The 60,948-nt window shown below is 40.3% G+C and overlaps 1 protein-coding gene across 1 annotated transcript; it reads left to right on the forward strand.

Moving 5' to 3' along the window:
* Positions 1-5,322: 5,322 nt before the first annotated feature.
* On the forward strand, positions 5,323-47,016 carry HTR2A (5-hydroxytryptamine receptor 2A). The gene is made up of 3 exons (XM_067562759.1): positions 5,323-5,737; positions 8,727-8,927; positions 45,567-47,016. The coding sequence occupies exons 1-3, from the start codon at positions 5,338-5,340 to the stop codon at positions 46,364-46,366; spliced, it is 1,401 nt and encodes a 466-aa protein (XP_067418860.1). The 5' UTR covers positions 5,323-5,337; the 3' UTR covers positions 46,367-47,016.
* The last annotated feature ends 13,932 nt before the right edge of the window (positions 47,017-60,948 follow it).

Here is a 60,948-nt window from a genome sequence, read left to right on the forward strand (position 1 = left end):
CAACCTTTCCCTTCTCAAAAGACAGCTTTTCTGGTAGCTATAACATCCACATTATGAGTCAGCAAGTTACAAGCCTTATTGGCTGAACCTCCATATATTCAGCTCCTCAAAGATAAAGTGTCCTTACACCCACATCCAAAGTTTTTGTTGAAGGTGTTTTTGCAGCTTCATCTTAACCAGATTATTTACTTACCACCCTCAAATTCAGATGAGCAGTGCCTCTATATGCTAGATGCGAGGAGATTTTTGGCATTGTATCTGGAAAGAACTAAACCATTTTGTTTATTGCCTCAGCTTTTTATCTCCTATGCAGAAAGAATGAAAGGTCAGCCAGTCCCCGCACAGATGATTTCCAGGTGGATAACTTCCTGTTTTATCATGGCTTATGGAGTAGCTCATTATGGACTCATTCCACAAAAGCCCAAGCAACATCCGTCTCATTTCTCAGCAATGTCTCAATTTTGGACATTTACAGGTCTGCTACATGATCTTGGGAAGGCAGTTCTGCAGTCATTGTTTAAGTAGACTCTGAGCCCCACCTCCTAAGAGTACTGCTTGTGAGTACCTGAGTGGAATACACATCTGCAACCACTTGAAGAAGAAGAGACAGTTACTTACCTGTACAGTAACTGTTTTTCTTTGAGATGTGGGTGCAAATGTGCATTCCACAACCCACCCTCTGTCTTCTCTGCATTAACATCTGTAGCCTTGGATTCTGGTACGAGGGAACTGATGGGGGTTGAGGCAATGCTGCCCTTACGTAGCCATGGGAGGGGCTACAAGGGCAAGAGGGCACAAGTGCCCCCCAAATGGGTACTACTAAGCAAAGTTCTATGGTTTCGGTGCACTGGGCATGCACACACTGGCACAAAATACACATCTGTACCAACATCTCGAAGTTACAATACAAGTAAGTAACAGTCTTTTTTTGGTTACACAAATCATATTTTGAGTTTTACATAACATTTTCCCTTTTCATTTAAAACATTGTTTTGGATTGGAAATGATTTAAAAGAATGCATTTGTAGCAAATGGAAATCTACACCATGCAAACAATAAAAAATTCTGTTTCAAAGTAATAGTTGTCTGGACTTTAAGACTATTAAAGGAATACAATTAAAAAAAAATGCAGCAGCCAACATTTGTTCTGACAGAGCCAAAAGAAAATCATGCCATACCAGTTTCATATTTTGTTCTAAATCTAGAAGTTACCATTTTTGATGTGGTCCTAAATTTAGCAAAATGAGATCTCCCATCCCTAAGAAGAACACCACTAAGTTTGTTCTGTACCTCTTGGTCTTTGAAAATGTAATGTATTACTACGTTTTTTTAAGTGAATTTATTACTGATGAAAGGGATATCAGGAAATGGACATAAGGCCCTAAATCCATCAAACACTTATGCATATGTTTAACAAAATGGAACTACTTGTGTGTGAAGTTAAGGAAGTATGTGTTTTCAGGTTCAGGGCCTATGTCTCCTGTATATACACAGTACAAGAGAACATGGGCAGCAGCACTAGAAGCTTCCCCATGCCATTCATAGAATCATAGAAGATTAGAGTTGGAAGGGACATTAGGAGGACATCTAGTCCAATCCACTGCTAAAAGCAGGACTAACCTCAGCTAAATCATCCCAGCCAGGGATTTGTCAAGCTGCATCTTAAAAACCTCTAAAGATGGAGATTCCACCACCTCCCTAGGTAACCCATTCCAGTGCTTCACCACCCTCCTAGTGAAAAACCTTTCCCTAATATCCAACCTAGACCGCCCCCACTGCAACTTGAGACCATTGCTCCTAGTTCTGCCATCTACTACCACTGAGAACAGCCTAGCTCCATCCTCCCTGGAACCCCCTTTCAGGTAGTTAAAGGCTGCTATCAAATCCCCCTCATTCTTCTCTTCTGCAGACTAAACAAGCCTAGTTTCCTCAGCCTCTCCTCATAAGTCTTGTGCTCCAGCTCCTTGATCATTTTTGTTGCCCTTCACTGGACTCTCTCCAACTTGTCCACATCCTTTTTGTAGTGGTAGGCCCAAATTGGACACAATACTCCAAATTTGGCCTCACCAATGCTGAATAGAGGAGAATAATCACTTCCCTCGATCTGCTGGCAATGCTCCTATTAATGCATTCCAGCCAGTATGCCTCAAAGATGTTCTGTAAGGAACACCTCTGGCTCTGGGAAGTGAAAATAGTTTAATTCTTCATGCTTATTCAATCCTTTCTCCTTGCTGCTGAGACTTCATATTGTAAAAGTGATTGTATGATGTGGACACATATCCTTGAGGAACTGGATTGAAAGCACTCACTCATTCAACGTGGACCAAACATCTGCCAGGTGGCAATAACTTTCATTTGTAAAGTCTCAGTAATGGAATTAAAAATATGCCATCGGTCAAATGAGTCAAATGGACTGGTGTCCTCCAAGCAGAGCCAGGGAACAAAGAAAGGACCTTTGTAAATGTACATAAAGTCAAAAAAAAATGTGTAATCTGCTCTGATGTTAGCTGGGTTTCCAAAGAGTGCTGTATTTTTTATTTTATTTATTTATTTATTTATGTAATTTGTATTATAGGCGCTCCTAGGAACCCCAGTCATGGACCAGGACCCCATTGTGCTACGCACTGTTCAAACCCAGAACAAAAATGTCAGTGAGGGTCACCCTGTCAACGTTTTAAATTAAGACTTTATTTAATTTACATAAAATGGAGCAGGCTATAGTTACTTTCATTTTTTAGTGCAAATGGGCAGTCTACAGGGCCCAGCATGAAATGCTCTACTTTTAACTGAGTGCGGGTTTGCTCAGTTCAAAATGAAAGATTGTACGTTCAGATCCATAGCCTTCACAGGCTACTCCTCTGTATGAAAGATGAAGGTGTCCATAGACTACACTGTAGAAATCAGTAGGTTCTATTTAGCCCTAAGGCCACAATTTGGCCCCTATTACTGGCACAAAATATAGGCCTAATTCTGCCAGGAGGTGAGCGCCAAGAAGTTTAGGTCTCAGTTCCACCAAGTTCAATAGAAATGAAGGCTACCTATTGTCTCACTGGATCAGTTCCCATGATTTTGACAAATATAATGGAAGCCAGAGGTCTTTAGATAAATAACCTAAGTTATCTTTTGATGAATACAAAATAATGATGATTAATATGTCTCCAGTGGCACCCATATAATGTTTCCGGTAGCACTTCCAAACAGGGAAAGGGAAATGAATGATGGTCTTGGGACTAGGATACAGGGATCAGCCACAGGCTTCTTGTGCAACCTTGAACAAAACACTTAAGCTCCTTGGTGCCTCAGTCTCCCTTCTGTAAAATGGGGTGCTGTGAGGATAAATTGAGCAGTGATTGTAAATCACTCAGATACTGTGGTGATGACAGCCATATTAGAACTGAGATAGACGAAAGTACAATCCCTGGCTGGAGGAGCTCAATCTCCAGGCACAGAGTAAGGGGGAAGGGATGCTATATGTTAGTAGAGTGGTAATTGGCCCCATCAAGTGGGTAGCTTGTAAATTATTCTCAGTTATTCTCAAACTTCTCATTATCCCTTAGCTAGTTTCCCCGCAGGCATCCTGGCACCAACGTTACCAAGGAATAGGCAATAATCCTGGAGAGCATTTATTTTCACTATTTAATCTAGATAGTGTTCACTTGATTGGATTACTTCACTTAGGACGCTTTTCTTTCAAACAGGTTATTGGGGTTAATTGTAGCTTCCAACTCTTGACAAATGAAAATGACATCAGGCGATATATGCAGTGTTATCATCAAGATATATATGTTATATGTATTGTTATAAGGATATATATATCACAAATATATAATAAATATCATTTGGCAATTGATAAAAGTCTAAATGTTAGTAATTCAGTTTAGGGTTAGCATAAAAGCTGCAACCTTTAGGATGGAAAAAGCTGCATGTTTACAATTTTAACAGCATGTACCATTACGAGACTTATTTATTGCCTCCCTAAAACATTCACCCTGTAAAATATTATCAGCACATGCAGATGATTTGCCTGGCATCCTTTACACATGAAAAATGTAATTTTTTCAAACTAAGCCCTCAAAATGATAAAATGAGAAAGCTGGTAGTCATAAAAAAGACCCTATTTGGTCTGCCCTCTTTTGCTGTTGCTACCTTGCAGTTTATGACATCTAGCTAGTGGGAGGTCTGACAAACTGAAGAAGGCAGTGAGCAAGAAATTACATTCCTGTTGAAATCAGTAATCCTTTTGTGGAGACTGCTCCTTCTAGTTTGTGTGATTTCTTTTGTGTCACTTTGAGAAGGGCTCTGATATTGCTATTATTCTTATTTTAAATATAGCTTGCCTTTAGGGAGGGGGGAAATGCACAAGGAAAGAGACAGCAAGCTGCCCATCTCTCAGAAGACAAGAACAAGACTCACATCACAGGAACTGGCTTCACCCTAATGTACAGTTTAGAAGTCAACAAAACCGTAATCAAAATACAATAATTTTTGTAGAGACTGAAGAGAAAGGACACAAAACTGGCCAGCACAGTAAAGGATACAATAAATCAGGGTATAAATGAATTTAATGCACTTTGAGCATGGGCTCTGAAGTACAATGTAAGTCTACCTTATCTTGTTGTTTTTTTTTAATAATTGCAGTAGTTAGTCATTTTATTTCTATTTTGAAATCATGCTGGGCCAAAAAGTAATCATTACAATTACATATTAAAATCAATATGGAACATTACTTGTAATCTCTGGTATGAGACTTAAAATGATATTGTAATATGACAGAAGTCAGAGACTATCAGCCGTAATATTGAAGATGAACTATAAATAAGAGCATATCTAATTATTGTGAGCGTAAGATGCCGAATGGAATCTTTAATCAACTTTCTTAATGTAGAGTACAAAGAGCTCTGCTGTTTTGTATGGCAAGCTATTTTCATACTGCTGCATTTAAAACTGTGTGATTACAGTTACCAGTAGCAATAGGATGTAGCTACAGAAGGGAATCTTGGTGGCTGCAAAAGTTTTTTGGCCAATGTTTTTGCTCTCTGAAGCCTCAAGTCCACATTTTCTATCCTGCAAGTTAGTTTTGCTTTTCAACTGGATTTTTAACATATGGTTGATACTGGACTTCACATGGAACTGAAACAAAAAGTATTTGAGCATCCAGAATAACACCATCAGTTTTTTTCAATGTCATGTTAATGATGAAAAAACAATCAACAAAAAGAGTCCCTCCTATCCACCAGCTTCAGCTTTGAAGAACAAAGGAATATAAAGCCTGATGGTGACAAAGGGTTATAACTTTCTGTTTTTCACTATACATCCTCCCCAGTTTCAGACTTAGCAATGGATATTCTTTGTGATGAGGAGAACCCAACTGCAAACTCTTTAATCCAATTAAATCATGAGAGAAGACTCTACAAAAATGTTTTTGTGCCTGGAGAGGTTAATGCATCTCATCTGTTTAACTTGACTGTGGACTCCGAAAACCTAAGTAATCTTTCATGTGAAGGTAGCTTGACTCCACCGTGTAATTCACCACTATTTCCAGAGAAAAACTGGCCAGCTCTGCTGACAGTTATCGTGATTGTTCTAACCATTGCTGGAAATATTCTTGTTATCATGGCTGTGTCACTGGAGAAAAAGCTACAGAATGCCACTAATTATTTTCTAATGTCACTTGCAATAGCTGATATGCTGTTGGGTTTCCTTGTCATGCCTGTGTCAATGTTAACCATACTGTATGGTGAGTATCACCTGTATAACCTATTGCATACACTGAGTAGCTTAAAAAAATTGCATGCACACGCTGTTATTATTTCAGAATGATAAGGAAAATGTTAACACAGGCTAGTTTTAGGATATATGCTTGCTATAAGGGGTAAATGTATGAACAGATGCAATACTTACATGTGTATTTACTTTTAACTTCTAAGCATGGACACTTCACACACAGTCCAAAATGCCAGTTTACCACTTTGATTCTGATGGAATTGTTTTATAATTTTGAGCAGAGATTTTGTTCTCTCTGTTGTATCAGTTTTGTCTTTGACACAGTGTTTTCAGTGTTCCTAATGAGGAAGTAATGTCCTTTTAATTACTTTGTTCAGCAAATATGCACAGAAGCATTAATGGCTCAGCACCCTAAGAGTTACAAAAGCTTTCCTTCATTTTTTACTTTATTTTTTTAAATCAAGCATTGCAATTTTAAATAACTATCTTTACACTCAGACCCGTATTTACCTGTCTACGTTTAAATTTCATTATCTACCATTAAATGTTGGAATAAATGTTTATGAAGGAGGCTGAAAAGTGGATAGAGTTAATTGTGCCCAATTTTTAGTAACATTTACAAATTAATAACCAAATCTTTTCTATCTATTAATAGGTCATTTGAAAGTGTAAATTGAATTGTGACACATTTTATTGTGGTTGGTAACAGAAGTTTGTCATTTTGACTAAAATCCTCAGCAGCCTCTGTTATATAGCAGAGAAGACTGAAAAGCAGAAGCTTAAGTGTTAAATAAAACTGTTTTCTTATTTTTGTGTAGTTTTCCTTCCAAACTTAGAAAAATACCCAATGCCACAATATAAGGACAGATGAGACATGCAATGAAATAGCCTTTAGGCTTGTTTGAATAAGCTAAACCATCAACCACTGAACTGTAACGTTAGGAAGATTTTATTACGAAACTGCAATATAAGAGTTTGTTTCCAAATCCCCTTCTTTCATTTTCCTTGTGTTCTAGACAAACTACCCTAAATAGTATTATCAAACTGGGTTTGGAATTGCCATAGGTCTGTGACTGATTGTATCCGTAGCATCATTACCTTTGGTAGTGGGGAAGCTAATGCAAAATAGTGCCCTAGAAGCAGTAATTGCTTGATTTATGAGATAAGTGAAAGACTCAAGCCCTGGATGACACATGCAATAGGGACTCCTGCTGGCCAGTCCCTGCCACTGAGGAAGCTAATCCCTGCCTCTGCTCAGAAATCCATATTAAATTGTGACCATTCATTTGTTTTCATTGTAATATTTACATGATAAATGCACACTTACTACACACACAGCAATGGGAGCGCAGCTGCATGGTCACTACAAAGGGGAAAACCTCCATCCCTTCCATTTGATACAGGAAAGATTCTCCCTTTGCTTCTTCTCTTTTTTCCCCTCTTTTTTTCTCCTTTGCAGTGCAATGTCTTTTGCCAGAAGAAAGATCCCTTTCCAGGATACATGCATTTGAAAAATCACTCACTCATTCCAGCAAGAGCTTTCCTAGAAATGCAGCATCAGTATGATACAATATCAGCACCACCCACAGTCACCAGCAAACAGCTTACTACAGAGAACCCCCCTGCCAGAACTAAGAACTTCACCTCAATTACCTGGGGCAAAAGGCCAGGAATCAGCCAGTTTCCAGATTCCCATTAACCTGTAATCATTTTATCACAGGCACCAAAGGACTTCTTGTGCTGTTTCCACTGAATTAAAACCAGAAGTCATGATGTCCCAGATCCTCAAAATCAATGGGAGTTAGCCACCTAAATACCTTTGAGAATCTAGCCTTGTGACCTCAATCCTGTGAAGTGCTGGTACCTTCAAGTCCTGTAAATTAGAGCAGTCTCTTAGACTCCTAATTTATGCTGGGGCAGGAACCAGCTCTTAGAGCAGCCTGGACTCTGTGTAGTACATTGGTGGCTTAAAACCAACTCCCCCCATTTTTCCATCCTTGCCTGCCTCCTCAGGTTGGGGCATGAGGCTTTGCTCAATAATAATGACCAGGAAGTACACAGTGGAAGAGCTGAGACTAGAACTCACTGTCTCCTCCTGGCACTTAGCACACACCCTTCCCTGGCGAGGAAAGCACATTGAAACAGGAAAGGGCACGCCCACCACTTCCAGCAAGAAAGAGTAAGAGCTATGGGACAGGTCAGCTCTTCCAAGCCAGTGAGAGCGGTGTTCTTCCTATGTTTTTAAGCAGAAAAAGGGGAGCTGTACTCCCTTTAGCTTCCAGTCACTTTAAGCTCTTTGGCCAGTATTTCTCTGACTGAAAGCTGAAACACACTTCAGAAAATAAAGCCACCCACATTCCCTTTCCACCCTGTCATGTTAGCAGGACAACATGGGGAAATTTGCATTGCCATTGTTCCACACACCCCCAGCTAGTCCTTCACATGTCCCACATACATTAGGAAACTCTGCCCTGTGGCAGCAGCTGCTGCTATAGCTTCCCCATCCAGAGCTCTAGCTCTCTGCCTGTGACCTTCAGTATGGTTAGCATGTAATGAGTTCTGTGGGATTGGAGTGTGCTCATTGCAGATGGAACAGTCAGAGATTTTAGCAGCAAGCCTCTCATAACCTCTACTGAGCATGAGCAAATGGCAATTTTCTTATAACTTAGTCAAATCCGTATGTATTTTCACAGGGAAAACAAAATGCACTTCTCTGATCCCAGAACCACCCCCTTGCTAAATTTAAAGTTCCTGCTCCAAACCCTGGAGGTGCTAGAGTTCTTTAAAGAAAATTGGAAAAATGTGTTTACATTGACAAAACTGCATATTTTCCCCTAACATCTTTCTCAGAAATGGTTATCCATTTAAAATCAGCCAGAGGCAGAAAGTAAGCCAAGAACATCTCAGCCCCAAAGGTTAAGTTTGGTAAAGTTATAAGCAATAGTAAAATCCATCTATCCATTTATACGATATTTAGCTGATGCTAACTTTCTCTTTTGCAGGATACACATGGCCTCTGCATAGAAAACTCTGTGCTGTTTGGATCTATTTGGATGTGCTTTTCTCCACTGCCTCCATCATGCATCTCTGTGCCATCTCTCTGGATCGCTATATTGCCATACAAAATCCTATCCATCACAGCCGCTTTAATTCAAGAACTAAAGCTTTCACAAAAATAATTGCTGTTTGGACCATATCAGTTGGTAAGTGAGGCAACATTTCAATACACAATTATAGATTCCTGGTTTTTGAGTGATCTGATATATATACTGCAGATTAAAATTGTATCCCAGGCTGCAATATTTTGTTTGCCACAATATTAGATGTGGGGTAACGTAGTAAAAATCACCAGTGACAATGGCAAGTGGAGAAATATTGAGCAGTAAAAGAATACACAGTAAAGTTAAAACTGTTGTATTCAACTTTGTTCTACAGCTGTGCTTGTTTTCAGTATTGATACCCCCTACTATCTTGACACCAGAAAAGAGCAAATGATCGGGACTAAAAAAGATCTCTCCAATTTAGCTGTAATTCAATTGTTCCTGACACCTTACCTGTATGACTTCTTTATAGCTGTGTTTGTGCGGGGGCTTTTTGGAAGCAAATTCTATCTGCTCATCCATGGTCACCAAGGGCCCGAAACACCGTGGATCCAGTGCTGTACTACTGCATGCTGAGCGGGCAGGATCTAGACCTTGGTTTCTAGCATGTGAGGGATTTACCCGGGGATCTCTGGTGTCACCTATATCACCTACACTTGTGTGTGTTTGTGTGTGTCTGTAACCTCATGCACAAAAAAAGCATACATTTAAAACTGTATTAATCACAAATTCATAGGAACATAGGAATTGCCAGACTGGCTCTGACCAGCAATCCACCTAGTCCAGTATCCTGACTGACAGTGGCCAATACTAAAAAGCCCAACAGAAGGCAATTATGGACTAAATTGCCCACAAGGAAAGTTTCTTCTTCTCAGTTCCCATTAATGGTGGTTTATGCCCTGAAACACAAGGGATAATGTCCCTTTCAAAATGCTTGGAGGTTTTCTTAGTTTCCTTTCTATGATTCTGAATTGTAAACACCCATCACGGTAATAAAAAGCACTGTACAAATAAAAAATTCAGTAGCATATAGCCATCTAGAGTTTTTTCTACAACCAATGCTCAGTTGATCCACATATTTTCTGTGTTCTGATAGTGTAGTAGAGACAACTGATAATAACATGGTCCTTAATCACTGAATAACATGACGCCTACGTTTATTAGAAAGCAATGAAGTGTGGCAAGATTGAAAATGACAGAATCTTGCCTTCTGCAGTGTGGTAGCTGTGTTGGTCCCAGGATATTAGAGAGACAAGGTGGGTAAGGTAATATATTTTATTGAACCAACTTCTGTTGGTGAAAAAGATATGCTTTTGAGGTACACAGAGCTCTTCTTCAGGTCTGGGAAAGGTACTGAAAGCATCACAGCTAAATACAAGGTGGAACAGATGGTTTTGCATAGGTAGTTAGCATATATTCTATGGGACCTTTCCAGATGGAGTGATGGAATGACCTGTTAAATCCTCTGCAGTCATAAGACAAAAAAGGGAGGGTTAGTGGATTACAGATTGTTGTCATAAACCATAAATCCAGTCTCTCTGTTCAGTCCATGATTTTTAGTATCTAGCAGAGTTATGAATTTAAGCTCCCAGGCTCGTCTTTTGAACGTGGTGAGCAGGTTTCCTTTGAAGCTGAGGCTTGATAGGTCAGCTATAGAGTGATCACTTTGTGACAAATGTTCACCCACATCTGATAGGGTATTTTTATCTATTATCATTTTCCCATATGAGTTCATTCAAGAGCATACGGATTGTCTGGTTTCACCCACATAGTTGTTATTGGGGCATTTAGTGCACTGGATGTGATATAACATGTTGTGAGAGGCATGTGTAGGATCCAGTATTTACAAGACACTGGACAACCCCCCCAAATACATCACCAAACTCATCCATTTCATCCTCACCCGTTACAATTTTACATTCAACAACAAATGCTCTGTTCAAATCATGGGAACAGCCTTGGATACTAGGATGGCTCCCAGTACTCCAACCTCTGCATGGGATGCCTTGAGGAAGAATTTCTGGACAAATGCACCACAAAGCCAATGACATACCTGGAATATCTCAATGACATTTTCATCCTCTGTACAAATGACTTAAACTTCATCATAGATTTCCACCATAACTTCAACAAACATCTCCCATCCATTACACTCTCTCTGGAACACTCCCACTTTAGCATCAGCTTCCTGGACACCAGGATCAATTTCATCAATGGAACCCTACAGACAACCATATACAGGAAACCCATGGATCACCACACCTACCTTCATAGATCCAGTAACCATCCCAAACACACCAGGCAAACTTATCTACAGCCAGGCACTCAGATACCACAGTGAAGTAGATCACATCATGGAATGGGCCACCCAAATATCCCAAGAGAACCTGCTTCAATACAGAAATAAAACCCCCTCCTACCGCACACACTAGTTGTCACCTACCATCCCACACTGGAACCCATAAGGGTATTATCAAACAATTATAAACCATAATTGATGGGGACCCCATCCTGAAAGAAATCTTTCTGCACCTCCTCTTCTGGTCTTCAAACAACCCCCAACCTCTCCAAGCTTACCATCAGGAGCAAGCTCTCCACACACCAGGACACATCTACTCAAAGCGGCAGCAGACCCTGCTAGAACAACAGATGCAAAATCTGCAGACATATCTCCATGCTATGATGCTCAACTCACCTTTCAAGATCAAGATCCTACCCATGCCTATCACAACATGTAGTCTACCTCCTCCAGTGCACTAAATGCTTCAATAACAACTATGTGGGTGAAACCAGACAATCACTACACTCTAGAATGATCTCACACAGGAAAATGAAAAAGACAAAAACACTCAATCACCTCTGAGTGAACATTTTGCACAAAGCAATCACTCTATATCTGACCTATCAGGCCTCAGCCTCAAAGGAAACCTGCACACCATGTTCGAAAGACAAGCCTGGGAGTTTAAATTCATAACTCTGCTAGATACTAAAAATCATGGACTGAACAGACATTGGATTGCTGGTTTATTACAACAATCTGTAACTCACAAAAACTCCCTTTTTTGTCCTATGACTGTAGAGGTTTTGAAAGGTCCCATAGAATATATGCTAACTACCTATGCAAAACAATCTGTTCCACCTTGTATTTAGCTGTGATGCTCCTAATACCTTTCCCAGACCTGAAGAAGATCTCTGTGTAGCTCAAAAATTTGTCTCTTTTACCAACAGAAATTGGTCCAATAAAAGATATTACCTCACCCACATTGTTTGCTTTGTTATGGTTTGATAAGAACACCTGTGAGGTAAACCTGGAAATCAGGTGGGATGATATGGTGCAACCTGTTTATCTCATTTACATATCCTACCTAATCATAACATCTGGTAAGTTAAATATATAAACATAAATCCAGCTAACATATTGATCAGTGAGAGGAATGGAATGGTGCTCAGTTGGCTTGTTAGTACTGTGGTATCATGATGCATGGAAAGACAAGCTGAAGAAAGGATATTCAAGCCCCTGAGACGGTGAATGTGTCTTGAATGTGATGCGCTGTGTGAAAGAGGGAGGGAGGCAGCTGCACAACAACCAGTGGAGCGGCAGTGTGGCATCTGGTCATCCCCCATCTCCAAGCACCATGGCAGATTGCCACATTAAAGGGACAAAGAAAAATGCCAGCACTATAAAGAATCCTAATGGTCTCAGCCCTGCAGTGCAACCTATTGTCAATCAATTGTCAATGTAGTGTAACACTGTCCTCCCCCAGCACTCCCTCCCCTGCCAAAATGTGCCTCAGTGAAGTTAGGAGACGGTTTATGAACAAAGAGATGCGGTATCTATCATTTACCAGTCTCCAGGCTCCCAGTGCTACTTGTAGCACTTGGTCTATAAACTATTTAACTCTTTGCAGTTTCACACAGGTACAAGTAGCATAGGCAGACCTAAAAATGAAGTGCAATGTATTCTCCACTGTGCTCAATCCGCCTGTATCTTCATTAAGGGATTCTGTCAGAAGAGAATAGACTTATTATGTTCCTTAAGACTCTGCCTTTTGGGTCTCATTTTGTTTGTTATTCTGCTGTACCCCTATTCTTTGTGACTTGCAGTTAGACCATGACCTCTGTTGCTTTTGTGAGTTTTTAATTATCTGTGTTATGGCTGAGCTGCAAGGTATACGGGTAAAGGAAAGAGATTAAGGCCTTGATACTCTCCTTCACTGACTTTTGCTGAGCACAGGTGAGGTGCAGGTCACACCAATCAGAGAGCTAGTTATAGCCTCCTGATTGTCAAGGTATTCTGGCCCCAGCCCCAGTGTAAATTATACCAACAGCTCTGGCATAAATTGGGGTCTGTTCTGATTTATGCCAGCTGACTATGTTCTCCAAGGCATCACATATCAGGTGAGAATTGACAAAGCACAGGCGCAGTGCCCTCTGTGCTGGGGGTGCAGCTGATGGAGGAGTTATGCTGGGTATATGCCAACATGGATCTCAAACATGCCAGGGAAATTCTCAGCAGGCCAGCTAAGGACAAATTCCAACCTCTTTGCATCAGAGTGGTAGGAATAACAGGAGAGAATCAGGCCCAATGTGTCTCTCTTCCACCTGCAATAACCTGAAATCAGGGGTAGTACTGTTAGTTGCTTTATGTCAGTTCTATAGTTCTGCCTCTTTTAATAGCTTGGACACTGTTTTTCCTTGGGAGTGAAAAGTGCAGGCTAGCTTGAGCAAGAGGGCACAATGAGGGGTTGTTGAAGAGGGACCGCTAAGAAGCTACAGCGTTAGTTGATGTGTGGTGTAATGCTGTGTTTTATGAGTAAAATGAAATCTGAGCTATTTGTGAATTGAACTGTAGTATGTAAAATTATAACAAAGTTGGGTAATGAGGAAGGTAGAATGGCATCAGCACAAACTCTCATATTTTCCTAGAGAGTTCAATAGAGTGGTCACTATAATATGAGCCCAGGAAGACAAGATGCTAGGGCCTTCAGGCATTCTTCTGATCAGCTCTGCAATATGAATAGCTCTGGATTTTTTTCTTTTTAGTTTTCTATTTAAAAAAAAACATCTGAGTGTAGGGGCAGTGGATGTAGGCAGATTTTCAGAACATGTTGAGCACCTGTTGTATGACAATCAGATTCCTTTAAGGTGTCTCAACTTGGGCACCCAAAAATGAATGTAGTCCAAATCACTAGTTACTTTTGAAAATCTTGGCCAAGGAAATTAAATATTAAAACTAATTCAACACTGAGGTTGAGAGATCAAGTATTTCAAAGTCATAAAATTCCAATAGTTAAGCTTATCACCATTATATAATATTTTCTGTTCCTGATTTCCTGGTTAAATATAAACTTTTCAGTGCACTCTTGTTTTATTAGGGCCTGACCCAAATAATACTGAAATTAATGGTAATGTTTCCATTGACTTCAGTGAGCTTTGGACTGGGCCCAGAATGTATAACAATATACGACAGGAAATGTGCCTTACCTGACTTCTGAAAATCTTGATGTTTTCAATCTACATTTTATATTAACATGAGTTTTTGCATGTAACTGCAGAATAACATTGAGCCAGCATCCTATCTTTCTCTAGACCATGAAACACCAAGGGCAATTGGTTTAAGATAGAATCTAATGACTGTAACAGATTCTAATTCTGTCTTTAATTTTTAATTCATACAGTACCCAACGTGGCTGGATAATTAGGTTATGTGTGGCTGTTGCAGGGCAACGCCTGTTATTCTAGAAATCTTAAATGTCTAGACACTGAAAATGATTCAATTTATTTTAGAGCATAGAGGTGATATCTGAAAATAGGTGTAAAAAACTAGACATTATCACTTCTTGAAAGGTATTACAGTGGTCTATGTGAAACCATGTTGGATAGCATTCATCTAGAATATGTGGTGCTATTAATAAAACCCGCACTGAAAAATTCTATAGACACTCAATAAAAATCATCTAGTTCACTTCTTTTAAGCAAAGTTTTGGAGTCTAAACCTGTCTAAGAAACACAGTCCTCTGTAAATTGGCTAATAACCAGCCTTCTCTCCTTTCGCAGACTTTTGAAAACAGTATATAAAAGTTAGAGTCAAAATGTTAAAGTTTTGCTCATATCAATCCTCAGCTCTTACTCCCCTCTTTATTATAGGATTCACCTTCCTATTATGGTCTAAGTCATGTAAAGTTTGATGAAGCTCAAGTCCTCTTATCTGAGTTTCTCTCTTCTCTTGTCATTCCTCCCTCAGCCTACACATCTGTTCACTGCCTTCAGGCACTCTCAGCTCTCCCTAGTCAGTAACAACTTAGATTTATACAGTACTTTTCATCCAGAAGGATCCCAAGAAGGACTGAGCAAAGCCGATGAAAAACCTTTTGCAACATTTCTCTCAAAGCTTTTGCCAGTTCCTTTTGCACAGTTTTGGAGACTTCGAAATGTTTATTATTGCAAAATGTAGACGAGCATTTCCCAATGCAGAAGTGTAGGCAGGCAAAGGACCTTCCTCCAGTATTGAAGGGGTTAACACCCCATGGTGGATGCAGCAAAACCCATCCCGTCCCTATCGCAAGAAGTGCAGGGGCGGGGGCAGAAGTATAAGATCAGGGCCCTAGAGTTCAGTTGTGGCTGGACCAGGGAAAGAGGCAGATGTCTGTCTGAAGATGAGCCATCTGAAGAATCGATGCCTGGCCACTGGGAGCAAAGGCATATTTCAGCCACTGGAGACAGCCTGGGGAGCAACCAGAGGAAGTGTTGCCTGGCCACCAGATTGAAGAGCCGAGCCCCACAGCAATGGAGCATCCCTTACCAAAAGCAATAGGAAGTAGCCCAGGGAAATCAGATCTTAATCTGGTTGTGCCACCAGGAAGTGAGGTAGCATGCTCCAGTGGTTTCCTCACAGACCCAGTAGTGGGACCATCTGCCTCTGTTAGGGCCTGAGGTCAGGACCCAGTAGAGTAGCGTTGGTCCTATCCCCTGATGCCACCCCACACCTGGGGTGGCCACCAACTCGCCCTAGGCCAAAAGGCCTACACCAGGGACGGAGAGGCTGCTTCCCTGGTCTGCCCCACCCAGAGCCCAAATGACTGTTGATTGCCCCAGCCAGGAGGCTGCGAGCCATACACTGTTTCTTGCTCCACCCACACCCAGGAGGCCAGAACCCAGACCTACAGCCATTCACCCCACTGGGAAGGGTCAGCCCCAACCCAGACAGGGGATATGACTACAGGAAGGAACAGCCTGGGGGGCATAGAACAAAGGTAATACCACTTTCCTCGATGCTTGCCTAGCCAATATAGCAAGGCTGAAGGGGATTGTGATTGGTTTTATTTTCCTGTAAGAGGGAGGGTCAGCTCTCAAAAGTTAGGGAAGTGCTGATGCAGAGACTCACAACTTTTCTTGGACTCTCTGCATAATCCACTCCTCTTTTGAAATGCCAAAGAACCATTGCGGCTCTTTTTGAGGAACAGAGCAATGCTAACCAGCTGTACATGTCAGTGATGTATTATACAGCCTGACTCAGGTGAGGATGGAAGCAGACAAGGAAGCAATGCCGCCTCATTCCACTTTTGGAACTGACACAAGCATCTGGATCAGGAACTTTGCCCCAAGATTCTCCATCCCATGGGAGAGAACCAACCTGAAGAACTGCAGATGCAAGCAGAGCATTATCTACCCTCTTGTTCTGCAGCTTCCTCCTCAATACTGCTTCTCCCATGATGCTTACAAATACTCAGCCAACTAATTAAAAGCACTTTAAGGGGCAGCTGGGCATGATATAAGTGAATATAATTTATTCATTTAGTATATTGTTAAAAGTTCGTAAATTTGTATATAATTACACATGCAGAGTATGTTAAAAAACCATTATTGAGGTTGCAAAGTAAAACACTCAAAAGTTAGATGAGCCAGAATTAAGGTTGCCTATTCAACCTCAACTTCAGCCCCTTTTTTGTGTATGCATTATGACTCAGTCTTCAATTACATGGCCACATACTATTTTGTCCCACAGGATCCCTGCTTCACTTGGTGCCCAGAATGGAGAGAATTCAATTAATGAGCAGCTATTCAATATTTTGTTTTCACCGCATTGCTCAGGGTGTGGTCCTATTTACTGACACTATTCAAATCCTGCTATGTATGCAGAATTAATAATTTTCTCATGTGCTGGTCTATGCTGCTCACCACTACAGTATCTGAGTGCTTCATGAATGTATTTTCACAATAATGAGTGGGTATTATTATCCCCATTTTACATATGGGGAGCCGAGACAAAGAGATTAAGGTAAAAATATCTACCAATTTCCAGTGCCCAATTGGAGACATTTAGGATATGATTTTTTCAGAGCACTGAGCATTATACAACACTTTGTATGTTCAAAGCACAGCTCCCCATTGACTTCAGTTACAGCTGTAAGTGATCAACGCTTCTGCAGATCAGACCCTATGGTCTCAAGTCAGGCATCCAGAACATGAAGAACACACAGTTAGTGATAACCTCTGAAAAGTTTGGTTTAAGCAATTTGAGACAGGGATAGAATCCAATTCTCCAGGTCAGCATTCAACTGCCTTAAATGGGGGCAGGAGACAAAAGCCCACAGATAAGTCCAGAACATGGAGACTTGGGTGAAGGGTTGGAATCTGAAAGGAACACGGGCAACCATAGCAGGGACAAAGGAGAGACAAGAGGGAATATAGAGGGGAAATCCAATGAACATCTTAGACATCTCTATACTAATGCAAGAAGTATGGGAAATATACAGGAAGAACTAGAAATACTAGTAAGTAATCACAATTATGACATATTTGGCATCACAGAGACTTGGGACCATGACTGGAATATTGGTATACAAGAGTACAGCTTGTTCAAGAAGCTCAAGCAGGGGAAAAGAAGGGAGAAAGTGTTGCCCTGTATATCAAAGATGTATACATTTCCACTGAGGTTGCGATAGAAGTTGGAGGCAGACCTGTTGAAAGCCACCGGATAAGTATAAAAGGTGTAAAAAACAAGGGTTAGTACATGGTAGGGGTCTAATACACCACCTAACCAGGAAGAACAGGTGGATGAGGATAACAAACTCATCCAAAGCACAGGACTTGGTGGTGATGAGGAACTTCGACTACCAGATATCTTCTGGGAAAATAATATAGCAAGGCACAGATTATCCAATAAGTTCTTGGAATGTGTTGCAGACAATGTTTCATTGTAGAAGGTGGGGAAAGCAGCTAGAGGAGAGGCTGTTCTAGATTTGATTCTGACAAATAGGGAGGAACTGGTTGAGAATTTGAAGGAGGAAGGCAGCATGGGTGAAAGAGATCATGAAATGACAGAGTTCATGATTCTAAGAAATGGTAGGGGGGAAACAGTAGAATAAAGGCCATGGATTTCAAGAAGGGCAGACTTTAGCAAACTCAGAAAACTGATAGGAAAGATCCTGTGGGAAGCAAGTCTAAGGAAAAAAAGAGTTCAGGAAAGTTGGAAATTTCTTAAGGAGACATTATTAAGGGCACCAGAGCAAACTATCTCAGTACATAGGAAAGATAGGAAATATGGTAAGAGATCACTGTGGATTGGCCAGGAAATCCTTAATAATCTGAAACTCAAAAAAGAGTCATACAAAAAGTAGAAACTAGGTCAAATTACAAAGGATAAATATATTTTTAAAAAACAACAAAATACAGTCATGTAGGGACAGCATTAGAAAGGCCAAGGCAGAAAATGAGATTAAACTAGCTAGGGACATAAAGGGTGACAATAAAATATTTTACAAATACATTAGAAGCAAGAGGAAGACCAAAGACAGGATAGATCAATTACTCAATGAGGATGGAAAGACAATAACAGCAAACGCAACAATGGCTGAAGTCTTGTTTCAGTTTTCACCAAAAAAGTTTAGGTTTAGCTGTGATCAGAAGACTAACATAGTGAACATCAGTGTAAATGGGCTAGAATCTGAGACTGAAATAAGGAAAGAACAACTTAATATTTACGGAACTGGCTGAAGAGATCTCTGAGCCACAAGCAATTTTCTTTGAGGATGACATAGATTACAGAGGACTGGAAAAGGGCAAATATAGTACCTATCCATAAATTGGGAAATAAGGACAACACAGGGAATTATGGACCAGTCAGGTTACTGTTGATACCCAGAGATATAATGGAGCAAATAATGAAATAAACAAATCAATCAGTTTGTAAACACCTAGAAGATAATAAAATGATAAGTAACAGTCAGCATGGATTTGTCAAGAACAAATCATTTCAGACCAACCTAATATCATTCTTTCACAGGGTAACAAGACTTGAGGTTGGGGGGAAGTAGATGTAATATGTCTTGATTTTAGTAAGGCTTTTGATACTTATTACAGGTCCTTCCCATAAACAAACTAGTGAAATATAGCCCAAATGAACCTACCATAAGATGGTTACACAACTAATTGAAAAACCATACTCAAAGAGTAGTTATCAATGGTTCACAGTCAACCTGGAAGGGCATATCAAATGGGGTACTGCCAAAATTTGTCCTGTGTACAGTTCTACTCAATATCTTCATAAATGATTTGTATAATAGTATAAAGACTACACTTAAAAAGTTTGTGGAAGATATCAAGCTTGGAGGATTTGCAAGTGCTTTGGTGGACAGGATTCAAAATGATCTTGACAAACTGGAGAAATGGTCTGAAATAAACAGAATGAAATTCAATAAGAACAAATGCAAAGCATTTCACTTAGGAAGGAATAATCAAATGCACAAATACAAAATGGGAAATGACTGCTTAGGAAGGAGTTCTGAAGAAAAGGATCTGGAGGTTATACTGGATCACAAACTAAATATGAGTCAGCTATGTAATACTGTTGCAAAAAACTAACATCATTCTGATATGTATTATCAGGAGTGTTGTAAGCAAGTAATTCTTCCACTCTACTGAGCATGATAAACTGGAGTACTGTGTCCAGTTTTGAGTATTACACTTTGGGAAAGATGTGGACAAATTGGAGACAGTCCACAGTCCAAAATGGGTTTGTTTAGTCAAGAGAAAAGGAGACTGAAGGGGGACATGATAACAATTTTCAAATACATAAAATATTGTTATAAAAAAAAGCGTGATAAATTGTTTTCCTTAGCCACTGAGGTCAACACAAGAAGTAATGATAGCAAGGGAGATTTAGGCTGTACTTTAGCAAAAACTCCCTAACTGTAAGGGTAGGTAAGCACTGCAATAAATCACCTACGGAGGTTGTGGAATCTCCCTGACTGGAGTTTTTTAAGAACAGGTTAGACAAACACCTGGGAGGGACGGTCTCCTAGTCCTACCTCAGTACAGCCGAGGTCCCACCCAGTCCTACATTTCTGTGATTCTTTGAAACCATCTTTTCTCATCCTGTAGTCACTTGCCTCATTCACCACACATCCTCCAACTTCTGCAACAAATGAAACAGGGTTCCTATAGACAACAGCCTCCTTCACCACACAACCTTGTTTCATCACCAGTGCATTGAATTAGGCAGGGGTCTTGAGGAAAAAATACTAAGTGATCATGTGATTAAATATTATATCATAATGCATACACACAAAGGAGCCAAATTAAGGTTATTTAATTTTTTTATCATTTATTTTTAATGTAATAATTATATAAATTGTACATATTTTGACTATCCTTCTCTCCCATGCCCGATATATTTCTTATAATTTTAGATTGTAAATTCACCAGAGCAGGCACTGTATTTTCTTATGTGTTTGTGAAGCACCCAGCACAATGGAACCATGTTCCTGACTGGGGTCTATCAATGAAACCACAATAAAAATAAAAGATGCTGTCAAACACTGTAACATAATGCTGAGACAATTAAGAATACCATAACTGCATCTAAAATCCACACCAGAAAATCCCAGATTACATAACCACAGTGTTAGGGTTCCATCATCTGAGGTGCTATTGGCTACAGTTGGTCCATGACTAGAGCTCTTAGGTGCTACAGGAATACAAATAAATCATAATAATAATTAATAGAAGATGTGGGCTGTCAGCATCTTGTAGAATCAGAACCTTATTGTTTTTTGTTGATATAAAATGTTAAAATGTGTAGGGCCCATTAATCAATAATAATTATACCAATACAGAATACATTACCAACATTGGCTACTGATGAGTTAATGCCCACTTAATTCATAAATAGTCCTGGGAAAAACCAAAATTATTCACTGCAGTAGTGTCTGTTTCCGAGTACAGTGATCATATATGCTGATTAAAACACAGAGAGATTAAGGTCAAAAGTATCCATTAATATGGAGTGCCCAATCAGAGAGAGATGGCTGTAAAACCAGCACATCAAGATCACACCTAAATCTGTTTCTGAACATAAATTATTTCCCATTTCCCACTGAAGAGCTTTATTTTCTTAGATTTGGTTGATTTCTTTCATCCCAGAAGAGCACCTGCATGTCTCACCCACCAGACTAAAATCTTACCACAGATATCTCCCGCCTCCACAAGAATGTGCAATATAAAACATTTTTCATTTTAATGTTGTAGGTTGTTTTCAGTTACCACAAGAGATAGTTTTACTGACTTAAAATAAATCCCATTCTGTACATTGTCCCTTTTGAAAACTGCACAAAGAATTGATATTGATTGAAATTCTTTCCAGATTCTTTAAATTTGACAACATTGAGGTAAAGAAACTGTAATATTCATGTATAAAAATCAAAGGAATGATGGGGACATTGCAAGTAACAACTCCAGCAGCACAGGAGGGACTAAAACTCCTGATCATATACAACAGTGTAACATCAAAAACATACATACAACTTAGCACTTAGACACAAATACAAAACCATCTATTGGTAGAAGTGCCATCTACACGAATTGTTACAAAACATGATAAAAAATCTTTAGGGCCAAATCTTCAAAGCCACGCTCAAAGGGAGAGCTAACAAAATGCAGGAACCACCATTGTCTGGGCAAAATTTGATAACTGCTCTTAGTTTCCAATGAGCCCCAGAATCACCCAGATTCACTTTGTGGGATAATTCACAGTAATCAATAAAGATAAACATGTTTTAAGGCAAAATTCATCATAGTATGGTGCCAAGTATTAGTTATTGTTCCTCCCTCTGAAAGGCTATACTGTGTGATATAGCAAGATGCATGTTACATAAGGGAGTCCAAAATGGACTTCACTAGAGTTGGAATATGAATGGAGGCCCCAGTGCAGAAAGTTTTACATATGAAATTTTACATATGAAATGCAGAAAGAGTGAACAATCTGTCCTGAAACGGTACCAGTAGATCTGTACAATAGCATATGGTGAAGTGCAACTCCTCTATGGACAAAGAAATGTACCAACTGCATGAACAGCTACAATAAGAGAAGTTAGGATTTTTACATAGCAGAAGCCTCATGAAAAATAAATGAACAAAAAGAAAATCACAAGAAACCATAGTGAGGTTTATAAATTCTGTCATCTGGGCTTTGTAATTGCACTTTAATTGCCCTAGAAATTAAAAATAGTGTAATTAAAGCTGTACTCTTCCATATGAAGAAACAATTTCAAGAACACAGAATTTTTTAAAGTAAATTTAAAATTGCATAGAGCAATTTCACAGTTTCTATTATGCACTTCAAAGAATTACACTTTATTACACCCACATTTTAAATTTTAAGTCTTGGAAAATTAATCTTAACATTTATGTTATAGAATTAAATCAGTGATTTTACTCTATTTAAATGAATACTGCAAGCTCTCAAATACTCATATTTCATCTAACTTCTCCCGTTCATTTGCTGGTCAGTGTAGCTGGTACCATTTCCAACCTGAAGACACACCAACAAATAAAAGTCATTAGTTTTGTCAGAGTTGTTGCAACATCTTCCCAGTTACCTATACCAAAATTTAGAAATATTTGTCAACTGCTCCTTAAAAAGATTTCTGGCACCATTAATGGAAACAAGACCATCAAACTCTTCTGCCTCCATAAAAACATGTTGAAGGGTATCACTGCAAAAACAGCTCTTGTTGGCACAGAACTGGACTACACTAACACAGCAGACTTTTCTGTAACAATCCTCTAGAGCTGTAACTTTCAAGTATTCAGAGTTTTAAATAGCAGTTAAATCACATCCACTAAGATTACTGGCAGTTTTTTGCAGCACCAGCAAAATACCTCTTGTTATGATTTTGTATCTGACCTGAGCCATGTAATGTTTTTTCACATTGGGACTCACCATGATCAAGGGCTGACTTACTTTGTGTTGGGGGAGGTGGGCCGGAAAAAACATCTCCCAGAGTTACACATTGTGCAACTTTATATTGCAGGTGTGTTGGATACATATTACATTTCTCACCAAAGGAGATTACATTTCACGCAGTGTGTCCAAATTTCTTGTGCCAAACCTGCCGTCTTTCTTGAACACTCAGCTTTGCCATGCAAGCATTGTAGAACTAGTGTGTCATGGAGAGGTCCTTTTGGCAAACACTGTATGCATTTGTTTTCTCCAAGGATAACTAAATTTTTCAGTTCCTGACTGGTTTGTGCAGTTTAGCAGAATAGATGGGCCTCAGGATTTTGATGCAGAACCTAAGATAACAACACATTGACATGAACTTCAGGTAGATAAATGTCTATTGTTCCCCCTCCCCCTCCCCGCTCATTAACTCTGTCATCTCTGTGATGTCTCTGAGGTCCAGGTAGCCTTGATACAAAGGCAATTTAACCAGTATTAAAAGCATTATCCCTTACGTAAATGGTAGGGACCACAGACCATCAAGTGCGGAGCAGCAAAAGTCATCATACTGCTTCTCATCATATTTTCTTTTCAAGAGAGTATGTCGTGATGAGACTTTGACTGCAATAACAAGCCATCCATGGTCTCAGACCATTTGCATTCTAGTCATACGAAGCTGGCCCCTTGCTTAATTAAAGGCCTCTTCAGACAGCCACAATGGGGACTAGAACAATGCAAGGAAATGGTAGCGAGAATACTATAACAGAATGGAACATGAACTATGGATCAAATAGTGCAGTCAGATTCCATCCCATGACTTCTTAGTCCATCTCAGGACCCAGAGAGACACTGCACAGCACAAGCTGTGTGTGTTAGCCATTGTTCTAAAAAGTCTGGTAGAATGACAGGGTTTGTCTGTGTCAAGCAGTCACAGTACAGAACCCCCTTTTTAATCATTACAACCAAGTTCTGTCTCTTCTCTACCACTGACCAGTGGTTGGGAGTCTGGAAGGGCCGTTTGCCCCAGGCTAATACAGTTCTACTTGGTATCTCAGTGCATTCTACTAAGGATGAGTACACCAATAAGGCTATTAAATGCATCGCTGGAAAATTCTGCAGCAGTGCAATACTGATTTCAGTGTGTATCCATGTAATTTAATAGTAGATTAAGAATAACTATGAAACTGCAGTACTGCACAAGGAATCCAAATATACTGCTGAAGAAATTCAGAAAGATCTAGCCTCTTGGAAACCACTATTCAGTTCAGTGGATCATTAAACTGGAGCTAAGTACACTGTCAGCATTTAACTCTTAATAAATTATAATAATTATAAGCCCAGAAGAGGGAAAATTAACATAATAGGAGATCTTGAGGTTGAGACTGCCTCTAGGAACGAAATCATTAATTGCTTATGGTACTGGAATATCTAGGGGCTTTTAGTAATTTGTTAGGTTGTTATTATTTATAAAGCATTGATTGTGTATTCAGCATTGTGCAGTGCCCACATAAAGACAGTACCAGCCCTGTCACTAAAAGGCAGACCATAAGGTAGGATGCACGGGGAGACCCAGTGGAAGATACAAGCTCTGTTAATTTTTTAGAGCCCATTTTGCTGTGTATGTGTATTGGATTTATTTATTCCTTGAAGTGCATTTGTACACAACTTTATTCCCTCAAGGACTTGCACACTGAACACTGCAGGAAAATAGCTGACATGCAAAGAAGACAAAAAAAACCTAGTCAAATTTAAAACTCAATTAAAATCAATTGCTAAAGTAGGAGCAATAGTGCAAACAGCTGTTTTACCTAAACCAATGACAACTACAATACTATAACTACTTTTAAGAAGAAATTAAACCATTGCTGCAGGGAACATGCAAACACCTAAGCAAGTTAAATAGCATTAACTGAATGCACAGAAAGAAGAGCATTTCACAATATTTTGTTGTTGTTGTTGAAGCTCCATAAGACTTTCTATCCAACCTTTGGCTTAGCAATAAGTGTTACAGGATTTGTCATCATCAGCTTTAAATAAGAATTAGTAATATATTTTCAGGATATGAGAAACCACTAATTAATGTAGCCACTAATTAACAGCTACATTATCTGCATTTCTTGAAAGATCTCAAACTAATCAAGAATCTCTCAATTTTAAGGTTGACATTTAAGCTTTAAGGAACCACTTAAAGAACCATTGACTGATTATGAAGCCATCATCACACAATATCTGGCCTTGAGAGCAAAAATTAAAAGCACGTGTCTATCTGTGTGATAGATTCTTGATAGCAGCCCTTCTCTGGTCAAGTCTCTGCAAGGAGACTGTCCTGAAACTTCTATCTTGCCCCACCCGATAAAAGCAAGCTTCTAGATTTATTGCAGGCTTCCAAGAGAATCCTACTGCCCCTTATTTTCTCCAGATTCAAGGGATTATCCAGTCTGATTATCCAATCTGATAAACTCTTTATACAAAATTATTAGTTTGTTTTAATTATTATAAAAATTAAAGTTCGAAATGATTCTGCACTTAGATTTTGAACCTACGATTTTGATCTCCACTACAGGCTGCCTTTGCCCCTCCACACAGACTTTATATGGTAGAAAGCAGAGTGCAGGAACACACCTGCATGGGAGGTTGCAGGTAAGAGGGCTGGAGCATGGACAGGGTCAGGAGCATCTGATAGCAGATGCGGTGCTGTCATCACAGCTGAGACTGCATGGACCGAGATCAGTGCTAGTAGCAGGCACATTGTTACACCCAAATGAAAAACCAGTAAATAAACCATATGGTTACAAAGCTACACCATCCTTCACCTCTAATTTCCACCTACCAGCAACAAATCCTCCTAGCTAACAGCAAATTTCCTGCTGGCTAAAACTATTGGTTGGGCAGATATATCTTGGACCATTGCCAAACTAAGGATTAAAGTTTGCCAAAGTCTGACCTAGGTGGACCATAAGAGAAAGCCGATTATTTTTAATTAATTCAAGGGCTATTGTCAGAACAAGTCTGATTTAAGTAGTGAAAGAGCCTCAAGATGATTCTTAGTCAGGAACACAGTATCTGTAGCTCAATTATTAAAAAGAATCCTAGTGTATCTGCAACCTTTGTGTATTTCATATGTGTGCATTTAAAACTTGTGTTTATTTTCAGCCCCATGTATCTTTCAGAGTACTTCAGTACGGGGAGTTACAATGCTATTTGTACATAGGTTTTTCTGAGCTAACTGGCCTGTAGCCTGTCTGTACAGATCCTCTTTACGTTATATTTTACCCTGTCTGATTTTTAAATGTATCTGATGTCAAAATGAAGGCACTTTTTATCAGACAGGTTTTTTTCCCCCTTTGTTTCCTCAAGCAATTTAAAAAGAAATAATAGTGCTCCTAGCTGGCTCAAAGGATTGGTAATGGAAAACAGTCTGTCACTACTGCAAATCTAATCCCAGTCCTGCCCAGTACTGGCTGAAAGTTATTACCATGTGATAGTTGTGTATTGACCTATGTGAAGTGTCACTAATCCAGATCTCAATAGACATATGTCCATGTAACAAAAAACACATTCACAGTTGGCACAAATTGGAATCAAGCTGGCAATTTCAGTTGGGAGCCTAAGGAGGCTCTCTCACCCCATAGGAGGTACAGTAATGTGCTGCCAAAATATTAACAAGCTGCTCCCTCAGAACTTTTCCATGTTATTCAGCAATACATCCTCTCTTGAGGTGGGCTGAACAGTCAGCTGGGGAATGGGTCGCCTCTGACTGTTGCCAGTCTCTCCTAGGTGGTATGAGAGGTCAAGTGGGGGAGCTTTTATCAGGCAGATTTTTGGTGGGGGAGTGGATTTCCCCTGACTGATGAAAAGGGAAGGAGAGAAACAGGCTTCCAGCCTACTTTCCAATATTGGCTTTTCAGTCTCCAGGCTGGGGCTATACAGGCAGGGAGGCCAGTCTCTACCCAGCCTTCTGTTATAACAGTAGAGCCCAGATGCACTATTGCTTTCCACCTTACCGATGGGTTTACTTTGGTTTTCCAGGCTATCTTCACAGGGCAAAGGTTAAAAGACTTAGTGTTTTCTAAAATGAAAGCTGAGATTCCCTCCATGGGGTCTAGGGGCTGATCCTGTAAAGATGTTCATGAGAGTCCCTTCTAACTCATCAGTGTCCTTTCTAACTCATCAATGATGGTGATATATCCAGAATAGGGCTTTAGCACTTTATGTCTTCACTGATGGCAGCAAATTCTCCACTGTCAGATCGATTTTTCGGGATCAATTGAGCAGAAGTGGAGACCCGCTCAATTAATCCAGAAATTGACTTAATAAATCCACCCCTGGAAAAAGAGTAACACTGAGTCGACAGGAGGGCATTTCGCATCGGTACAATGTAGTGGGGATGCCATGCTCATTAGAATTTAGAAAGTCAACAGGAAATACGCAAGCTACTCTACATAGCTTGCGTATCTTCCATTGACTGTTGCTGAATTTCATAGTAAGTGTAGACCAGGCATTAGTGGAAGGTGTAGGAAAATTTTCATTGTTTCTGCCTCTGTTGCATCTATTACACAGAAAGTGGTCCATATTTAGAGGTGTGTCTAAAAGGGGTCTAAGTTGATTACCTTGCATTTACTTACATCAATGTGGACTCCTTAGACAGACATCCAGCTACCAATGTGTAACTCATACACCCCCATTACCTCTGAATTTGGCCCACTAAGCCTTACTGAATGCAAGGCTGTTTGTGTTAGTGTAAGAGACAAGGTGGTTGAGGTAATAGCTTTTATTGTATTATCTTCTGTGAAAGAGACAATCCTTTAAGCTCCACAGAGCTCTTCCTCAGGTCAAGGAAAGGTAATCATAGTCTCATTGTTGAATACAAGGTGAAACAGATTGTGAACAAATGTTGCAAGAAACCATTCAAAATGAAGTGGACAATTAACACCTCAGTAGCCGTAGGACAAAGGAGAGGTAGGCCATGTTGACACTTCAGAGTTAAATTGATTCAAGTTACACTGATAATCATAAACCTCTATAATTACATCTCTTTGTTCACACAACATTTCTTGTGTCGGCTAAGCGCATTCACAGTTTTTGCTCTAACATCAACAGAGAGAGCAGTGCAACATAGGTACCTATCCCACTGTGCAACTCCACACTGTCTGCCGCTAGGAGATATGGGAATGAAGAATGAATCATAGAGCATCATGGGTAGAGGCTCACCGCCCATGATGCAGTTTTGTCCGTCTCATCATTCCATGGGCTTCCGACTACATTTCATGCTGTTTTTCAACAGCCCCTGTAAACTGTGCGCCCACCATCTCTGTCTGAAAGTATGGATCCCGCACTGCTAACCAGTCTTGTGAGAAGCGTTATGAACACAACACAGCTGATCATGCAATATTTCATGAGCTGCGAATCTGAAAATGAATCGGGGTGCCTGCTCTGCTTGTGCCATGGAAAGAAACAATTCCAGATTGCCTTTGGCATTCATGGAGCAGCTGCATATGGTGGACCATCACTATTGGGCTCGGGAAACAAGCACTGAGTGGTGGGAATGTATCCTTATGCAGGAGTGGAATGATGTACAGTGGCTTCAGAACCTTCAGTGCATAAAACCACCTTCCCGGAACTGTGTGCGGTGCTCTCCACAGCCCTGCAGCGCAAGGACACCAAAATGAGAGCTGCCCTCTTGTGGCAACTGCTGTGTGGAAGCGGGCAACTCCAGCCTGCTACTGATCAGACAAAAATGAGTTTGGAGTTGGGAAGTCCATCCATAGAGTCATGCACCCACCTTATAGAAGCTCTATCTAGGTTGTTTACAACATAATTGTTATTGGGGCATGTGATGCACTGGATAAGGTACACCACATGTGATAGGTACGTGCAGGACCCAGGGATCTTGAAAGTAATGTTGGAGAGGTATTGATCATCATCATATTGATTAATCTCTTAGACCCCAGTGGTCAATAAGGGTTCAGTCTCCTGAGTACTACAACATCAGGAAAATTATTGCCAGTGTCATTAAAATAAAAGACCCAAGGAGCACATGAGAAACAATTGCAATTTATCACTAATCCCTTTATTAACAAATCTACTAAGTAGATACACAATCCCACAAACACTGAAGTACAACAGTGGATAAAGAGATAGTGTGAAGTGTTTAGCCCTATTACTGGCTTCACTCACATCTCCTGCTGGGGAACCTCAGAGTGTCAGTCATTATCTTCCTCATCGTTGTTGACTTTATCGTCTGCATTATTTATCACCAGTGGGTGTCATCCTGACATCTCCTAAGGTATGCATGCCAGGATGCAGCTTTTACAGTGTGTTACGCTGACACCCACTGAGGTTCATACATATTTATTATGCTTTTCCTTATCTATATTTTCACACCCCAATAAATCTGGGTTGCCTCATTTTTCATAACTTAACTCATTAGTTTCCCATATACTCATTAACATTTACATCACTCAGTCACCATAAGAACTTGTGGTTAGGACATTGTTGACACCCTATGTCTTAAAAAAATCCCCAAAATATTTTAACCAGCTTTAACTGATACATTGAAATATCCGCAGTTAACACATCTATTACTGTAACTGTTTCATTTTGTGACATAGGGTCACTCATTGGTTAGCTATTCATGTCAGCCTATTTTTAGGCCTGAGGCTTTGTTTGGCTAAGCTAAATACCTGATAGGCGCAAGGCCTATAGGTCTTGTGATATAGTATTAATCAAAATTTATTTCATAACACTGTCTTCTTGAATATACCTGATATATTTTATTATTGACTATAAAGGATGTGTAAGTTACATAGACCATCCCCTACTGTACCTTTTTCAGCTCTCCGTATGTAAATTACCCCAGCTCAGACTCCATTACCCTCTCATATCAGTAACTGGAAGTAAACCTAAGGAAATTTAACACACACCACCTTACAGATTACCTCTGAAATTGGCCCAAAGAGAGGAGTTAAGTTTCCAGTTTCTACCTAGCACCTTTCACCGGCACTAAATTCACTAAAACATTTAGGAACAGATTGTGAAGCCCTTTCTCATACTGAATAGTACTTTACACCTTGAGTAGATCAACTAACATCAATGAGGCTACCTGTGGAGTTAGGCACTACTCAATGTGACTGAGGGTTTCAGAATCCAGCTCATAAAAAATACTTATCAGAATAAACACATCTTTCCAGTTCATTTTCATTCCCTTAGTATTAAGGCATCAGTAATATATATTTTTAAATATAAAGGCTTGAACATATTTTATCACAGTGGTCACAACAGGAAACCAATGAGAGGAAAAGAGTATCTCTTTACCGAGTGCTGTTAAAGGGAGGCCCTGCAAGATTATATTATGTTCTGCTGTAGTTCTCAGCTCTCTCTTATTCTAGGCCCAAATGTACCTTTGTCACATACATACTAGGTCTTGTCCTGCTTTTATTATTGTAAATTACTTAAATCAGAAAAGATGACTCATTAATTGTTACTTAGTCCTGCCTTGAGTGCATAGGACTGGACTAGATGACCTATTGAGGTCCCTTCCACTCCTACTCTTCTATGATTCTATGAAACATTGCAAAAAAGTTATATTTATGATAAAGAATTTAATTGCACTTTGTTATAAGCATCCATTAGTTTATTTACTCTGTCTGGGGAACCATATAATACTGCCTTGAAATAGACTAAACAAGAAAAAACAATGAGAGTCCTGTAGCACCTTAAAGACTAACAAATTTCTGTGGGCATAAGCTTTCGTGGGCTGCAACCCACTTTGACAGATGCATGAAATGGAAACCACAGATAGGAGGTATATATCTACATCCAAGGGTAAGAAACATAACAATGGGGAGGGCAAGTGCTAACAAAGTCAATTCAGTTAGAGTAGATGAGGCCTATTCACAATCGTTGATTAGAAGGTGAGAATGTGTGAACAGTGACAATTACTTCTTGTAATGAGATAACCATTCTAAGTCCCTATTCAGACCCAGTCTGATTGTGCCAAGTTTGCATGTGAGTTCCAGCTCTGCAGTTTCTCACTGAAGTCTGTTTTTGAAGTTTTTTTATAGAAGTATGGCAATTTTCAAGTCAGCTACAGAGTGTCCTGTGAGATTGAAATGCTCTCCTACTGGTTTATGGATGTTACCAATTTTTATGTCTGATTTGTGTCCATTTATTCTTTTGCGTAGTGACAGTCCGGTTTGGCCAATGTACATGGCAGAGGGGTATTGCTCGCACATGATGGCATATATTACATTAGTAGATGTGCAGGTGAATGAGCTCCTCATGATGTGGTTAGAACCTGTGATGGTGTCACTAGAGTTGATGTGCAGGCAGAGTTGGCAACGGGGTTTGTTGCAGGGATAGGTTCCTGGATTAGTGTTCTTGTAGTATGGTGTACGGTTGCTGGTGAGTATTTGCTTCAGGTTGGGGGGCTGTCTGTAAGCAAGGATAGGCCTGCCTCCCATAGCTTGAGCGAGTGAGGGATCATCAACTAGGATAGGTTGTAGATCCTTAATGATGTGTTGGAGAGATTTTAGCTGGGGGCTGTAGGTGATGGCCAGTGGTGTTCTGTTGTTTTCTATGTTGGGTCTGTCCTGTAATAGGTGACTTCTGGGTACCCATCTGGCTCTGTCAATTTGTTTCTTCACTTCCCCAGGTGGGTATTGTAGTTTTAAGAATGTTTTGTGGGGATCCTGTAGGTGTTTGTCTCTGTCTGAGGGATCAGAGCAAATCTGGTTGTATCTTAGGGCTTGGCTGTAGACAATGGATCATGTAATATGTCCAGAGTGGAAGCTGGAGGCATGAAGGTATATATTGCGGTCAGTTGGTTTTGTTGGAAAAAGATTCCAATTGTGGTTCGTTTACCCTGCACCGAAAAGAGATCCACACAGGTAGTTGGGCAGTCTCCAAACTTTATTTCTGCAGAGGTCAGACACTTCCCAGCAAGTGGTCAGTGTGAGACCCCGAAGGCATGCTCTTTTGCATATTTATACAAACATAGACAAAGGAATTACATATGCATAAATTCTTAATGCTTATAGGTACATTCAAAATTATTACTACCATTGCTATTGGCTTACACTTTTCTACTTCTTCTAATTATAAAAGTATGCATAACAAAAAACATATTAACAGAAGATTTCAGCTTATCTATCAGAGTTGCCTGGTCTATCTCTCAAGGCTGTATAACTAGCAGAAATCAGTTGAGGCTATCTCCTTGCTTCTTCTAGGAAACTTTTCTCTGACCCTGGCACAAAATAAGCACTGTAAGAGCAAAAGAGGAGGGGGTGGACGATCTTCAGCAGAAAGCAAAACGCTAAAGAAAACTAAAATGGAGTAACTGTGGTCAAGCAGACAATTATTTTCCTTCAGTTTTCGGTATAGAGTGGTATTAATGTGATCATCCTTTATTTGTATTGTAGTGTCCAGGAAATGGATTTCTTGTGTGTACTGGTCCAGGCTGAGGTTGATGGTGGGGTGGAAATTATTGAAATCCTGGTGGAATTCTTTGAGGGACTCTTTCCCGTGGGTCCAGATGATGAAAATGTCATCAGTGTAACGTAGGTAAAGGAGAGGTGCTTGAGAATGAGTGTTGAGGAAGTGTTGTTCTAGGTCAGCCATAAAAATGTTGGCACACTGTGGGGCATGCAGGTGCCCATAACTGTGCCACTGACGTGAAGGTATAGATTGTCTCCAAATCTGAAGTAGTTGTGGGTCAGGACAAAGTCACAAAGTTCAGCTACCAGGTATGCCATATCATCATCAGGGAAAATGTTCCTGATGGCTTGTAGTCCATCTTTGTGTGGAATGTTGGTGTAGAGCACTTCTACATCCATAGTGGCTAGGATGGTGTTTTCTGGGAGATCACTGATGGATTATAGTTTTCTCAGGAAGTCAGTGGTATCACGAAGATAGCTAGGAGTGCTGGTGGCATAGGTCCTGAAGAGAGAGTCCACATAGCCTGACAGTCCTGTTGTGAGAGTACTAATGCCTGGGATGATGAGGTGTCCAGGATTCCCAGGTTTGTGGATCTTGGATAGCAGATAGAATAACCCTGGTCGGAGCTCAGGGGGTGTGTCTGTGTAGATTTGTTCCTGTGTTTCTTTAAGGAGTAGCAGTATACAAACTAACACGGCTACCCCTCTGAGACTAAACTAGTTTATCCTGAAAAAAATGTTTACAGTAGAAGTTTTGTTAATTTTAATGTGCTTAGGGCAAGAAGTTCTCACAGACTCTAGAGTACAGATCCACTTAAACCAACTCGTAAAAAGGATTACATAGTTGCATATAAAAATTGCCAAATTTTTATAGACCAGTTCAGAGAATGGAATATAAAGGAAATATTTATTAAAGGAAATTTTTCATACAGAAAATTTTATCCATATACTCACTGACGCAAATGAGTTGGAATTACAGGAGGCAGAATTCAAACTATCCATATATCTCCTACCATAAAAGGGAGGTATGAATCCTTAAATGTAATATACATAGTTTTATTCTTTAAAGGAACCATGTTTGAAATTTATCTGCTAGATAGATCACTGATTCATATTAATGCTGAAAAAGTACTATGCTTCAGCAGATGTAAGTGCTGTAGTAAACAAGCAGCAGGAAATCAAGTATGCATGTCAATTAGAATGCAAATTGCCACACTAAACTTTCCCCTTGATGGAATCTTCTACTTTTTCAGCAGTTGCAGCTTATCAAGGGGAAACTGCTGTTTCTATTTCTTTGGCTTGGGACATGCAACTTATAATAATGACCACAGGTGTTCAAGTCACCATATTGCTAACTTCAAGCACTATTATTTTTTACCCTCCAGAGACTGAAGTGTTTTAAGACTTCAGTTTTCAAAAAGGATGCTATCCAGAAGCAAAGGCTATAGAGCAAATTGCCAGAATCTGTGAATATCTCCACACACATCTGAGCATAACTAGTATTACCATGTCAAAATAAAGAATAATGAGGAGTTCACCAAGTGATACCTGGGAAATTCATTATCATACACCATTACTGAGGACCTATGAGTAAACACTCTGGGTCAAATTCAATTGTGACGTAACTACACTGAGTATAGTGGAGTTACACCAGATGAGGCTTTTCTTTCTGTATTTTTTTAGAAGGAAGATTTTGTAGCTATTCCCTTAAAGCTATTCTTAGGGTTTGTCTACAGTTTGAGCTGAAGGAGTAATTTCCTGCTTGAGTAGACATACCGTCGCTAGTGCTGGTCAAACTAGTGTTCTAAAATAGAAGTGTAGTTGCAGCAGCATAAGTAGTGGGAGGGGCTAGCCACTTCAATATGTACTAGGGTCTCAAATGATATCTGACAGCTAGCCTGTCCAGCCATTCATGCTGCGGTGGCTACACTTTTATTTTAGCATGCTAGGTAGATCAGGCTCTCTGCCACATGACATCCTCACAAGCAAACTAGGAAAATGTGTTCTAGATGAAATTACTATAAGGTGGGAACATGAGGGAAAAACCATGCTCAAAGAGTAGTTATCAATGGTTCACAGTCAAACTGGGAGGCCGTATCTAATGGGGCACTGAAGGGGTCACTGCTGAGTCCAGTACTATTCAAAATAAATGGCTTGGATAATGCAGTGGAGATTATGCTTATAAAATTTGCCAATGACACCAAGATGGGAGGGGTTACAAGCACTTGGGAACACAGGATTAGAATCAAAATTAAAACTGACCTTGGCAAATTGGAGAATTGGTCTGAAACTCAATAAAGACACATGCAAAGTACTTCACTAAGGAAGGAGAAATGAAATGAACAGCTACAAAATGAGGACTAACTGGCTAGATGATAGTACTGCTGAAAAGGCTCTGGGGGTTACAGTGGATCACAAATTGAATATGAGTCAGCAGTGTGATGCAGTTGCAAAAAAAGTGACTATCATTATGGGAGGGTATTAACAGGAGTGTCATATGTAAGATACGGGAAGTAATTGTTCCACTCTACTCAGGCCTTAGCTGGAGTATTGTGTCCAAATCTGGGTGCCACGCTTTAGGAAAGACGTGGTACAATTGGAGAGAATCCAAGGAGAGCAACAACAATTATAAAAGGGTTAAAAAAACTGCGCTTTTAAAAAAAAGTTTAAAAAAAAACCCTAAGTATGTGTAATCTTGAGAAAAGAAGACTGAGTGGAGACCAAATACCAATCTTCAAATATGATAAAGGCTGTTATAAAGAGCAATTGATATGTGATTAATTGTTTTTCATGTCTACTGAAGGTAAGACAAGAAGTAATTGGTTTAATCTGCAGCAAGGAAGGTTTAGGTTAGATATTAGGAACAAAATTCTACCTATAAGGATAGTTAAGTACTGGAATAGGTGTCCAAGGTGATGTAATCCCTGTCATTTCAGGACATTTTTTAACAACAGGTTAGACAAACATCTTTTGTATTGTGACAGGGCCAGACCAGACGGCTATGAAGGGGTGCAAGCCCGCCCACCACTAAACGCCCCTCCCCCAGCCTAAGGGGAGGAGCCACCGGATCCAGAACTCAACTGATTGCTTGGGACAACAAATGCGAAAACAGGAGGGGGCGTGGGTGTCATAGGGTTAAACAGAGAGAACCAGAAGGGGACACCAAGCAGAGAGCCCCAGACAGCGCCTACTGCTCCTGGAAGGTGTCCAGGGAGCCAGTGGACACCGCCCAGAGGAACTCTGCCCGGATGCGGGAGTGCACAAGGGAACGGAAGTAGACCCCACAGTTGCAGAGCGCCCCCCCTGCTAACCCCCTCTCCCTGGTGTTATAGATGGCCATTTTTGCGAGGGCCAGGAGGCGGTTGACAAGGAGGTCCCGCGACTTTGTGGGGCCACGGATGGGGTGCGCGTAAATAAACAGGTGTGGGGAAAAGTGCAGCCAGAACCCTAGTAGGAGGTTCTGGAGGAGCCAGAAGAGGGGCTGCTATGAAGGGGTGCTGGAAGGCAAGTATATTAGCCCCAGGCTCCATAAAGCCCTATTCCCTGGGTAACCCAGCTGGGGCTAATTCCAGGCAATTGGGCCAATTAGGCCACCTGGAGCCTATCAAAGAAACTGCCCCAGCAGTTAATAGCCTCCACTTCAGGCAGGTGGAGAGGGCTGAAAGGAAGTTAACAGCCGGAGGAGAGAAAGCGGAGTGGAGAGAAAGTGGGGTGGAGTGGAGTGGAGTGGAGCTGCCCCGCCCCGCCCCGCCCTGCCGCAGCTGCAGAGCTTGGGACTATCATCCATTGCTGCCACCTGACCAAAGACGGAGAGGTTCCAGCCGGGGAAGGCAGAACAGCCTTTCACACCAGTACCAGGTAGCAGGCCACAAGCAGTGCAGGGCCACAGTGCAGGGGGATGGAATAGATGTCTTCTCAAGGTCTCTCCAGCCCTACATTTTACTCAAGGTGGAAATTACACCTTCCAGCTCCACCATACCATCCCTCTCTGATTACCAAGATTAAGATGCAATTAGCTGGTGCAGAATGGGATTTAGTGCAGTGTAACAGAGGAGCAGAATGGAAGTGCAGCCCTGGCTAGACTGGATGCTTTTGTTCTCAGAAAGAGAAAAGTACTACTGGAACTAGAGTTAATATAAGGCTGGCAGCATTTGGGCAGTGATGAAATTGTAATATAAAAGAGAGAAGTTGCTCATTACCAGAGCTGGTCAGGGTTGCAGAGAATACATTTGGATTCATAAACAAATCAGAGAAACATATACAAAATCCTCATATAATTGTGTGACTTGCATGTGTCCCATTAGACACAAAGAGTCAGATTGTCAGTGGTCCTTCTGTGGGTGTGTAAAGGAAAGTGCACAAGTAGGTTTCCCCACCCATGTGCTCTTAATGCCAGGCTCAATCATAATTGCAGATGCTGCACTCAAAGAGGGACAGATACTTCCTGAAGGCTTCCTGTGGGTACACAGCACTCCAAAGGAGGCACCAGCTGGCAGAGAAGGCCAAGTGTTTTGCAGGGAGCAAATTACACCATTCCAGAAAGTGGGGCAAACTAGGCAGTACCCAGGCACACTGAGCTGCCTGAAGGACAGATTGCACTTCCCTGAGTAACAAACCCTCCCTGAGTGCAATCCCCCTCAGGCAGTGCAACTCTGCAAGGTTCCCAGTGCTGGCCACAATTTGGCCCATAGCTTGAATATGTATGAAATACGGTGATGGTCACGCTTTGGGCAAGTGATTTTTTTCTTTTTTTTTTTAGTTTAGAGGTGAGCAAAGGGGCAGAATTTTGTTACAGATACAATTTAACAAAATTTAAAAATGTTTTTACAGTAATTAAGACAGTTCTTAAATTTATGTAGTGTGCTCAGACAGTATCCAAGCCAATTTAAACTAACACTGATGCAGAGAAGGCCCTTGAGTTGGAGCTCCCAGATTTAAATGAGTGGGAACTGATGGCAGGGTGCTGAATGGACCTTGACTTTACAATTCACTCCCTTCTCCACCCGTTATCCAGCATAGCCCACATCTGTTGATCTTCAGAACGTGTTTCAAATCCCAGCCCAGATTCACTGGTACACTCCAGTTATTTTGTGCTATGCTGGTTTTGCAAAGCAGCTATAAACTCAGTTTACTCTTCCAGTTAAACTGGGTTTATGGTTGCTGTGTGTCTGCAAAACACCACAAAGCTACCAGAGAATAGCTGTAAATCAGGCCCTTTATCAGTTTTTTCAGGCTTTTGGGGGAGAAATGCATGAGGGTTTTGATTTGCAGTAGTTGACATTTGATTTATTGAGATAGCCTTTTTGTTGGTCTAGTTATGTCATGCAGTGGAGGATTATTATAGGATTTATTACTATGGTTTCTTAAAAGCATCTAGAGTTTAGGACAGCCACTTTTTACCTGTGTTTAAATCATAAATAAATCTCCTTAAACTACATTAAGTATAATATTTAGACTCTCTTATTTATACATATTCAGTTTTCAAAATATTGCCCTGCCTGCTCTTTGTCAGCTGGTAGTATTGGGTGAGCTTCTGCATCACTGATTACATCAGTGCTTTGAAACTAATATCTCTCATCTTGAGATGTAAAAATTCAGGACTTTCCCTCTGCCTTCTTAACTATAAATCCACAGTCACCAACAGCAAGGATATGGAAGCAAGAACCTTGTAAGGAGTTAGAAGCTTCACATCTAGATCATCAAGCAGAAATCAATGAATTGGTCTCCATCTTACAGTACAAACTCAGCCAGCTCCTGTAATGCATGGCAACAGTTGATTCTTTGTTACCATATACAGATCCGGTGTAAAGTGTTTGGTCAATGCTAACTTTGAATTACTGCAATGCACAATCCTGGGAGCTATCACTGGAGAACACACAGCTTATATGGAATGTGGTCACCTGCTTAGGGCCTGATCCAAAATTCATTAATAGGAGTCTTTCCACTGACTTCAATGGGCTTTGGATCAGGCCCTTACTTAATGGTGTCCTCCATATGGAGCATAATATAGCTGTGCTCTGTAGACTGTACCGGCTGCACATTTGTTTCTGAGGGCAGAATCCTATAAAGCCCCATGTAAAGTTTAGCTTTATAAAGTCCTGTGTAGTTTGGCTCTTGGCTACTTTAGGGTCTGACTTTGCACCATGAAAGTCAATGGGTGTTTTGCCATTAGTTTCAGTGAGTAAGCTGAAACGACTCTAGTCCACTTGTCCAAACGTGGACTGGAATACACTTGCTAATAGTCCCTCAGAGCCTAAAGTCTGGAATTTGCTTCCCATAAATTTGTTGTTCTTTAGGAAATGCTGCATTGCCTATCTATTTGTTCAGGCTTTTCCATATTGAGAAGCCTGCATACAATAAAGTGGGGGGAGAAGGAGTTATTTTTCAGTTAACTTTTGTCAATTCTGTTTTTAATTTGTGATTACTTCTATAAACACATGTATATTTTATAAATCAATCAATAAATGAATGATTAAAATTTAGATCAGAGCTAGTATAACTATGGATGACATTCTTAATCATATAAGTGTGTAATCCTTTTTCAAATGCTTACTAAAATAATTGCATTGGCTGTGAGTTCCACAGGTTAATTATACATTGTGTTTTAAAAAAAGCATTTCCTTTAATTAATCATTTTAAATGAGTTGCCTTTCAATTTAGTCCTTTTGCCTAATTAAATTCTGTCATTCCCACATTTTAATTAACTAGAATGTTTGTTGTTGAGCAATGTAAGACTTCTGTCTCTTAGTATCTGTGTGTACTTCCCTAGCAGCACTTCCAGTCTCTGCCAATACAGGAAAAGAAAGAACAGGACTGGGAATCAAATTTGGGGTCTCCCACACAATAGAACACAGCACAACCATTAGCTACTTGGCTGGAGCATCATTTAAATTGGAGATCAATTTTGCAAACTATAGATGTAACAGCTATACCTGGAAATGCCAAATCTATACTGTGAACCCTATGTATTACACTTGGTAAGGGAACTGCAATGGGATGGGAAAACTGCAGTTAAAAACTGAAGATAGTGTCCACTCAAACATAGTGACGAGGTTATTTGAAAGCAAGAAATCTGAATTTAAGATGTCAATTCTCCAAAAATTACCAACAGCAAACAAAACCAATGGATAACAAAGCTCCTTACCAATCACTGGAGCAGTAAACTGTGACACTCTAAGTCTGCTAATGCCAAGTCTAAGTCTAAGTCTGAAGTCTGCTAATGCCTGTATTCCAGTTCTTACGAATGGATCTTTGACATTGTATGATGCCCATTTAAGGTAGCCTAGAATAACTGAATAATTTGTTTGTGATCTTCCTTTTCACAAGTTTGACTCTGCCTTTGTACTTGAAAAAGCCTGCAATTATGCTGAGAATTTTCAACTTTCTAGGGCTGTTAACCATCTTAATAGCACTCCTGCAGTTTTGAATCATTATGCTCTGTAGCAATGCAAGGACTTTATTCTGTTGATACCGTTTTGTATTTTATCTACACAGCTCACAGTAGTTTCTTGAATCAAGTGAGAAAAAGAGCACTGCTGTTATCTGTACAAGGCAGAACTGGATGGGGAACTTATGGTATTGTTGTTGTATTTTTGTACATGCCTAAAGCTTAATAGAGTGAGCTATTGAGTGCCCTCGCTCTCATTGAATTTGCCAATGAAGTCAATTGGAATTGAGACTGCTCAGCATCTCACAGCAGGTACTCAGCACCTCACACAGTTGGGCTCCTAACTACTCAAACATCACATACACATATTTCTAGTAGATGCCTATTCATGTAGAATTGAATAGGCTGTGCATCAGAAATATGTTCTGAGTTACACACCCTGCAACTGCAGTTGGGTTGTATGGGGTTCTAGTCATATTGGATCCTGGCTGTAAAACTCTCCATTAGGTAGGCTCCTCGTCTAATAACTTTGTGTATGTTACGTTTGAGTGATTAGGTTACTGCAACAATACAACAGAAATAGCGAGGGCAATATCAAAAGCCTGCCATCAAGTTGTGTTCTGTACAGATAAGGGCAATACTTTTTTTGTAACATGGCTGATGTTTCACCATGACTCTCAGTTCTGAGCGGTGTAGATACATAAGTAACAGTATTAACAGAACAAAGAGCAGTCTTGTATTATTACAGACATTTATAATTCCAAATAATGGAATTAATGTTAATGTGTAACATTATTTTTAATATTTTTATTATTATTATCAATGTGAACTGTGGTAGCACCTAGGGGCCCAGATCACATATCAGAGCTCCACTGTGTTAATCACTGTACACACATGAAAAGACAGTCTTTGCCCTAAGGAACTCAGTCTATGCACAGGATGGCAGGCAACAGATGGACTGTTACCAGATTTGCCCATCACCTTCGGGTGTGCTCATTTACTAGGGTTACATTCTGGGGGGGTCTCTGTAATTTTATCAATGTGCTGTTTGTGTCACTTGTGTTTCTATATGGAGCTCTATTTCTCCCTTCTGTAAATCACTGCCTCCCAGTGGAGCTGCCCTACAGGGCTTAGTTCAACAGGGCTGGGTTCCTTCAGCCCCCAAATCAGTCAAACACACGGAGCACGTCTGAGCAGGCAGAGTCAGGCAGCACTTCCAAGCTGACACCTTCATATGCACCATACTCAGCACCCTTCCCCCCAATCTTATGTCACACTTATCCTATTAATAACTCCTTTGATGAGCAGACCCCACAGGATTTTTGAGCATTATAGGGATATTTGGCTTAAGTAAGAGGAGCGTTGCTGCACAGCAAAATAGGGAAGCAAAGAACACAAAAAAGTAAACAAAGTTCGGAGACAGTCTGGCAATCAGCTTGATTATAAAAGTTATTTTATTGCCAGGTATATAAAATTTATGATACTAGTAGTAATAGCCATACAAGGAGAGACAAACAAACCAAACAATTACAATATTACACAGTTTCAATTGGGAGTATGGGGAAATCTAGCCCAAGTCTGATTACAAAAGTCAGGGTTAGAAAGTTATACCTGGAGTGAGAGAGAGAGAGAGAGAGATCAAATTAGGTCTCAGGGAAAAAGTGGGCTTAACCAAAGAGAGAGAGAGAGAGAGAGAGAGAGAGTTAGGGTCTCACCACTCAATGAAGCTTGAACCAGTCGAGGTTCCCAGGAGACAGGCTGTTCAGCTTAGGGTCTGAAATGCTTGAGACAGACAGAGCCCTCAACATGATCAGTGAAGGTATTTCAGTCAGAAAAAGGTGAAGTCCCAGTGGAACTGGTGCAGTGTTTGGATCCAAGCACCTGAACAGAATTTTGAACTTGGGTAGGGGTTTTTGTAGGAAAACGACAATGGTTCAAGGGAGAACACTAGATTTGTTTGTGGGTAAATGATGGCTTAAGGGAGTATACCAGAGTTGTTCTGTTTAGGCTGGACAATAGGAATTGATCATTCCTGGCTATGGGTGATGTTACTCCAAGGGAGCTCACAATGCAATCAGGCAGATTCAGTATTTTGGATACCAATAAAGGATTCATTGAATTGGTCTGATAACTGCTGAGCTGGGTGTGTGCAGGCGTGGGTTCGATAACATCTGGAACAGAGATCCCCCATCATGCAGTGCTCCCCTGCTTCTCTGGTCCCAGAGTTCAGTGCAGTCCTTGCCTTGGAATCTCTCTTCTCTGTTGTGAATGCTAATGGAACTGCCTCCCTGTCCCATCTTTGATGCAGATGAAACTAGGGGAGCTGCCTTAATCCTGTCACCCTTGTCTAGAGGGGTTTAGGTGTGCCTCCTATTGCATTTTCATTGCTTTTTGTAAGTCTTTCTTCTGATCAGTTCTGGGGGGGGGTCCTTCGTGAGTCAGACAGACTGGGTATTGCACCAGGGTTCCCCACGAACACAGAGCTGACAGGTAACAGGATGGAAACAAATGAGGAAGGACAACGTAACAATCAAGTGATTAATGAGTTGCAGACAAAGCACACCAGCTGCTAGCCAAGAAGAACTTTCCTAGGAGGCAAAGGATGCACACTAGGGCAGAATTTGTCCCAAAATACAGGAAAATTCTTCTTCACTTCTGTTTTTCTACTTGGAGAAGTTGAACACAGGGACTGGGATTTTCTTTCAGGGGAGATAAGTGCACAACTCCCATTGAAACCTGACAGGAGTTGGGCGCTTAACCCCCTTAGACTCCATCAGAAAACCCAAATAGAGTAGGGTAAGTTTGCGTGTGTGAAATTGTGTCATATAGGTCTTGATATCAACAAGGATAGTGTGCTTACACTTCGGAAGCCTGGGACCTCTTATAAATATTTTCAAAATTACCCTCCACCTCCTGCTGCTCTCTTAAATGTTTCTATCAGTTGGAATCAACATTGCCTCCTCCCTTCTTTTCAGGGCTGCTGTGGAGAGTTAAGGCTGCAGCTGGGCCTTTTTTCGGTTGGAGATTTAAAGTGTTCCAGCTAATAGCATCTGACTAAGCTAAAAACATTGAGTGAAGTGCAGGGGGTAGGATACATTTTTTGTAGGAGGCTTGAGGGTAACCTCCCTTGGTCTTTTTTATTTAAATGCCTGCAGTTTTGGTACAGTTCAAGTTCAAGTCAACCTTGGCAGGGATGATCATAGTAATCAGAGAAGGAGTGAACTGTATGGGTAACACTGGGCATTAAGTTCCACTAGTTCACCAGCAGTAAGGCAGCCTGGGATTTGTGCATCTCCCAGACATCCTAGGCCAATAGGGCTGCTTGAGAGTACTACCAGCAACTTAAAGTTGCCCTCTCCCAGCAGAACCCCTGCGTAGGGAGGACAGCAATGCCACCAGTAGGTGTCTTTCCTTGAAACATATGTTGAGTTACATCCATGTAATAAATTGCAGGGCCAAGTGATAAACTCCATTCACCTTGGACTGTTCCACCTCCATCAAGCTGATTAGTCCATCTCCTCTGGGACTTTTTCCAATATTCCTAATGGCTGAGCAAATTGAAACAGCTACTGTATTTTGAAAATACAGTTACTAGAGAAATGTTTCCTTCTGTCCTCCAAACTGTGAAATTTCTCCCCCAAAATTAAAGTGAGCTCTATAGGAGAAGCAATATTCAGTCCTCCACCAGGAACAGGTTTTGTGAAAGCGGTTGTGTGGAGCACAGCCAACCAAACTGGATCTGTCAGCCAGGAAAAGAGGATGTGGCCCTAGCTCACCAAAGATCACCACCACCCCAGCATTTGTGGGTGAGAGCAAGCTGTGGCAAACTGCCAGCTTCACCCTTGTGGGTCTCTCACTTCCACCCCTTGCAGTGGGCCAGGGAGTCACCGGTTACCCCATTTCCTCAGGCTGAACAAGTCTTTTGTCCTTTCCCCTCAGCATGCCCACAGGGCCAGGGAGCATACCTTACTTGGCTCCCTCCTGCCAGCTGGGGCCAAGGGTTGTCTCTGCCCCTCTGGCTACAGAGAAGCGCCAGGGGGTTTCTCCTCCAGCTGCCACAAACCTTCTGGCAGCTTCCTTCTCCTGTGCTTCCCCCCCCCCCCCCTTAGGGAAGGCAAGGTTTAAGTACACCTGGATTAGCCCTTCATTGGGTCCAAGTGTCTCTAATTGCCCTGCAATCATCTCTCCTCTGCTTGCAGGAAAAAGGGCTTTTAGCATTCTTGGGCTTACATACTGGCCTTGGTATGCCCTTTTGAGGGCTCTCTGCTCGGTGTCCCCTTCCAGTTCCCTTCGTTTATACCTCTGACCCTCACGCCTTTTCCTGTTTTTACATTTGTTGTCCCACGAAATTAGTTGCTCTCTAGGTGCGGTGGCTCCCCCCCTTGGGTTGGGGGAGGGGCCTTGAGCGGTGGGCAGGTGACCTCCTAGTTTGCAAATAGGTATGCCCTTTTGAGGCCCTCTGGCCTGACTTTATCACAAAGCACAGCAATCCACTTACGGTCTTGTTTTTAGGGCCGTAACCTGAACATCTACACAATTTTTAGTCCTGGAGTTCAAGACCCTGCAAGCCCCAAGTCAGCTGACCCAGCCCAGTCCCGATCTTTTATTGCTGTGTAGACATAGCCTGAGAGTCTTGGAAAGAACCCAGAGGAACTCATAGAGACAAATGAAGCATGAGCAGGAGAGAAGAACAGAGGGCCATGCTTTCGTAGCAGAGAGGTCCTTTTAACTGCAGAACCAGCCTTAAAAGAAGAAACCTGACTGCCACAGGAAGAGAGAGTGAATTAGTGAGCAAGTGTCAGAGAAGCCACATACCAGAGGGGCATCCTGGAGTCCTTAGAGAAATTTGGCCTTAATCCAAAGAATTCTTAAGAGTGGTGAGGAAGCTAGGAAGGGACTGTGTACAGGCATTTTATTATTTTGTCTAGATCTGTATATTTCTTGTCTAGCTAAAGTAAAAGAGTGATTGCGTTTTAGAACCCTTACAAAGCCTGTGGGTCTGATTGTGTACACTGTCACTTGTTTCCTGAAGAGGTGAACTGTAAATCCAGTGTACCCACAAGCCTGGCAGTCTGGGAAAAAGAGTGTGCTTAATCTATAGGGAGATTAGAGGGTCAGCACTGGTCCTAGGTGGCCTAGGACAGCTGAGTTGTGACTCTCTGTTTCCATGAAGGGGTAACTGAGAGCCTGTGCCTACCAATTGTGCCTGGGAGGCCAGGGAAAGAGACAATGCTACAGCCTGCTTAGATCATGGGAAGCTAAAGAGTACATTGTGTGGTAAGACCCAAATCCAGCAGTCTGGTGAGTGTCCAGCTTGGGGGTTCTCTACTAGGACTGTGACAATAGTAACACAGAAAACAGAAGCTTCACTCACAAAAACTACATGCTCCAAGACAAAACCTACAAACAGCATTCTTTCCCTGTGATGTCCCCTATAGTCCTAGCTCCCAGGGTGAGACAGGAATGGGATCAGCATAGTGTGGCACATGAGTTGGAGGTACAGGGGAGGGGGTGGTTTCTAGATACCTTGAATTAGTTTTGGAATGTCTTTTAATCTATTTTGTATTAGTTATAGGTTATTCCCAGTAATAGTATACCATACTTTTTCATTTTTTGTAGAATGGTGTGTATTCTTTGGTATTTATTTATTATCATTAATGTGCATAAAATTCTCTTTCTTTTTTCTAACCAACCTTCAGGTATCTCAATGCCAGTACCTGTGCTTGGACTACAAGATGATTCCAAAGTGTTCAAGAACAATAGCTGCCTGCTGGCTGATGAAAACTTTGTCTTAATAGGCTCTTTTGTTGCATTCTTCATTCCTTTAACCATCATGGTGGTCACCTATTTTTTAACTATAAAATCACTCCAGAAAGAAGCTACCTTATGCATTAATGACGTTGGCACTAAGACCAAGTTTGCTTCATTTAGTTTTCTCCCTCAAAGTTCTCTATCTTCAGAGAAACTCTTTCAACGCTCTTTGAACAGAGAACTGGGGAATTCAGGAAGGAGGACTATGCAGTCAATCAGTAATGAACAAAAAGCTTCCAAGGTTCTTGGTATCGTCTTCTTTCTGTTTGTCGTCATGTGGTGCCCGTTTTTCATCACCAATGTGATGGCAGTCATTTGCAAAAAGTCTTGCAATGAAGAAGTCATTGGAGGACTACTTAATGTTTTTGTCTGGATTGGCTATCTTTCTTCGGCTGTCAACCCATTAGTATACACACTGTTCAATAAAACCTACCGTTCTGCTTTCTCACGTTACATTCAGTGTCGATACAAGGAGGAGAAGAAGCCTTTACAGCTGATTTTAGTGAACACCATACCTGCTTTAGCATATAACTCCAGCCAACTCCAGCTAGCACAAATGAAGAGTTTAAAAAAGGAGGCTAAAATGATGGCCAAGGATTATTCTATGGTTACAATCGGAATACATCCTTTAGATAGTACCTCAAAGTGCAGTATCAGCCCAGTCAGTGAAAAGGTTAGCTGTGTGTGACTGCTAGCCAGTCAACAGCTGCCATGGCAACCAATGGTATGTATGCAGAAAACTTCACCTAACTGTGCGAAGCTTTGATAGCTTTGGAAAATTAGCCCTATCCAAGAGAACTTCAATAGCATCACATACTCATTTTATCCAGTTGATGACAAACAGGGTTAAAATGCTATCAAATATGCATTTTTTCATACAGTACTTCAGCTGTTTTAAGCACAGGCTTTATTAAACTTATTTTTTTAGTATCCTAAATAATATATTTCTTAAAGAAAAATGCAATTTATTGTATTATTATACGACGGGCTGTGAAGAAAATCAATGTATTTCTTTTCTTTCTGCAAATGAAAGCTAAGCTATTGTTTGGTTTACTTGCTGGTTAGGGCTGAATTAGTTTGTCTTGCTACAAGGTAATTTTAGTATTATTAACTGAATGAGCACTTTACAGGATTTTACAGGAGAAGAAAACAGTTAATTTACTGATATATATTTAAAATAAAATAAATATTAAAGAAAATTCTATGAAAATCTGTATAGATCGACATGAAAATTTTGGTAGTTGTGTTTTTATGGATATTTTTCCTCCCAGTTACAATTCTGCAGTGTTGTTGGGCTGTCTGCCATTTGTTCTGTAGTTCAAGTTAATTATCTTCAAAAGTAAATTAAATCTGAATGTTCTTTTGTCATTACAAACATTACTGATCTCTACTTTCTGTTTTATTTTATCTCCTATTCTAAATATTTCACATGCACTGGTTTTGACTTTAAAATATGCTGTTACAGGAATAATTTATTGAGCTTAGTTCTCTACTCCATTATACTGATTTTACAACAGTGTGAGTGAGGTAACAGAGTGGAAAATCAGGTCCAACACTGCTAAATAATTTCAGGCTTAATCTGTTGACATTCTTCTGTACAGCTCCCATAGATTTCAAATGTAATTAACTTCAGTGGGAGTTTTGCATGAATCAGGAGAGTAGATGTGGGCTTTAACAGAATATCTTTCCTCATTTCTGTTTGATTAGAAAGGACATTATTATGGTGTTTTTCTTGTTTTGTTTTAACGTTTCTATACTGAGAATAATTAGAAGACTGAAATAGAAGGGTTTTTTTCTCACTAGAATTTGATTTCCTCCATCACATATGCAATCTATCTTGCTGTTATTAGAGGGTTGCTCAGGAATGCTGGGCTGCTGGCATTATTAGGCTTCAATCTTAATGAGGGATGGCTGGACAGATCCTTACATCCTCATGGAGGCCAACTGAAAATAATGGGAGTCTGTAAATGGTGTAGGATTTCACCTGCACAAAGTAATGGCAGGATAGTTAGATTATTTAAAGAGCATCACATGTTATTTTGACAAAAAGGCCTAATCATGCAAATGTTTACTACCAGGCATAGCATGTATTTCCCCCAAAGTCCATAGGTTTCAGTGTGGGAGTAAAATTACAGCTGTTGCTCCTATGTTTAGGATTGCTCTCAAATATTAAAAACTCATGAACTTTACAAACAGATGCAAGAAAAGCAAGACACAATCCAGTTTTAGAGCCTATCAACTGACAATAAAAGGTCATTATTAGGTTAAAAGTTTTGAGTCAAACCCTAATGTCTTTATTAAATCACTGAGTTTCACCAGTATAAGGAGTCAGTAAATACTGAGTGAGGATTTTAGGATGTGGCCCCAAACCAAATTCCCTTAGATGATGAAAAATGAAATATTACAAATCTCATTAATGCTTATTAAGGTCTTGCAACATGTGTCTGGTGGGAGGATTCATAGGAGCCTTCCCTGGTGCAAAGAATATGTCACATTTCAGTCTGCACTCACTTCCTTGAAATTTGACATTACTCACTGCTAATGCATACCTAGGAGATCTGAGAGCTTCAGTACTTCCCTGAAGCACAATACTTTCTGAAGCTCCTGAATGGGTGGGTGCTTGTTTATACAAACTCCCCCACTGCGCTGTGCTTAACAGACATAACTGAGCTTTTAATTTCCGCTATTTATACTGTTTGCTTATTTTCTGCATTTTACTCAGCTTGTTCAACAAAAGCAGACTCCCTATTTCTAGTAAATTTCACTTTCTGTCTCTAACAAGCACTAGTACAATGTCTCATTGCTTAGGTTGCAAACTGAGGGGAAATGTTTCAGTCTAAACAAGCTATTTTAATTAATTCTTTTACATTTCATTAAAGGATGCCTATTAATATAAGGTTTTTTAAAACATTAAAATAAAACCTACATTTTGGACCTATATTACCTGAAAGTGTCCTTTTAATTAATTACTTACTTCAAGTAATATGGAGCTTACCTTTCTGTTGGAAAGCAATGTACAGACCGTGGATATAGGATACTTGATTTTAATGTTATTAGCTCTCAGATAGTAATTTATGCTGAGAGCAACAGCTTTTGCCCACGAAGCCTCTCTCAACAAAGATGCTGGAATGCATAAGAGACAAAGATGAATGCCCCTGGCTCTTCATAAATATCTTTGACAATTTGATTGTTATGGTACCTGATCCCATAGCCTTACTCTGGCAATATTCCCATGGACTTCAATGAGTTTTGCCTGAGTAAGGATAACAGATCCCTAATTTGCTGTAACAGATTTGGGAGACAGTTAATAAATAGGTATCAACTAAGAGATAAATTATATTGCTAGTAGACATCAGGGTTCAGCAATTTTAAGACCAGAATTTATAGCACCCTGTTGATATCTAATCACCATTTGAACTGAAATACAGTACTGCTTACTAGTGCTGGTGCAGAAAAAACTATTCCACTTCATGAAAAAAATGGAGATTTTATAATGTTTGGTTTTCCATCAAAGCAAAATGAGAGCTTTTGACATATTTTATGAAAAAATGAGACACCCTCCCCCACAACCACCAGTGAATAACTCAATGGTTAGGGCACTCACCTGGGATGTGGGAAACCCAATTGCAAGTCTCTGTGCTGTGAATTAGTAGGCAGCTGGCTATTCTGGGGTGGGTCTCTCTCTCTCGCTCTCTCTTCCACCCTGGATCTGAGAAACATTTTCAATCTAACAGCATTTTTGATGGAGAAAAACTTTCATCTAAAATTTTTTAACCAGATCTGTTTAGTAACCTTTCAACAGCATCTGAAAAGTGTCCAGTGACTTTACGTGTCTGTTATAGAATAATTCCTTAGTTTGTGGCTACTTTGCACATTTTTAGATACAGTAGGGCAAAAAAATCCTCCATCTCTGCCCCATTCATCCAATCATGTACTGTATGTAATTAGTGCCTAATGGTAAAATGCATTCTATTTTTAATACATATAACATATATGTTTATGTAAATACACACAAGAGAAGAATGTTTGTTGTATTTTGTAAACTTTAAATGTGAAATTGTGCTCTAATGTTTTATTGTTTTGTTAAATCCCACTGCTCGGAAAGCAGATTAAAGCACTCAAATGCTGTCAGTTCCTTTATAAACTGGAAGTTTGTCTTAAATTATTGGGATTTTTTTGTTGGTTTGTTTTTTTAGTAAATTTAAAGAAAACTATGTTTGCTGAAGGTTAAAAAATATTAAAATGTCTTGTTAGAGTCAGATAAAGCAGAACAGCATCTTAAGGAACTTTATTACTATAATAAAACACATGGCCATTATGATCATTCTACCTTTCCACTGAATGTATTTCTCTTTAACAAAAATATATATTGTTTGGATGGGTGATATATATCGGACTGTAAATATCTCAGTTCCAGCAACAAGCTACTTATAGTATTAATCAGTCTATCAAATTCATTTGACTCAGGGGAGTACTCTAAAGGTAAGATTACTACGTACCATAATAAACTACCATGTAAGAGCAGTTTACATATACATAAATTTTACCTGAACTGCATGATCATAGCGCCATCTCTTGGTAGTGTTTTTTTAAAGTGACTATTATAGTAAAAACAATGAGAGTTGTGTGGCACTTTAAAGACTAACAAATTTAATTTTAGCAAGCATTATTATTATAGTAAGAAACCAAAATGTGTTGTGTCATTTAATGCTTCAATTCCCACCATTTGCATAAAATAAACGCTTTCATAAAACATCAAATTTTTCACGGTTCTGTACAGTATATATGGTTTTTATTAACAGCTGTAATGTGTGTTAAAGTAGTATGTTTGTTAAAGTGCCCTCTCAAAACCTATGATAATCCCATGAGCCTCATTGGGCTTTGTAATGTGTAGCTAAAAATATATAACCTCATATTGTTCACAAATTATCAAATTAAGGAAAAAAGGCTCCTTTTCTCAGAGCAGTGACACCCCACTGGGCTAACTGTATCTGATGAAAATCACGGTTCCAAAAATCATCACATACAATCCTATTAGTTTGTATTAAGATATTATAGCGTATAGATATTATATTGGACAAATTCTACTTTCACTTGTTCCAGTTTTACACCAATGTAATTCCATTCACTTCAGTGGCATTACTCCTGATTTACACTGCTCTAAGATACTCAAGAATCAGACCCAGTGCCTATATATCACATATCTATCCTGATTTCCATCACTACAGCTCAATTTCAAAGCCTTCCAAGCCAGCCTTATCATCATTTTCATTATTTGTGTTACAATTGTGCCTAGAAACCACAATCAGGACCAAGGTCTTAAATAAATCCTGCTTGTTAACACTCTGCAGTTTTGTGACACAAAAGGGTTCTGGTTTAATAGAAACAAAGCCACCGCTAGGCTGAAGCAGACTAAGCAATTTCCTAAGGCTCCAAGCAGCTCTAGGGTGCCCCCTCTTCACTTTTTATTATGTGTTGGGGGTGTGGGCAATATTCCTGATTAGGGCCCCTGATGGGCTAGCACTGCCTCTGAACAGAAAGCAACTAAAGTAGACAATTCAATAAGCAATAGTAGTTCAAAATAATAGAATTCAAAATCTGAATGAAGATTGCATTCTTGAATTGCTGGCTTTCTGCATGGATAAGGACTTTACTCTTCAATAAGTGCAGTCACTAGATATTATTTTGCAAATAATTCATCATTGAAAAAGTCATATGCAGATATTCTGCAGTGCCATAAATGAACAAGAATACAAATATTTGGCTTTTGTAGTCACCAATAAAAGCTTTTATAGTTCAGCACCGTTCATTATAATGAACTCAGGTGTAGTTAAACTCCATTTAGAATTAAGTAAGAGTCCCAGACAGTTTCAACATTATTCAAATTGCAAATCCAGTATCAGTGCATGTTTACATATAATTATGTCATTCTGTGGGGTGTTGGAGGAAGACTGACAAATCCATGGTACCAGAATTACTCTGTCTTTCTGAAAGCACCTTCATTGAGTTAACACTTATTACATAGTTTGCCGTGATTGTTGAAAGAGAATTCCTCTGGTTCATCCATCTGACAATTCTGGCTGTAAAACATGAGAAGATGTCTGGTCTGCAAATTTATCACTGCATGTTCTGAGGGGACTATTGAATTCTTGAAAATATGGTATAATATTTTGCAGGTTTTTGTGCTGCAGTGATGTTCTTTGTGGTGTACAACCAATTTGTTATAGTACTTACCACTTGGCACATAACTATAGATAATTGCAGTATTGGCACCATGGATCTTGCAAACAGAAAATAAGATTCCAGGAATAACTACTTTAACGTGTACTTGAACCTCATTGTTTTTTACACTGATATCAGTGCTTTAATCACAGCCATTTTACCAGAGAGACCTTTATTTCACCTGAAACTGTAAACTGTTATAACAACAGATCTGACACAGCATGATAAATTATGTCCAAAATTTATTAATTCAATAAAATCTTCACATACTTCAATATGACCAGGAGTCTTAAATTCATAGATTCACAGGCTAGAAGGGCCCCAATTTAATGAAAAGTTGAGGAGCCAGATTCTTTCATTTGAATTCAATGAATTGAGTTCAAGTTTGTAGTTATTCACATGCTTAAGTGTTTGCAGAACTGGAGCCTTTCACTGGTGAAAATCAGGAGTAACTCCATTTAAGTCAGTAAAACCATCTCTAGACTAGGAAAGTGTTTAAAAATATGTTTATTAACATGTTTGAACTAGATAAGGCGGGTGAGGTAGTATCCTTTTAGTTGACCAACTGCTGCTGGTGAAAGAGAGTTTACACAGAGCTCTTCTTCAGAGACATGCAAGTTTGAAAACTTGACTCTTTCACAAGCAGAAGTTGGTCAACAAAAAGCTATTACCTCACCCAGCTTGTCTCTCTAATATCCTGGGACCAACATGGCTCCAACAACACTGCAAACAACATTTTAACTAGCAATTTTGTTATACTAAGGTAGGCACTCAGGGGAGTAAGGGAACTACACTCTGCATGTGCCCATTGGAGCAATCACCACCCAAAGGCGACAAGGAGGGATGAAGAGGAAGTGGGGCATGGCCTCTTTCCCCTTCATACCAGCTGACAGAACTTGTGGCAGTGGAAAGAGAGTACACTGCACCATTCTACAGAATGGTTCAGCATAGACGCGCTTAGGCTCTGGGGTGGAAGTGGAGCAAAGGGAGATTTGATAAATATTAACATTTAATAAATGTATTATATGTGATCTTTGCGAGATGCCATGAATGTATTTATCCTCTCAGAACTCTTGTGAAGCAGGGAAGTATCATTGTCCCCATTTTCAGATGGGCAACTGAGGCACAGAGACATTAAATGATTGCTCTACAGGAAGTCTGTGGCAAAGCCAGGTTAGGGAGTAGAACGTAGTGCTTCTGAAGCCCAGTCCAGTGCCTTAACCACAAGATCATATTCCTCACCTTAAAAGCAGAGGGATTTCCAGATGACTGTTGGGATTTTGCAGGTCCCATCAGACCATGAAAAGTCATCCTTACTGGCACAGTTCAGACTCGGATATTTGAAAGCACCCATTAATTTGCTTCATATTTGGTAGAACCAGCAAAAGCAGGAAGCCAAACTGACACAAAGGCTGAACTGATTTATAGCAATGATAACGTTCCTACAGACTCAAAACAGGACAGGCAAAGCCCACCCTAAAGATCCTCTTCTGCTGCCTACCCAGATATTAATTCCCAACTAGCCAGGAAACAGCATACTGAGGCTGAAGATAAGGGAGGAGCTAGCACAGATATTAGCTAAGGCAATTGGGCTGATAGGGAGATGGAATTCAGTGAGTGGGGAATAAGGGTAGACAAATTGGGGATGTTGGAAGAAGTTTGGTCAAGTGGATATGGCACCACAGTAATTAAAAGTACTACAAAGAACCATGTGTAATCTTATTAGTAATGCTTCCATATGAATATAATCACATCAAGGCATTGGAATTGGACTCGGGAGATAATTCCTGACTAAAACCTCCCGTGTCACTTAATCTTTCTGTGCCTTGGTTCTCCATTTGTAAGGTGGGAACAATACTTACTTAATCCCACCCTTTCTCTGTCTTGTGCTTTTAGATTGTAAATTCTTCAGGCCAGAGATGGTCTCTCGCTATATGTTTCTACACTGCCATGCAAAACTGGACCTTGATCTTCACTGGTGCCTCTAGGCAATACTGTAATACACATAATAGATTATAGTCTTTTGATTTGCAGTGTATTAGTAGTTGCATAGAATTCTGTTTTCTTTCTTCACTTGGATTTTTGTATCTGCAAAATCTCTAAGACTCAAGTCTCTGTCTGTTAGACTTCTTTCAGTGCAGTGAATTTCATTTGGTCCCAATTACTACAGGTGGTTAGACAACTTCATAGTTATATTCTTGTACATATGATTCATCTTTTTATTTGTTGTTCTTCAGAATTTGGCATTCTCTTGAAACTTGGAGGTCATATTATTGGATCACAACCTAAGTCATAAAAGGGACAGGGTAAGCTTGGGTACCAAAGTAGAAATTGTACCACAGGAATACAGTTTACAAAGAATTTAAATAGCAGGACATGGCCTTTTCTGCAGTCATGTTGACAATATTTATTGGTTTTGTACTTTTCCAGATATTCTTTCATATGACCATACATTATTTTTTTCCGCAAAGATTTAAAAATAAGGCCATCTTCAAACAACAAACATGTAAGATTTTTTTTTTTTAGACTTTTGGTACTCTTCAAGACAGTAAAACTTTTGCAAATGTCTGCTAATTTCTCCCCTAGTCATATAAGCCATACACTCTGTACTCATCAATTGGATGTAAGTGACTGGCATCTTTGCCATGGGCTAGATCCTGATATACTTTATTGTAATGGTTTGGAGAATCTATGTACAACTTATAAATTTGGGTTGACCTTATGAAATTGCTGTATCATTGAATGCCTCAGGCAGATTCCATGATTTGGGGGACAAGTCACGTGCAGAAGGGGGGATCCTGGATTCATTGGAGGACTCTGACCTAAACCCAAAGAACACTCAAGAATGGTTAGGAAACTGATGCAGGGCAATGTGTATTGCTGTTTTATTGTTTTGTGTATATTTCTTGTGCTAGCTAAAGTAAAAAATGTTTGGTTTTGGAACCATTACAAAACTCCAGTGTCTGTTTGCTTCCACTGTCACATGTCTCTGAAGAGGTGAACTGTAAACCCAGAAAGCTCACAAGGTTGGAGTTCTGAGAAATGGTGTGCTTAAACTATGATGGAGTCTAGGAATTCAGCAGTAGTCATGGGGACCTAAGGCAGCTGGGCCTTGAAAACCCGTTTTGATAAAGGGTGTCACGCTGTCTGGTGTGGCTAAAGATTATGAGTGCCTACCTCAGGACAAACAGTCAGAAAATAGGGAAGACACCCCCAAATTGGTGGTGTGTTCTATAATTAGATTTCACCAAGCCAGTAACAAATATGAACTCCTGGATGAATACCAATCTTACCATGAAGTCACAGACAGTCCACTGAGACTCTCCAGTCTATTTTGCCACTCAGACAAACTGCACTTTGTGAGAAATGGTCACTTACACCAAAAAAATCACACCACATTCAGGTTGCTCCCACTCCCAAAAGACCAGTAACTAACCCCAGATCAATTGGTACCCTAGATCTAGATCTACATGAAATATAACCCTGGTAGCCAATTTTATAGTAAACTAACTAAAGGCTTATTAGCAAAGAAAAAGGGATGAGAATTATTGAGATGATAAAGCTGGTAAAATATATGTACAGGTGAGTCACAGTCTATAATTCCAAATGGTAGCAGAGATATAGTGATCTGCCAGTTTTCCAAAAGTCTCTCAAGGCTACCCAGAATAACTTTGGGGATCTCCATCTTCTTGTTCAGTTATTCCACCCTGTTAGAATCCAAACAGTCCAGAGATGAAGGATCTTTCCCTGAATCCATATTTATAGCTTCTTCTCACAGAAAATAAGCTGACATGGGCTCTTCCTTGGATGACAGGAAGGAAGAATGCATTTAGAGTATTTGACCTCTCATCATCAGACATGACTACTTGCTCTGTAATCAGCACTTTTCTGTTAAAGTTCTTTGTTTGCATTATACAAGGCTTCCTTCTTGTTTGATGGGTTATTTAGTTACAGGGGTATACACAATGTAAATGTTTGCTATTATAGTATAACGGAATAGAGATAAGTGAACACAATGCATGTAACATCCCATTCGTTTTCATGAAGTTTAAACATCAAATACATTTAACTATCACTTTGATCTATTCTATACTAATACACAAATGAATTGGCCTAGGACTTTGGCATGAGCTGGCACCTGATCTGCCAGCATCACAGAGGGTAAGAAACAGGCAGCCCGAACCCAGGAAGTGTGCCAGACAGGCCAGGGAAAGAGACACTGCTGCAGTCTATCCAACCTTTGGCCAGTTCTTAATTTTAGTTAGTTGAATTTATATTCAGCACTTCACAATTACAGCTGCTTTTCAGCACAGTAATCCAAGTAGAGTGTATAGTTTCAACCCATTTATCTACACACCAGCTCTCGCCAGGGGCCTTGACTGATAATAATTAAGGAATGCACATAGAATCATAGAGCTGGAAGAGACCCTGAGAAGGCATCAAGTCCAGCTTCCTGTGCTGAGGCAAGACCAGACAAATCTAGACCATCCTTGACAAGTGTTTTGTCTAACCTGTTCTTAAAAACCTCCAAAGACAGCGTGTAACGGGGTACACTCACCTCACACGAGTCCCTCCTGGTTGAATGTGTACATGTCTGCAGTTTTTCTTCTGCTCACAGTGCCACCTGTTGGCCACTGCACTTGTCAGGAATGTCTTTGATGACTCAGTCCTCCAACCAAGTCTCACACTATCCATATGTGAAACAAACAAACCCCTTCTAAGGTACAGAGCCCAAAATGTTCTGCAGCCCTCCCTGGGTTCAGTCTTCTTACAGTCCAGCAGGGCCCATCATGGTACGCTCTCCATTGGCGTCAACCTGCAGCCCTCCCTGAGCTCAGGCCCTTAATTAGTCCAACAGAGGCCTATCACAGTACCCCCTCAGCTGGTGCATCTTCCTATAGCCCTCCCTCGACTCACTCTTTAACCAATCCAACAGGGCCCATCACAGTACCCTCAGTTGATCTGGCTCAGTTGCAAGGGTCCTACTCTGTTATTGAGCAGAACATCTTCCCTGGGGACTCCTTTCCTCTACTTGAGTCTTCAATGACCCCTAATCCTCCTGCTGAGCCACCCCTCTTGGCTTCGGTTTGCTAACCACAGCACCCTGCTGAGTCAGCCCAGTGTGACTCCCCTTCCCTGGGGTACAGCAGTTCTAATTCCCTTCCTTAGGGCATATCCACTTCCCCCAGTGACTGGTGGGAGGGACCTGGTCCCACACACTGCTCTGTGTCCCAATCCATGGATCCTTTAAAAATAGCAGCCTCGTGCTGAGTCCCTTTACTAATTCCTACTCTACATTTCCCTCGGCCACTTCCCCACAGCCTGTCTTAGCTGAGTCCAAAGAGCCAGCCATAAACTCCTTACTTGCTCCCCCTGTCCCTGCCAGTAACTGAATTCACTCTGGCCCTGCAGCTCCTTTTATACAAGCCTGCTGGGACCTGATTGGCTGCTCCCTGCAGCCTCTTTCCTGATTGGTTGTGTCCCACACAGCCATTCTAGGCAACTTGGAGGACCCTGTCCACTGCCTTTTTCTGGGGTGGGGTGTTTCAGGACAATGAGGCCTCCAGCAGGGGGCCTCAGGGCCTAGTCCACCCATCACACAGGGATTTCACAACCTTCCAGAAAGCTTATTCCAGAGTTTAACTACCCCCTAAAATTAGAAAGTTTTTCCTAATATCTAATCTAAACCTTCCTTGCTGCAATTTAAACCCATTACTTCTTCTCCTACCTTGTTCTACCAGTTGATCACTGTCATCTTTATAACAATGTGACGGAATATATCCCTGTGTTCACATCCTACACACTATTGTAATAATGTTTGTACAAGGTATACCTTGTGAGATATCATTTAAAAACTCATAATTTGCTGATTGAGAATATGGCATAATGCATGTAGCAACAGTATATGTGAAGTTATAAATATAAGCTGAAATCATTACTAAATTTTCAGATAGGTCTGGGGAGTGGCCAAACCAGTTCCTCAGGGACAAAGGGCAAGCTGATGCCTCAGCCAGGTGTAAACAAAGCTGATGGACCATTACCTACAAAGTGGCCGTTCTTTGGCAGGAAAGGAGGTAGGGGCAAAAAAAATCTACATTTTAGCAAAGAAACAACATGGAGTGTCCTTCCACAAAAACTGCTTGATGTCTTGATGCCAGCTGGAAATGCTTCTCAAAGGGGGACAGGACTATAAAAAGAAGAGGCAGACACTCAAAGACACCCTCTCTCTCTCCCTGCCCATCATATTCATTGCACTTGATGAAACAAAGGAAGCAGCCATTGGACTCTGGGGGAGAGATTCTGACCTAAAGAATTTGGTCAGTAGGACTGCTGAAAGAGTATGATGAAAAAACTTTTCTCCTCAGTCTTCTTTTTTCAAGACAAAACATGCCCCATTTTTTTAACCTTTCCTCATAGCTCAGGTTTTCTAAACTTTTTACGTTTTCTTTTGCTCTACTCTGGACTTTGTCCCACTCTACTCTTAAGGAAAGATGTGGACAATCACCTCCCATGTCTTACATATTACACTCTTGTTAATATACCCCAGAATGATATTAGACTCTTTTGCAATTGCATCACATTGTTGACTCGTATTCAATTTGTGATGCAATATAACCTCCAGATCCTTTTTAGCAGTACCACCACCTAGCCAGTTATTCCCCATTTTGTAGCAGTACATTTCATTTCTCCTTCCTTATCGAAGTATTTTGTATGTGTCTGATTGAATTTAATCTTGTTTATTTCAGACAGATTTTCCAATTTGTCAAGGTAATTTTGAATTCTAATCCTGTCTTCCAAAATGCTTGCACAAAACCTCCCAACTTGGTGTTATTGGCAAATTTTATAAGAATACTCTCCATGTCATTAATTTTGAATAGAACTGGACCTGAAACTAACCCCTAAGGAACCTTACTAGATACAACCTCCCAATTTGACAGCAAACCACTGATATCTACTCTTTGAGTTTGGTCTTTCAATCAGTTGTGCCCCCACCTTATAGTAATTTCATCTAGACCACATTGCCCTAGTTTGCTTATGAGAATGTCATGTGGGACTGTGTCAAAAGCATTAAAGATATATCATATCTACTGCTTCCCCCATTCACTAGGCCAATAACTCTGTCAAAGAAGAAAATCAAGTTGGTCAGGCATGATTTGTTCTTGACAAATTCATGCTGGCTATTCCTTAGGACCCTATTATCCTCTAGGTGATCACAAATTTATTGTTTAATAACATGTAGCTGCTGCAACTAGTGCTGGCCATCAATGGCCCCAAAAGCCCAATTATGGCAGCCAGGGATCATCCGAGTGCAGGGATATTCTAACCCATGCTGCCATTCCCTGGCCAAGTTTACTGTGCTGGCCATCACTTCTACTATGGAGCAATGCTTCTGTGGCTAGGCTAAGTCAGTTTTAGGGCAGAGTGATACAAAACTGCCTTAACAGAGGAGAGATTTTGGCCCGTTATGCCTAAATATTGTTAAACAAGGCTTCAAAAATACACTCTAAAGAAAAATATAACTAGTGTATAATCAATTTATCACAGACACATGTATGTTATATAACTTTGTATTGAAATATCTGAGTTCAGACATTCAGACCATTTTTGTTTCTAATCATTTGTAATTTTACAGGTATAATAAGCCTTCTATCAAAATGGTGAAATGCTGCTTTTAATCACTGAGGAAGAACATTCTCATTGTAGTTCAATATATCATTTCAAATCTGACTTCATCTTGATTGCTTGTAAACTAATAAAGATTAGGGTCTTAATCTGCTGTTCTCCTAATTAGCTTCCTTCCAGTTTGCAATATTGCAGCCATAACAGCAGTAATTGGTGTAACCTCCAATGACAGGGAGTAGCCACCCATTCATTCATTCCTAAAAGGGATTGTTTTTCTTCTAATTCTGCTAGTTACACTATTGCCAGCTCAGAAAATGGATAACACTAATACTTCCCTCCCTCAATTTATTCCCCAACAGTCACATTTAAAATGGAGTAGTGGTTTAGTGCCCGGCCCTGCACTTTAGACATCAAAAGGAGTACTGCCATTGCTTTCAAGGACACAGTATCACACTCTTAACATCTAGACCTACCCCAGACTCATTATTAAAATTCCAGTGGGGTTGATCCCACCCTTAATCTTTCTAAAGTGGATACTTTCAATTCAATGCAATTCTCTGTGTGAAGATTCTTTCCTATAAGACCTTTAAAATTCAGATTCTCTCTGCTTTTGGAGAGCAATAAAAATCCAATAGCCTTTTCCACAAGAGTAGAGATTTGCCCGTTTCGAAAATTTCCTCTACTCTATTGTTACTCTCCATATTATTGGTTCCAGCCTCCCACCCTAGAGATAGCAGCATTTCTGTTGTGGTGTATGTATTTAGTACCCAGGCTTGCAGCGTTTATTAAGAGATATTGTCATAAAGCATTTCTGTTGTGGTGTATGTATTTAGTACCCAGGCTTGCAGCGTTTATTAATGGGTTTCGGCGGCAGGTTTAAGGCGGCGCGCACTTCCCGCCCGCCCGCGGACCCAGGTTCTACTTCCCGCCCGCCCGCGGGCCGGATTAAATTCTTTTGTCATAAAGGAACAGTAGGAAGCCCAGTTAGGAGCCAATCAGCTGCTACCACGAGCACAAATGAAAGCTCAACACTAGTAACAATTCCAGGAGTTAGTGATCTAGAGGTGTACTAGCCCCACACAATAAACAATCAAGCCTAAACCCCCTCTATACAAGATGGACACTGAGTAAACCTAGAAACGTGTGGGTAGATCACCACACCAGCTCTGTGGGTTAAAAAGATGTAGCACATTTTTAGATAGGCAAAGTAAAGATCACTCACCATGCCCTGGATGATTAATTGGATTGGAAGTATGACTGTTTTAGAGCCACTATGATGGATGATCTAACAGTCTCCTCCAAGAATTACTGAAATAAATTCCAGCTTGAAATTCATTCTTCCACTTGCTCATGCTCTGGCCCTGTATCCAAAGGGTTTTATTTACTCAGTATTTGGTATTGATTTTTCTATCTGAAATCATTTAT

Source organism: Emydura macquarii, unplaced genomic scaffold (assembly GCF_026122565.2).
Source record: "Emydura macquarii macquarii isolate MOO-44397 ecotype Brisbane River unplaced genomic scaffold, CSIRO-AGI_Emac_v2 contig_2473, whole genome shotgun sequence".
In the NCBI taxonomy this organism is placed as follows: domain Eukaryota; kingdom Metazoa; phylum Chordata; order Testudines; family Chelidae; genus Emydura; species Emydura macquarii.

Excerpts from the sequence above, each read along its gene's own strand:
- HTR2A (XM_067562759.1), top strand. The coding sequence starts at position 5,338 with ATGGATATTCTTTGTGATGAGGAGAACCCAACTGCAAACTCTTTAATC. Across the intron at positions 5,738-8,726 it reads AATGTTAACCATACTGTATG|GATACACATGGCCTCTGCAT; the intron begins GTGAGTATCACC and ends TCTCTTTTGCAG. Across the intron at positions 8,928-45,566 it reads TGTTTGGACCATATCAGTTG|GTATCTCAATGCCAGTACCT; the intron begins GTAAGTGAGGCA and ends ACCAACCTTCAG.